Source organism: Camellia sinensis, chromosome 8 (assembly GCF_055761805.1).
Source record: "Camellia sinensis isolate YWXY chromosome 8, ASM5576180v1, whole genome shotgun sequence".
NCBI classification, from domain to species: Eukaryota; Viridiplantae; Streptophyta; class Magnoliopsida; order Ericales; family Theaceae; genus Camellia; species Camellia sinensis.
Window position 1 is genome coordinate 37,138,737 of NC_138968.1, and position 71,785 is coordinate 37,210,521.

The 71,785-nt window shown below is 38.4% G+C and overlaps 4 protein-coding genes and 1 long non-coding RNA gene across 5 annotated transcripts; 2 read left to right on the plus strand and 3 right to left on the minus strand.

Moving 5' to 3' along the window:
• Positions 1-18,853: 18,853 nt before the first annotated feature.
• On the minus strand, positions 18,854-21,887 carry LOC114304807 (PLAT domain-containing protein 3). Its single transcript, XM_028249957.2, has 2 exons — positions 20,440-21,887; positions 18,854-19,551 (listed from the first exon to the last, which is right to left on the minus strand). Exons 1-2 carry the CDS (start codon positions 20,527-20,529, stop codon positions 19,054-19,056), a joined length of 588 nt encoding a protein of 195 aa, XP_028105758.2. The 5' UTR covers positions 20,530-21,887; the 3' UTR covers positions 18,854-19,053.
• Positions 21,888-22,030: 143 nt separating this feature from the next.
• Positions 22,031-34,570, minus strand: LOC114304793 (autophagy-related protein 3). Its single transcript, XM_028249944.2, has 10 exons — positions 34,040-34,570; positions 32,739-32,809; positions 30,486-30,602; positions 30,247-30,410; positions 27,126-27,211; positions 26,976-27,027; positions 24,887-24,952; positions 23,834-23,961; positions 23,091-23,192; positions 22,031-22,252 (listed from the first exon to the last, which is right to left on the minus strand). Exons 1-9 carry the CDS (start codon positions 34,198-34,200, stop codon positions 23,096-23,098), a joined length of 942 nt encoding a protein of 313 aa, XP_028105745.2. The 5' UTR covers positions 34,201-34,570; the 3' UTR covers positions 22,031-22,252; positions 23,091-23,095.
• A 1,148-nt stretch (positions 34,571-35,718) lies between these two features.
• Positions 35,719-36,299, plus strand: LOC145797702 (protein FAR1-RELATED SEQUENCE 5-like). Its single transcript, XM_082885111.1, has 2 exons — positions 35,719-35,937; positions 36,045-36,299. Exons 1-2 carry the CDS (start codon positions 35,719-35,721, stop codon positions 36,297-36,299), a joined length of 474 nt encoding a protein of 157 aa, XP_082741237.1.
• Positions 36,300-36,302: 3 nt separating this feature from the next.
• LOC145797703 (protein FAR-RED IMPAIRED RESPONSE 1-like) lies at positions 36,303-39,568 on the plus strand. Its single transcript, XM_082885112.1, has 5 exons — positions 36,303-37,395; positions 37,593-37,927; positions 38,014-38,111; positions 38,854-38,950; positions 39,536-39,568. The coding sequence occupies exons 1-5, from the start codon at positions 36,303-36,305 to the stop codon at positions 39,566-39,568; spliced, it is 1,656 nt and encodes a 551-aa protein (XP_082741238.1).
• Positions 39,569-42,347: 2,779 nt separating this feature from the next.
• Positions 42,348-44,300, minus strand: LOC114304375 (uncharacterized). Its single transcript, XR_014337554.1, has 2 exons — positions 44,138-44,300; positions 42,348-42,833 (listed from the first exon to the last, which is right to left on the minus strand). It is a non-coding gene; the product is annotated as an uncharacterized LOC114304375 (long non-coding RNA).
• Between the last annotated feature and the right edge of the window lie 27,485 nt (positions 44,301-71,785).

The window sequence follows — 71,785 nt, forward strand, 5'->3', positions numbered from 1 at the left end:
TCTTGGTTTTGAAGGAATTGGCTCATTTGAGCAAGTAATTGAAGCTTTGAATTGGTTTAAACTCATGCATGTCATGTTTGAGTTATGTTCTTGAGTTTTGGTTTGAAATTGGATTTATTTGAACTACCTTTGGGTTTGATTTTTACAATTGAATCATGTTAAACTATGAGTTTTAAAGTGTTTTCTAAGAAATGGGCCCAAAGGAATCGAATTTGATACATTTGAAGTTGAATTTGAGCTTGAGGTTCAAATCTGGAAATTCCAGATTTTGAACTCACGCTCGAGCGGGGTGACTGGCGCTCGAGCGTGAAATTCGTGCTCCCAGCACTTTGCACTGTTTTGAAGTCCACTCGAGCGGAAGAATTGACGCTCGAGCGGGACATTGTGTCTTACGCTCGAGCGGGTGTCGAGCGCCCAATCGAGCATGAATTTCACCTATCCAGCACTTTTGACTGTTTTACAGTAGGCTCGAGCGGGTAAGTCTACGCTCGAGCGGAAAACCCTGGTCTGCATGCCTGCTCGAGCGGAGTAACCTACGCTTGAGCGTGACCCCTGTTTTCTGAAAATTCTGAAAATGCTTTTAAAGTGCATCTTTGCATCCTCATTTCATCCTAGGCATTCTTAGGCCTAGTTTATAGCATCTTAATGAGGATAGAGATATAGAACCACACCGAGTCTAAGTAGGGACTAAGTCTTTGTTTCCCGAATGTGAACTTAGTGTGTGTTCACTCTGTAACTGTGTAGGATTGGCTTTCTGAGGACGTGCTCTAGCTTAATTGTAGCCGAGAACACTGCGAGTAACAACTGTGTAAAGATATGTTCAAATATAATTATCTTCTGAACCATTGAACTGTACTGTTTTCTGAAATGATACTGTTACTGAATGAATGGTGTCCTAATTGTGAACTGTATTGTGGCATCCTTAGCAACTACTGTTACTGTTACTGTTACTGCTACTGTTACAGAGATCTCTGTCGGTTCCCATGTTAGAACCACTACTGTTTACTGATATGATGGCTATCAACTGACTGTTCGGTCTGATAAGACCTACTGTACTGTCTTGCTACTAGATGTACCACATATGACTGTAATGACTGAATAACTGATATACTGATTGAATTGACTGCTTTCAATATTGTAAGGACATTCATTCTTAACCTCTTTACGCATTATGTTATTCACTGGGCTTTAGCTCACTGTTTATATATATATATATATATATATGTAGGTGTTCAGGCACCGGACCGTTGCTAGAGGCGTCGAGGTAAACTCCAGTTTTGTCAAGCCAACCTATATGCCTCACTGCGAGGTTCTGAGCCCGTTCAAGCTATGGCTCAGGGGCGTTTTAATCTCCTCCGTCGGTCTCTGTATCTGTTTTGTATTATTGTGTAGACTGATAACACTGTACTGTATTGTCTTAATAGGGATTAAGTCCCTGACCTGGATGATTGTAAATGTTATACAAACTGTTTTACACTGATTGTATATATGTATGAGAAGTCTTTTTGCGTACAGACTGTCACAGCTCATTGGACATTATTTACTTACTGTTTTGGCTTCCGCCATGCCCCTGTACTCTGTATTACTGTATTACTGTTAAGCAAGCCTTCGGTAATCTCAGATTACTGGCTGGTTACGGTGCTAAACCCATAGGGGCGAGTTTGGATCGTGACACTTCATTATTTATTGTCGAAATCAAGACTCGTCGTCTCAATATGACCAAGATCTGCAATTTGTTTTCCCCAAAATGCCTTTAGAGCAAATAATCAAGTCGATTTAAATTTTTTAACCAAGATTATGCTCCTAGCCGAGGTCTTTGCCGCATTAAATCAAGAACTCCAAGAGTTTTATCACACGTGTGTGCTGTCACGCATAATATCTCAACCGTTTCTGCCATGCGTCCTGCCCTCAATGGATCGTACCTGACACGCGCCATTAAGCCGCATCACTTATGTGTGTGCCGTCTGACACGCACCTCGTCCTAGGCACAATAATGGTAATTTTGCAGCCATTCCATGGTTTCAATCAAAAATCCCTTCTCTCTCTCTGTCTCTTCACTTTCGCATCCTTGTTCCCAAGCTCCCAGCTTTTTCTCTCTCTAACTTTTCTCTCCCAAATCCACCATTGTCGCTCTCGTGAAGCTTTCTACAACTACATTCTCTCTCCCCTTCCGGCGAGGCTTTTGCCACACCTCTTTGCTCATTATTACCGTCTGGCACCGGCGTATTTTACACTGGCCTCATTTTCTTCGGTAAGTCACTGTTCCTTCCTTCGTTTTAATTTCTTGTTTCACATTTTATTGCCTCTGTTTATTAGTTACGTTTGAACATATTCATATGCTCCCAATCCTGTCTGTGCTCCAAATTTTACCCTTTGTATGCTTAAAACATACTCTGTCACTATTCTTGGCCTTGCACATTTGCACACACTCTGTTGCAGTGTTCTTGATGGAGCATCACCATTCTTGATTCTGAATCTTTGTTTTTGTCTCTTTCTTCTATGTTTTCTCCAGATTCTTGCCTTCAATCCTCTGTTTTTATAGACTTAGGTTTGGGTTTTGTCATAGAACTCATAAACCTTAGGGAAAACTAAAACAAATTTCACTTTAGATCCCAAAATATCTTTACCCCAGCATTTGTTTAGGTTTTGCCGAGGTCATCTGAACCTTCACAAAACACTTTTTCGAAATTATACACCCTTCCCTTAAGCCGACATTATGGGTATGTGGAGGCATAGGGTAGACACCCCAACTAAGTTAGAGTACTTCAGGCAGGAGTTTGACATCCCGACCGACATTCACTTGAGGTTGGCATGGGAGAACGACTCCATCATGCCTGATGAAAACCTCATGCCTTTCCCTGTCGTTGCCTTTACAAAATGTGGACTTAGGTTTCCACTAGACATCATTTTTCGAGAAGTTCTCCATTACTACAAATTGAACCCGATGTAGCTTGCCATTAACTCTTATCGAGTTATCAATGGTACAATTACTTTAGCCAAAAAAGAGAAAGCTAGGGTTACCCTTGCCGACATCCAGTATTGCTACACCATGTGTGGCCTTAATTTAGAAAAAGGCTACATCTACTATCTTAAGCCAAGGTCCACAGAGTATAAACTTGTTGCCGACCTCCCAGACTCCAACAAGGGAGCCAGGGACGATTACTTCATTGTCTTGGGCAACTGGGAGTTCACTCTAGATGAAGACCTTCATCTCTACCCTCTTAGCCGAACAGTATTCGTAGAGGGTAATGGTAAGAACCAAGTATTACACAGACTTATATTTCAAGTCGTTAAGACTTTATTCTTTCTGTACTTTCTAATGTCTGTGTTCTTTCGTGTAACTCTTCCACAGCCACCAAAGGACTTTCGCAAGTCTTTCTTTCCCAGTAAGGACCTTAGAAAGCTGTTGGATCTTCCAGTTTAGAGACGGAGAGCTCCTTTAGTGCTTAACTTTATCCCAACATATAAATCCATTCTGTCTGACGTCCCGAAGAAGAAGAGCAAGTCTCATCCTTCCGTCACAACTCCACCAGTAACTTCATCATCTCAGCCAGATCAGGGGTCTACCTCTGATCTAGCAGAGCAGTCATCTACCTCGGCTCCACAATTGATCCCACCATCTCAACGCCGACACCGAACTGCAATTGCCGCCGAGATAGGTTGCAAGAAAGCAGTCGCAGAAGATCTTCTAGCCGACATCCCCAACACCATCAACGCTCAACCAGCACAATCTCAACCAAAACCAAAGCCCAAAAGACTGGGCCTAAGGCAACGGTGACTCAGATTGACACTGAGGACACCTTGCCAATTTCTAAGTTGGCTGAGAGCGAGAAGACCACTTTTGCTACCGAGAAGAGGCCTGCTGAGGCTGAACCATCCCAATCAACCCGGTTGAAGAGGCCGAGGTCTGAGCCCGCAACAACCTCGGGCTCTATGAAATCAGATGCCCCCTGGGCTCCCCCCATTACAATTGAAGACAAGCCGGTTAGAGTTGGCAACAGCGCCGACGATATTGAAGTCGACGTTGCCCTCTCTACCGCCTTGCTCCTTCTCAACGATCTCGAGCACAACGCCAAGATGAGCGAGTATGAGAACTTTGCTCTAATGTTGCAATGCTCCGTCCAAGTAAGCCCTTAACACTTTGTAATTTTTCATTTTCTTTCCGCTACCTCATACTTAGAGAGTTTTATTAACTCCTTTTTCTCTATTTCTCCTAGGCGATCCAACATGGCCACTCTTTTGTGATGCAAGCCTTTGCCATTAAGAATGAGTTGGTGAATAAAACCAAAGAGGCTACTAGCTTGCAGAAGGCTTTGAAGAAGGCTGAGGGCAAAATGAAAACCTTATCAGATCAGGCCGAGGCTGCCATAAAAGCTCAAGACGTGGCCGAGGAAAAAATAGACGCTGCTGAAGCCATTAAGAAGGTCCTTGAAGTCGAGAAGAATGAGGCCCAAATAAAAATTGATGAGGCTCAAGCCAAGCTCCGGGCTGCCTTGGCCACGAAAGCAACCAAGATCAAAGCGGCCGATGAGAAGGCGTATGCTGAGGGGGCGGCCGACGTCAAGGAGGACTACAAAAAGCAAGTGAGGCAGGCATGCAACAAGGGTTTTACCCTTGGTTGGATGGCTGCCCTCAAAAAGCTTGATGTCCCCGAGGACTCCCCACTTAAGAATGCTGGTGACCTTCCCTGCCATTTCCCCTTACTCCAAGCCAATCCGAACACGATTCCAAGTTCGAGGAGGAAGCTTTGATTAGGAAGATAAAGGACGCTACTGGGGCCAAGTCCCCTACTCTCAATGAGCAAGTCGTAGACTTGTCTCAGGATAAAGAGGGCGAGGTCTCCAAATCTGCCACTCCTGAGACAACATTGGACATGCCTATCGCCGAGAAGAGCATTGATCAAACCCTTCAAGAAATCGATGCTGAGCTCGCGGCGGAGAGGACCGGCGTGATGTCTTCTCAGATGTCTTCTGAACTCCAGACCCAACTAGCCAGAGACGCCGAGGAGTCTTAGTTTGATGTTTTTCTCTTTTTTCTGTACCTTGTACTATTTTTCTTTCTTTTTGAAACAATGTAAGCTTTAATTTGGCCGACGTGCCATTTTTGTAATCCGAACAATTACTTTTTGTAGGCCGACATGCCCTTTCTTTTGAATATGAATAGAATTTCTTCTTTTGAATGCTTGCATGCTTGTCATTTTCGTACTCTTGTATGACTTTTATAGTTTGAATATGTCTTCTATCGTACACCTTAACTGTGTAATCCTCTCGGTGTGGAATACTTCAGCTACGCCCACTTAACAGTTTATCTCGGCTATGTACTTGACACTTGGAGATATTTATAATATTCTCACAAGTGTTATTTACAACTTGCTACTTTGCGCAAGACCTCTGTCTTCTTTTATTGCAGCATAATCTTGGGTTAACTTGTAAATTTTTCTCAAAATTTCAACAAACGTTTAAACCATCTTCCCTTATCATAACCTCGGTTTAACTTCAACTTATAAATTTTTCTTAAAGTTTCAACAAGTATTAAACCATCTTCCTTTATCATAACCTCGGTTTAACTTCAACTTGTAAATTTTTCTCAAAATTTCAACAAGTGTTAAACCATCTTCCTTGTAAATTTCAACTCCTAAGCATTATTCTTCAGCCCTCTGCCCCCTAATGTGAACTTAAGTTCCACTTGGGTTTTCATTAAGCATGTGGCTTTTGATCTTGTCGCCGAGGTCAGATTTAAACAAAGACTGGCCAAGGTTACCAACCTCGGTCTCTTTGTTAATCTAACTGGCATGCACTTGGCTCCAATTTATGTCTGATTTTGCCAATATGACAAGTCCAGGTTAACCCAACTTAGTTCAACTCTATTATATGCAAGTAAAGTTTCTACTCTGCCATATAATAAGTCTAAGTTATTCGTCATGTTTCACTTAGAAATATCACCAACTTAGTTTAACTCTATTATATACAAATAAAGTTTCTACTCTGCCATATAATAACTCTAAGTTATTCGTCATGTTTCGTTTAGAAACATAGCCAACTTAGTTCAACTCTATTATATGCAAGTAAAGTTTCTACTCTACCATATAATAAGTCTAAGTTATTCGTCATGTTTCGCTTAGAAACATCATCAACTTAGTTCAACTCTATTATATACAAGTAAAGTTTCTACTCTGCTATATAATAAGTCTAAGTTATTCGCCTTGTTTCGCTTAGAAACATCGTCAAGTACCTATTTAGTCACCATACACAAGTTTAAAAATCAATCTAAGAACTTTTATTAATATTTCGGCTAATAACAAGAGAAATCTTGAAAAACAATAAGGTCTAATGATAGAAAAACTTCAGATTGCAAGTATTCCAGAGTCTTGGCAGTTCTTTGCCTTCATAATCCTTGCCTAAGACCGAGATGATTCTATAGGGTCCTTCCCAATTCGGGCCAAGCTTGCCTTCTCTGGGATCCTTCTTGTTGCCGATGACCTTTCTCAGGACGAGGTCACCAATTTGGAACTCTCGCGGGTTCACCTTCTTATTATAAGCCTTGGCAAGCTGCTGCTAGTATGCCCCCAGCTGAATTGCTACTTTTTCCCTTCGTTCCTCTAGCAGATCCAGATCTCGGGCTAAGAATGTCTCATTGGTTCCATTTTCTACTGCTTGGGTTCTGATCCCTGGGATGCTGACCTCCAATGGAATTACTGCCTTTGTGCCATAAGCCATTGCAAATGGGGATTCCCTGTTGATCTTCTCGGCGTAGTCCAATATGCCCAGAGTACACTGGGCAACTCATCCACCCACTTTTCCTTTGCTACTTGCAGCCTCTTCTTAATCCCATCCAAGATGACTTTGTTTGATACTTCTGCTTGTCCATGCTTTGAGAAAAACTTGGGGTGCAGGTACTTCCTTTGTCCAGTTGCTTGAGGCAGTTTTCCAACAAGATCCATGGCTCATTGAGCAAATGGCCAAGGGCTAGACACCGAGTTCAAGTCTGCTGCTGGTTGATGTATCAAAGGTGCAAACCTCTGGTACTTCTCATACTTTTTGACATAGGCTTCAGCATCTTTCTGCATGTAGGGCCACCAGTGCCCTTGAGTAATGGCCCTATGAGCAGATGACCTGCCCCCGGTGTGGCTTCCACATACTACTTCATGTATTTCGTACAGAAAGTTTTCAACCTGTGCAGGATGCACACACCTCAGAAGGGGTCCAGTAAAAGATCTTCTGTAGAGATGACCTTCTGCTGTCAAACAGAACCTTGCCGACTTCAGTCTGATCTTGTGCGCTTCTTTTCGGTCATCTGGTAGCTACTCATCTCGAAAGAATATTATTATTGCAGCCATCCAGTTTGGTCTCATCTCCATACACACTGCTTCATACTCTGTGTTCAGTGTTTCTATACTTGGTCCTGGCAAGTAATCAACCATTATTGTTCTTGCTTCTCCTGGTTTCATTGCACTAGCCAGGTTAGCCAGGGCATCGGCATGGCTGTTGTCATCTCGGCCGACTTGCTCTAGCCGGCAATTTTGGAACAATGCCATCAGTCTGCCAACTTCTTTTACATAGGGCGACATCCTTTCATCTCAGGCTGCATACTCACCCGTTGCCTGGTTGACTATAAGCTGGGTGTCACAAAAGACTATTACCTCGTCAGCTTCCATGGCTGCTGCTAGCTTTAATCCTGCTATTAGTGCTTCATACTCTGTTTCATTGATTGAGGCCTTAAACCCCAGACGAATGGATTGCTCCAATACCTACCCATCTGGAGATACTAGCACTATTTCTGCCCCTGCTCCTTGTCGGTTTAAACTTCCATCAACAAACAACTGGAAGGAGTAGCCGATGTAAATACTGCAGGGCTTGAGTTTCTCTTTGTTTCTTTGTTCTGTTGTCCCCTGCTGGGTTTTTTCTTGCTCATTTGGACGTTGTATACCTCGGCTCAATGGAGCCTGATGTATGACAGCGTCTAGTGTGAATTCGGCCACGAAGTCGGCTAAGACTTGGCCTTTGATTGCTGTCCTGGGTCTGAATTCCAAGTCATATTGGCCCAAGGCCACTACCCATCTAGCTATTCTGCCTGTCAAATCTCCTTGCTGCAATAAGGACCTTAAAGGATGTTCAGTTAACGCCATAATTTTGTGGGCTTGAAAGTAATGATTTAGCTTCTTGGAAGCCATTACTAAAGCCAGTGTTAACTTCTCCAAGGGTAAGTATCTGGTCTCTGCATTTGCCAGGATTTTACTCACGTAATAAACTGCCTTTAGCTTTTCCTTTTCTTCTCTGACTATTACTGCACTTACTGCATGCTCTGAAACTGCCAAGTATAAGAACAGCTCCTCTCCAGGTACTGGATTTGAGAGGACTGGAGTTATGGTCAAATACTTCTTCAAGTCGGCCAAGGCGTCTTCACACTATTCTGTCCATAGGAAGTTTGCGGCTTTCTTTACTAAGTTGAAGAAGGGTTTACACTTGTCAGAGCTTCTACTTATAAATCTGTTGAGGGCTACAGCCCTTCCAGTCAACATCTGCACTTGTTTTGCCGATGTTGGGCTCTTCAATTCTAAGATGGCTTTAATCTGATCTGGGCTAGCCTCAATGCCCCATTCTGGTAACCAAATATCCTAAGAACTTACTAGACCCTACTCCAAATGCACACTTCGATGCATTAAGTCGGAGCCGATATGTTCTAAGGATGTCAAAGACTGCCTTCAAGTCTTCCAGATGACCTTCAGGTTCCTTGGTCATCACGACCATGTCATCTATGTATACCTCTACAGTTTTGCCAATTAGATGTCTGAACATCTTTGTCACCAATCTCTGGTAAATTGCTCCTGCGTTTTTCAACTCGAAAGACATTACTCTATAGCAATATAGCCCTTTTGGGGTGATGAATGTAGTCTTTTCCTCATCTGGGGGGTACATAGCTATCTGATGGTACCCCCTGTAGGCATCCAGGAAGCTCATCCTTCCATGCCCTGAAGTGGCATCCACCAATTGGTCAATCTTGGGTAATGGGAAACTGTCTTTGGGACAAGCTTTTTTCAGGCTGGTGAAGTCCACGCAGACCCTCCACTTACCATTCTTTTTCTTCACAACCACTGTGTTTGATAGCCATGTCGGGTAATTTACCTCTCGAATGGCTCTAGCCTTCAGAAGTCTATCTACTTCCTCTTCTACTGCCTCAACATGCATTAGTGTCGGCCTCCTTGCCCGTTAGATGACAGGTTTGGCCGATCTGTCTACATTCAGTCTGTGGCAAGTGACCTCAGGGTCAATGCCTGGCATCTCGTACGGTGTCCATGCAAACACCTCAAGGTTTGCTCTCAGGAATGCCTCTAATTCTTTTTTCTCTTCCTCGGCTAAGCCCGAGCCGAGAAGGAAGAAGCGTTCTTCATCCCCTTGTTGGACAAAGATTTTCTTCAGAGCTTCTTCACTTTTCTCAGCTGGCTCTTTGTCGACGTGATCTAGGACTTCCACATTCTTGTCCTCGATCTCCGCTGTTTCTGCTTCTCGTATGTTGCAGGTAGACTTCATCGCCGCCATGGAGCAATTCTTCGCCTGCAACTGATCCCCTCTGACCTCCTCTATTCCATGTTCTGTTGGGAACCGTAATAGCTGATGCAATGTTGAGGGAACAACCCCCATTGCATGCAACCATGGCCTTCCTAGGATAGCATTGTAAAGGGAGGGGGTGTCAATTATGGTGAACTCTGTTTTTAGCTTCTTGGTGCCAGCCTGCACCTCCAAACTTGCTGCTCCCAGGAGCCACGTTGGCGTTCCATTGAACCCAACCATTAGGCCATTGGACTGCTCCAAGTTATCTTGGTGAAAGCCAAGCTCCTTGTAACACCTGACATGCATGATGTCATAAGAGCTGCCTTGGTCAACTAGGATACGTTTCACTTGGCGCACTCCAATTTGGAGGGATATTACCAAGGTATCGTTGTGTGGATGTTGCACCATCTCTAGGTCTTCCTCAGTAAAGGACACTACTGGTCCCTGGCTTTTGTTTGCCCTAGGTCGCTTCTTCCTGACCTGATACACATGTTGTAGGTGTTTCACTTTCTGGGTTTCCCCCCTTATCTCATTCTCATTTACCTTTGGGTGAATCACATTGATCACTCGAGGTCCGCCTGCCTGCAGTTGTGGTGCTGGTGGAGGAGGTACTGTTGGTGCCTGGGATAGTCTTGTTTGTTCTTCCCTTGTCCTAGCCTCGTCCACCAGGTTCCTTAAATAGCCTTGTCTTACCAGGTCTTCTAGATGTGTCTTCAAGGCTCTACACCCCTGAGTCAGATGTCCAGCCTCATTATGGTAAGCACAGTGCTTGCCAAGGCTTCTTCCCATAAATTCGCCCGATACCCTTGCTGGTGCTCTGTAATAGGGCTGATTTTGGATTTTCTCCAAGAGTTTGTAGATAGGGATTCGAAATACGGTTGTGACTTCCTGTGCAGCCCTTAATCCTATCTCTGGTTTGTTGTATCTACTATCACCTCGGCCTCGCTTTGGGGAGCCATTTTTCTTCTCTGGTTTCGATGCCTTTGTCCTCGGTGTGTCCTCCTCGACCCTGGCATACTTCTCTATCTTGGCCATAAGCTCCTCCATACTTTTCGGCAATGTCTTTGTCAGTGATTTTCGAAGCAGGCAGTCATCTTTCAATCTGTTCTTAAATGACACAAACGCCACCTCTTGGTTGTATCCTGGTATTGGGTTGAATACCTCGTAATACGTTTTGGCATAGGCCCTAAGGCTTTCGTCTTCACTGATTCTCAAGGCCATCAGGGCATCCACCCTCAATGGTTGTAACTTGTTTGTCATGAACTTGGCCACAAACATCTCGGCCAGGCCTTCCCAGGTTTTCACAGTTCCTTTTGTCAACTTGTGAAACCAATCTGATGCAATTTCCCCGAAGGAAGAGGGAAACACCTTGCAGAGCAACGGCTCGTTCCTAGTGTACAATGCCATTGAGTTCAAGTACAAGCCGATGTGAAAGTTGGGGTCTGACTTACCATCGTATATCTGTAATCTCGGCATACTGAACCTTTTCGGGGCTTCAAATTTCTCCAACTCCACCGAGAATGGTGTTCTCGGCTTGACCGGAGAGGTTATCTCGGCATCTTGTTGCTTCCTCTGAAAGTAACCCCTCAGATCCTCCTTGGTCCTTCCAGGAGCTCGGCTATCAACGGATTTCAGCCTTTTTGGTGTGCTGCTTCCAGTATCATTGTGAGTCCTTTTGGACCTTTCTCCGTTGGTTGCGTCAAAACACAGCTCCTTCCCCGGATCATGCCGATGTACTTTGGGGTCAACTTCCTTGGTGCGATACATCCTCTGTGAATCTCCCCTTCTTGATTCTCCTCGCTCGACCTCCCTTGAAGGCCGGTGAGAATGTTTCTCGGTTCTATCGTACTGAGGAGCCGTATGAATTGTCCTTTGTCCCCCTGGCTGGGCATCTTTTTTGGTCGTTGGAATCGGCGTATCTTGTAACGGAAACAGTGGTTGCATAACGTTCTTTTATATCATGAAATTGACGACCGATTGTAGGTCTGCCAATTTGTTTGCCAGTTCCTTCATCTCATCGTCCCTCCGCAGGCATATATCTTTCCATACCTGGAGGTCGTCTTCGTTATAATACCCGCCTCGGTCTAATTTTTTTGGTACGTCACCCTCCTGGCCGACGTCCTTCTCTCTGTGATTCTTATCACGAGTCTCGTCGTTGCCGTTGCCTTCTTCAACGTCAAGGTCAATAGGTTTCCCACGCCAATAGGAGTGTCGTTCCCAACCTTCTCTTTCTGTCCGTTACTGGCCATCTATTCTCCTTTCTTTCCCACAGACGACGCCAAATTGTGTGAGTAGATTTCTGACCACACTGCCAAATTAGTATTCAACTGGAAGCACTGGAAAAATGAGATTACGCCTGAATGACCAGTAATAGAAAGATGAGATTCCGACGGTGGTTCGTCCACCCGGGGACACTCCGACGATCAAGTCAGTTATCTCTCAAAGATAGTAAAAGTACTTAATTCACTATTCAGCATATAAAATGCGTACTTTAGACCCATGGGAGTGCCTCTCTTTTATAACCAACACAAACCTAATCCTATTAGAAGCCTAGCTCCAATAGATTCTGGATTACTGCTAATCTTGGACTCCTAGTAGGATTGGAATAAACTCTCTGAGAGTTTTATCTTTATCCAAACTGAAGCCTTCTCTCGTTCTAGGACTCTTGTCCCTTATCTACTTATCCCGGACTCCGGTATCTTCGGAGATAACCTCGACCTATCCGAGATCATCTCGGCGTCATGATCAGGACACATGGCACTTCGGCTGACACTTCGGTGCCACTTCGGCCACGTGTTTCCATTCAAAAATTATGTCCCCACAGCTTGGTGGCTCAAGTTTTGAAAGCTAAATATTATCCTAATTGCTAGATTCTTGAAGCATCATTAGGGACGAGTCCATTATTTTCGTAGAGGAGCATTTGGAATACGCGATCTGTTCTGTTAGAAGGATTAAGATGAAGAGTTAGAAATGGGGCTCAAATCCGAATATGGAATGTCTCGTGGAAGAGCATTTGGAATGCGCGATCTGTTCTGTTAGAAGGATTAAGGTGGAGAGTTGGAAATAGGGCTCAAATCTGAATATGGAATGAAAAATGGGTACCGCGGCCGCATTCATTCAAAATATGTTCCCCTCCTACTTACCTAGGTGTAAATGATATGGTGAGTGCACTGATTGATCATGATCTGGGGAATTGGAATGTTGAAATTCTTGGTGCTTGTTTCCCACCCTATTAAATTAAGGTAATTAAATCTATACGTGTTTGCCCATATATGTTGGAGGACACATTAGTGTGGCATTACACAAAACAAAGGTTATTTTCTGTTAAATCGACTTATTATCTTGAAATGGATATTCCTAGTAGGTATCAGCAAGCCTCCTCGTCGGATGGTGGTGGGGATAGGGCTAGTTTTTGAAAGAACTTATGGAATATGAGGCTTCCTGGTAAGATTAAATTTTTTGGCTGGAAAATGTGTTTGGAAATTTTACCGATGCGATCTAAATTGCGGGCCCGAAAGGTGTTATCCAACGATGATTGTGGTCTATGTCATAAGGATTCTGAAACAATTCATCACTATCTTTTTTATTGCCCTTTTGCCAGAAAGGTGTAGGAATTCAGTAGCCTTGCTTTGGTTGCTCATCGACAACAGGGTGGGGCATTGTTCGACTGGATTATTAAGCTTATTTGGTATCTTGATTCTATGAATGGGGAGCTTTTTTTGGTGACTTGTTGGTGCATTTGGACACACTATAACCAGGTGGTGTTCAATAACAAGCTCCAATCTGAGATGGAGCTAGCTCATTATGCATATGGGTATTACCAAGCAGTTTGTGTAGTCTAGTGTTGTGTTCAGGTGCCACAGAATGTTCCAATGTAATCTCGATGGATACCTCCTGAGGAAGGGCTAATTAAGATTAATTTTGATGGGGCTTGCTTTGCAGAAGAAGGACTGATTGGTGTTGGGATTGTTGTTCAGGACCACAAGGGTGAAGTGATTGTTGCCATGTAGGCGAACAGAAAACCAGTTATGGATGTGGAATGTATTAAGGCCTTTGCAGCACTTGCAGCTATTCAGTTTGCGTTGGATCTGAGATTATACCACATAATTCTTGAAGGTGATTCGATATTGATCATTCAAGCCCTTCAATCCTCCTCGGAGTCATTGGCATCTTTTGGGCACTTTGTGGAGCAAGCCAAGTCTCTGTTGGCCAAATTCCAATCCTAGGAAGTTAAGCATGTGAAGTGGCAAGGGAACTCAGTAGCCCATTGTCTAGCTCGAATGACGACTGCTATAGATGGCTTCTCAATATGGTTGGAGGAGGTTCCGTTGTCGTTACGCTCTCTCGTTAGGAGGGAGGCGTCTTGTTGAGTCTTTTATTCTTGTTCCTTTATACTTTTGACTATCTAATAAATAAATAAATAAATAAATACAACTTTCCAAAATAAAAAGAATTAATTAGTTCATAAGAAAACTCTTAATATTAAATAAATCAACATTCTCCCATATGAGATTTATGGGCAAATTTTTCAATTTTTTTTTTATAATAATTTTTGCCTTATCATTTTATTACTATTATTGATTATAGAAAAAGCAAAATAAATAAACAAAAAGAAAAATCTAGGCTATGATTAATGATTGACCATGTTGGATAATTTTTTTTTGATAGTGATTAGGGGTCTGTGCAGTACAGTTCAGGTGGTTTAATAGTAAAATTATAAATTAAATGGCGGATTGAAGAATTGACAAATAACTAATCGCGATTTTAATAGTTTGGAGCGGATGGGTAGATTCAATAATATTTTTAATCAATTATCAAGTATTCGCATAATATATAACATTAATTTACATAATATTTTTCATATATATAACACAAATTAATTTTACATAATTCTTTTTATATATATAACTACTAACTTATCACATTTTAAATCTCTCACACACTCATTTTTACTTTAATATTTCATTAGAGGTTAAAAATATATATATATATATATATTAACTATAGTGGAGCAATTTCAAAGACGGGTTATAAATTTTAAAGTTTAATCTGCGATTAGTAGATAGAACGATGTAAATCGTTGCGATTTTAACGAATTGGATAGTGTTTTGCGCAGACTTAGTAATGATTGTAGTTATGGCAATGGTGGTGGGTTTGCACTACAACAAAATGCACCTTTGGCGACCAATATTGGCGACTAAAAAAAATTTAGTCGCTAAAAGTTATGAAATTGGCGACCAACATTTTTTTTAGTCAGCAAAAGTAAAATATTTCAGTACTAATTTTTTTTAGTCGGGGTATATTCATTATTGGCGACTAAAAAAAATTTTAGTCGCTAAAAATGCCAGAATTGGCGACCAAAAAAAAAACTTAGTCGCTATATATTGACTTTTGGCTATTAAAATATTTAGTCGCCGAATGAGAAATAAAAAAATTATTTTTTTCTCTTTGGCGACTAAAGTTTTAGTCACCAAAAGTTTACTTTCGGCGACAAAAAAAAAAAGTAGTCGCTGTATATTGACTTTTGGCTACTAAAATATTTTAGTCGCCGAGTGAAAAATTAAAAAATTATTTTTTCTCTTTGGCGACTAAAGTTTTAGTCGACAAAAACTTACTTTCAGCGACAAAAAATTATTTTAGTCGCCTTTAGCTGACAAAAAGTTTTTTTTTTTTTTTAATATTTGGTAACCTATCTTCAGCGACTAAAATTTAGTCGCCAGATCTGTTCAAAATTTTACTGGGAAAAATTTCATATTGGCGCCTAAATTTTTGCCCAAATATATTACTCCTTCACACGGTTCTTTATCTCTCTTGCTCTCCCTCTGTCTCTCTCTCTCACACAGAATCAATTACTCGTACTACCCTCTCGGCTCCCTCGAATCGATTGTGAACCCGATTGAGGCCACCTTGGCCACGGAGGACATGGGAGCCGGACGCTTCACACTGAACATTTCTACGGTTAATGGGTCGGTGGCGATCGATACAAGAATCATTCAGGCTTCGGTGACACAGATTGTGCTTGATCAAAACCCAGTTGCGATTTTTGGGGTTTCGAGAGTTTTGTTGCTGAGAGAGATATTTGGGAAGAACCCAATCGTTGATATCGCTGATGGTGGTGCTCAGTCACCGGATGTTTCATTATCGCCGAAGAATTCGCCGGAATTGTATGTGTCGCCGAGTCATTTGTTATGGCCGCTGGGTCAAGAAATCCGATACGAAGCGGCTGGGAATGGCGTACAGAGATTCGTGCTTGCTCTTTGTTGTATAGCATTGTATCTATAGGTACGAGATTGATTATTTCTCATCATAATTTTTAATTTTTTCTTTCTTTTTTTTTCTGAGTTTGTTTGTGTATTTTTGCGATTGATTATCATACGACTAATTGAATTTGGGGCTACAAAATTATTCAATTGAAGTCAAATGTGATTCCACTCCTTGTTCATGGGTTGGAGTCGAATATGACCCCAATCATCACCACAACCACTTTGTAGTTTCTTTAAACCTCACTGGTTTTCAAATATTGGGTTGATTAGGACCTGAGATAGCTAAATTGACCCAATTGAAGTCCATTGATTTCAACAACAATGGTTTCACAGGCTCAATCCCTTCTGAATTAGGTAATTGTAGTCTCATTAAATACTTGGAACTCTTCCAAAACAGCTTCACTGGTGATATACCAGAGAGCTTTGGGAATTTGTTGAATTTGAGATTCATAAACTTGTATTCTAGTTTCATGAAAGGTTCAATCCCTGAATCCTTGAAAGGTGTAAAGATCTTTTCATCAATTTGTAACAAGAATAAATCTTACTATCAGTAAGATTTTTTGCTCAACATCTGTTTGTTGGAAGTCTCATGAGAGGCCATGCTACATCACTTTGTTGAGTATAATTTATTTTAAAAAAAGACATTTAGCGACTAAAAGTTTAGTAGCCAAAAAAAAAAAGACATTTGGCGACTAAAACTTTAGTAGCCAAAAGAAAATTAAACATTTGGCAACTAAAATATTTCGTAGCTAAAAACAAAAAACTAAATTATAAACACACTTTTACTGACTAAAATTTTAGTAGCCAAAAATGTAAAACTTTAGGCTACCAAATATTTAGTAGTCAAAAGAGGAACTCTTTGCCGACTAAAATTTTAATAGCTAAAAAGGTGGGACTTTAAGCAACTAAAAATTTGGTCGCCGAAAAGGGTCCAATTTAATGTAATGCCCAACCTTTTGGCGACTAAATATTTAGTCGGCAAATGAATACATTTGGCGATTAAAATAATTTTAGTCGCCAATTAGCTTTCCCGACTACTCTTCGGCTACTAATTTTGCGACCAAAAAATTTAGCCGCTAAAGCCCTTCGGCGACTAAAAATTGACTTTTGGCAACTAAAAATTTAGTCGCCAAAAGTGAAAATTCTTGTAGTGTTGCGTGAGTTGTGGTAGTGGTAGCGATGACAATATATCAAAAATCATGGTAGTTGTGGTGGGATAATAGAGGTAATGGCAGTGGTGATGGAGTGGCAATATTCATGAGCCTCTAGCCTAAAAATGTATTTTGCCTTTTGAAAGTGAAAAGTATATTTTGGGTTAATTACATCAAGACATTCTTAATTATTAGTGATTGTCACTTTATCCCTCGTATATGAAAGAGTAATTAGAGACTCTAAAAGTTTTACCAAAATTTTTAGTAAATGTTGCATATGAGTGTGGGACTCACATGATGTGGATCCTACACCCATGGATCTTCCATACATATGAGACATTTGGTAGAAATTTTGATAAAACTTTTAGAATCTCTAGTATTTTTGTATATGAAATCGTACATGTTGACTCTCTCAACTCAAGTATAAAATTATGCAAATACTCCCCTTTTGAAAGTTGTCTACAGGAAGTAAAGATGATATTTTTTTTATAGTTTAAGGAGTAAAATATGACTTGTTTTAGGTACATAAGAAATGAGCAGCTTATTGGCTTATTTAGGTCACATTATCTACTTTTTTGTATATCTTTTCGTACTAATCATAAAAGCTAAAAAATAAATGAAGGAATAAGTGGATATTCGTTAACAATAATGACTTGGACCCCCTTTTTTTCTCACCCCCTTGACCCCTTCTTTCCATAATTGGTCACTTTTTTTTTTTCCCTTCTCCTCTAATCACCACCCGCCACGTGTGTGTGGGGGGTGGTAATGGGAGGGGGTCTCAATCATCACCCATTTGTTAATAGCTGAAGAGGTCTTGGTGTGATTAACCCCTTTTGCCAAAATAAGTTTATTTTCAATTAACAACAACAACAAACAAACAAACAAACAAAAAAACATATTTTTCAATTTTTATTTTTTGTTGTACAAAATATTTAAAACTATAAAATAAAAATAATTTTCGCCAAAAAAATGAAGCCTTGTACAAAGTAAAAGATGGGTTGAAGATGCGTGAGTAAGAATAGTTTCAAGTAATGTAGAGAAACTAATTATAACTTCCGTTTGGAATGTGAGTTAACTTTTAAGGGTTTGTTTGGTTTGTTTTTGGGAGAGTTGTTTTTGGAAAAAAATTGGAGAGAGAGTTTAGAAATTTTTTTGGTTTGTTTGGTTGTATATTTTGGGAGAGTTATTTTTTTAGGAGTTTGGGATGATTTGATATTTTGAGAGAATTTGAGTGGATGTGTGTGAGAGAAAAAGTGATTAAGAAGGAGAAAGGAGAAAGGAGAAAGGAGAGAGAGAAAGTGATTTTGAAAATTTTTTGAGAAAAACTCAAACCAAACAATTTTTTAAATTTTTTTTTTCTAAAACTCATCTCCCAAATGCAAACCAAACATACTCTAAGTTTTTTAGCTTTTTGACTATTTTAATATGGGGTTAAAAAGTCTCGTTTGAAATTGATTTTTTAGTTTTTTTTATTTTTATGAGAAAAAAAATGAAATGATTATGATTTAGATATAATATTTTAACCTATTTGGCTAAAATAATCAATTTTATCTTATATGACTAAATTAGCCCAAACGGACATGCTAAACGAACTCATAATGAACACAAATATCAAACATTGGGGTTTGGTCCAATGTCCAATTTTTAAAAAATCAATAAATAAAAATATGTAATAAATTTTTTTGTAAATTTTTGTATTTAGTGATTTTTTTAAATAATTTTTTTCACAAATATTTTACTGTTTAAATGTATCTAGATTAAGTATATTTATAAAAAAAAAAAAATCACTTAAAATATTAAAATATTTAGAAAACATTAAAAAAATTACAAAACTATTTGTAAAACTCAAAACCAAATAATAGTGCTAAGAACAGATTATAGAAATATAGAATGAATCACAAAAAATCTATTGATAGACTTAAATTTATTTTGAATGTAGAACCACCATAACTGAGTTTAATCCCATGCATCTATTGCATTTTTTGTGAACTCTTTCACGATTCATTTGATGATCTTAGCACAGCTCATAAACAAAACCCAACAAAAAAACAAAAAAATGCTCCCAAAGTTTGCATTCCTATAAAGCCCACATCACTCTGAAGCAGACCCAATGGGCTGCTGCTGCTGCTTACCAACAACAAAAGCCCCAGTTTCCCCATGCTTCCGCGGACCATCATCCTTCAAACACCCATCCAGCACAACCGTCAAATCAAAGGGCGGAGCATCGGTGGCGAGCCACCGATCAACGTAGAAGATGGTTTGGCTACACTCCTTGTGAGGCCCAGTAGAAGTGACCTCAATGTACTCGCAAAACCAGCCGTGATGGGCCCCTGACCCATCGGAGGTGAGGTTGAGGTGGCATAATGGGCCACCGATGCATGGGCCTCGCCCACTGAAGATGTCGAGGTTACCCATCTCAAAGTAGTCATGGTTGCGGCCCATTAAGCCCCACAATTCCAAATTTGGGATCCACACTGATCGGCCACTTGAGTCACCTAAAGTCACGCTAATCGCCGAGTCTGTTCCTGATTTGATGCCCGAGCCTGTTTGTACATAAAGTGTGTATACACACTCATTTGGTATATCATTCTGTATGAAATCACAAAGGTTTCATCAAAAAAATTTTTTACCATGTCAATTGCAAATATTATAGATTCTCATCTATTTGGCGATTCTTTTTTACTTGTTACCAATTTTTTTGCAATTCTCCCTATGTAAAATGAGATTAAAAGTTCAACATAATATTTTTTTTTTGGCATACATCTAAAATAAAAATGATATATATTTCCAAAATTTTATACATAATTATTGAGAAAGAAGCATGATGTGACATTGAAATTTTCAAAAAATATAAATCATCATAATCGATCTTTTGCTTTAAAAATGATAAATCAACACTTGTCACATAATTTTATATAATTTTTCTATTTATATAATATTACTCCATACAAAAAATATTATATAGATCTTACTATTTAATGGGAGGGGAAAATTAGTCTAAACTCTCCCCAACAATCCATGAACCAATATTGAGAATAGTTATATATCATTGATTTTTTTTGTCATTATTTTTTATCACCTTCATCTACGCGGATATTGATGTTTGATTCTCTTGGTGATAATTATTCAGGACTTAATAAAATCAAACAATATCTTATTACATAATATGATAATAATACAAACTATTAAAAAAATGGCATATAACAGTCATCTTATATTTGCACGTGTGTATATACAATTATGGGATGCAATGCAACAACATGAATGAGAGAGCATCCCAGTCTGATCTGCATAGTTGAGGATGATAAAATGTATGATAGGGATCTGATAATGATGTTGATTGTTCACCATTGATCATCATCAACAACATCCTTATTAGATCTGATCATTGGATATTGATTTTTTTTTTTTTTTTTTTTTGGAGAAAAAAATTGAGATCCAAAGAAAGAAATGGTGAATAATTAATGGGGTACTTACAGAAGAGTCTCCCGCAGCAGCTACAGAGAGGAAGACGGCGATTGAAATCACGGCAAAGAAGCGGCAGCTCATCATCACCGTCATCTGCATGATCTGTTTTTCTGTGTGTGTGTGTGTGAATGTATAATGTGATGGAGGTTATGGGATAGAGGAGGAGGTGCAGTGTAGGATGTCATTTATACATGCAGTGGGAGCAAACTTCTTCAAAAGGACATATGTACCCCCTCTCCCATTTTTTTTTAATTTTTATTTAATTAGAATATGTCAAATAATAAATAAGAAACCAGAAAATAATTATAAATTAATAAAGTGTGACTGGGAATACGGCTATAAACAAATTAAAGTTAAGCCAAGTATTAAGTTGTTTAACTTGAAAACTTTCTTATTTACATAGCGAACATGAACTTGATGAGTTTCAAAATGTGTTTAAATTTGACTCCTTTATATAATGAATCAATCTTGAATAAATTTGTAACAAATCAAACACAAATTTAATTCGAATAATTTAATCCGTAGACATACCTTCAACACAACTGACAAGGATGCAAAAATAACAACTAAAGTTCTCAAAATTATATCCTGCTATACTTTATTGATTTATAATTATTTTATTTGTTTCTATTTATCTCATATTCACTCTAGTTCTTATTATATTATAGGCCTTTAGATTGTAGAAGGAATGATATTAATTTGTAAATTCTAACAGTAGGCTGTGAAAAATATCTGATTTTCTAATTTAAAATGGTACAACCATATTTTTGGAAAGCTTAATAGCACCAAAAGCATTCTTGACAATTACTCTTAAATCACATAGATAGGCATTTTTTAAATTTTAAATCAGATTTTTTGCTGCAAAGAAATTCACATTTTTCTTCACATTCCTGTTACTTTTCAAAGTTTTATTTTTTTATTATTTATTTTTAAATACTTTGGTCTATTATCCATTTTGCAAAATAAGACCATCCAGATAAAAAGCATAGTACTTTTTTGAGTGCCCTATTGTCACTCAAACTTTATGTGAATTGACAAAAATGTCTTTTGATTATTCACCTAGTGAGAGCAAACAAAGGCATTTTTGTCATTTCACCAAAAAATTCCTCACAAGTCCCTTTTTTTTTTTAAATTTAAAAAAAGTAAAATAAAAAAGTCATGTAAAAGATAAAAAGGGAAATTACATACAGGCAGGCAGAAGAAAGGAAAAAAAATTACGAACACATAAAATTACTAGTGTATCGATAATGAGATGCAAATGAAAGACTATAAAAGTATAAATATCACTTGCACCCTTCATGTGTAATTTTTTCCCCCTTCCCTCACCTCCATGTAATTCTCCCAAGATTAAACGGTGGCCACGTTCACTTTTTCTTTCTTTTATTTAGTTAAAACTTAAATAAAATATTCAATTTCTTTTTAAAATTTCGGAATCAATTTCAGTAAATAATGAAAATTTAAAGCCAGCTGTGTGTGATCATGCTGTCCACTCATGCGCGCACACACAATTCAATGCTTTTTAAAAAAAAAATCATAAATAACTCAAAAACTATAACTATATTTTTCTAAAAAAACAAACAATTCACAAACAAATCAGAAATAAGAGTCATTGGCAAATACCTGCACATTCAAAAAGCAAGTGAATTGTATTTTATACAACAGTCGTATGACAACACTTCAAATTTTCAGGCTCCAAACAAGTTACATTATTTAAATGAATGACATGTACAAGTGCAATGGATTGAAGCAAGGTGAGGAAGAGTCAAGAGCACACCTTCATTAACCAACTGCTTCATCTTTACATCAAATTCCCAGCTTCCATCTGGCAAAAAAAACAAAAAAAGTAACACTTACCACCAAACACAAATAAATGCAGAAGGAAAATAAAAGAATTATCTATCCTCAATTGAGAAGAGACAAATGAATTACTACATCCACAATGATATGATGCATTCTTACATTAGTTCGGCACAAGAAATGCAAAAATGGAAGGAAATTGAGGTCAAGCAACTTCTTTCTTCAGTAGTTTCTTTGTATTAGAAAGACTAGAAGCGTTGAGCACACTAACGCATGCAATTGAACAAACCATACATGAGTAGAAAGACATGAATTACTACATCCACAACTTCTTTCTTCAATAATTTTGGTTGGTTGATTTTACTTTTTAATCCTTATAGTAACTGTTATGCAAAGACAAATATTTGGAAAACCTAATATTGTTGGGGCTAATTTGGGGATAAACATTAACAAAAAAACCTTTTGGGTGTTTTGCAATTATACATCTAAACTTGTGGGCAGTTTAATGAATGAAGATTGAATTTGAAAACTGTTTAGCAGATACGGGATGTGGAGTTTTAACAGTTACCAAAGCTTCTGAGTCGTGTGCTTTATATAATAGGAATAGAAATAGATATTAAAAGCATTATGCCCATCAACCAGGATAAGACAATTCACAGTCCATCTTCATGGCAAATATTGTTAGATTTCAAAATCAACAAATATTCCAATTATGGAGGATTATGAGCAGACCGTCTACTTCACTGTCTGAATCTTAAGAACAATAACCGGGTAGTTGAACCACTATGCAAGTTGGGACTGACTGATAGAAGTTTAAAAGTTGAGGGACCAAGGAAAGCCCTAGTTCAAATATTGAAACTTACCCTAGTTATGTGCTGGAGCTGCCAAGATCAAAGTCCATGGTGTAATCATATTCAATAGTTGGAATTACAGAGGCCACAAATTTCAAGAATAAGAAAAGGTACCTATAAAAAAGTCAAATGCTTCAAATTAAAATTTAGAGAAAGGGGAAAAGAAATTGAAGAGCAGACACCAAAATTTCAATAAATTAAGCTAAAATTCAACAGTCATTATTTTGCAATAAGCTATAATTGAAAGCAATATTATAATCCACTCATCAACTACCCAAAATAACTAGCAATTGCTTGGTCCATGAACCCTACACCAAGATAATGTTACCATTCCTGTAAGGGAAGTAAAATCGCCCCCATCCCTTCTTTCATCCTTTTGTTTTCAGCAGGGGCCAATGGTAGTGGGTACAAAGATAGTTGATACTTTTCGAGTGGGCTTATAGTTCAAAACACTATCAGCACACAAAAATTTAATGTTATTTAACCCACCTTCATTTTTGTAAGTTGAGTTAATTGGACAATTGCATTAAATAAATAATGCAGGCACATAAAGACACGTATTACCAGGTCTTTCAACTTCTGACCTAACCCACAACTGGAAGTTTACTCAATTGAAAAACTTCGGATTCAGAATACGGTCATAGATATAGGTCCTCAACAACCACACTGAACTAGACATACTGCTTAACCTGATTCTCTGAAGCAGACAAAAACTGAATCAAAAGTGCTGTGTGAGATACGAGAAAGAAAATTACTTGTCAACTTCTGGCTCAACTCCACGTGACATTAGAACATCAATAATTTTCTTCATCACAGCTCCATGACGGCATGGATGCACAGATGCATGTTTCCCTGGCAAGTGTGGATGGTCTTCAATAGTTACCTGAGTTTCAACAATGCTTAGAACAAATGACATATAGTCCAAAAAATAAGGAAATAAGTAGAGGCAGAGCATCAAATCAAGAACAAATAGGCAAAACAAAAACAAAAAAATTCAAGTCTTAAGAGGAAAGAAGAAAGTACTTGAAACATGCTCAGGCCATCTTGTTATGAATTTATAATTAATCACAAAATAAATAAGATAGGACTTTTGCTATCAGTCAAGCTACATAAAGATGAAGCAGTTGTAAAGTGAACCAAAATTCTCATCTCAGAAATGTGAACCAAAATTCACAAAGAATAAGATGGAAAGACCAAGATTCAATTTAAGTGCAGAAGGCACCTCTAAAAGCTCACTGATTAAGATAAAAGTATGCAGAAATTGCACATCTTATTAACAAAAAGACACTACTAGTAAAACCAAAAGAAAATAACTGAAACAAGGACAGTACAAATCTGGGAAGCAATTAGGATTAGGGAGTTACAATTTGTTTGAGAAAGAAACAACACCACATAATGTAGGAGCATGTACAGCCTGAACAGCTAAACCATAAGATGTCCCATAGACCCACTTCCTAAAATACTTGTGTGAGATTAAAGTTGGTCCTTTTGAAAGTTTCTGGCATACCCATTAAGATACCTCAAACTTTGGTCAATGTGGACTAAATTTTTCCTATAATAGAAAGCCACTAAGGAAGACAACAGCCAAAGGAAATTTTAGAACAAAACTGAGTTTCCCATATTACCAAAACAATACTGTAATGAGTTTGCTTGCAGACACCAAAAAGTTAGTATATCTAGATAAAATTTATCGCAGATGGAGTTTCAATCAGCAAACATATAGAACTCATACAAAGTACAAAGTACAAAGTACAAAGTACAAACTAAGAGCCATTTAATAATTGTTAAGGAATCCAATTTCATCTCACCGTTTTCCGTGCATGATCTTGGCTAACATCTTCAAGTACAAGCTCTGGCCGCAAAAGCATCGTCGACTGCACAAAAAACCAATAGTGTGCACACCAAATAAAATACATGACGTTAGTTTATAAGTTCACAATTGCATTAACAACGGTTGAAAAATAAAGGCCCACAGGTCCACATGGCAAGCCACATAGGTGCCAAGTCATGCAACTTGGTTCCACGTGATGGCCTCATGAGGTGACACCTGAACTAGTGATCATGAATTTAAATCGCGGTTTTGGTTGGTGTAACGGTTGTGGTCACTGTGTAACGATATATCGACCAATGTGCAACGAGAGTCAAAAACTGAACTTAAGGTTTTTTTTCAAGCACTAGCAAAAGCTAAAAACTCATTGAAGAACATGTTCAAACGTTATTTATCACAATTAGAATGTTTGTAATGGTTTCTAATCAACATTATGACACCTATAAACATATTTTCTGAGTGATGATGAAGAGCTATGAAACACAGATGCTTCAAATAAGGTGACGCATCTATATCGTGTATGTATTAGATACCCATACTCGTTGGATGCTAGAGGATACGTACCGGATACTTATTAAAAGTATCAAATACTTCTTAATTAATTTTTCATTAATTTTCGAGTATCGGATACTCCAAATCATGTATTACTTGTTTTACGAAATTAGAATTGCAATATTTCTTGCATAATATTATAATATAATATTGTTGCAAGAATAACTATAAGAATATTTTTCTAATACTTTGTTTATTTCATTGATAAGAAGAACATATTGAGTTAAATAATAGAATTTGTCAAATTGATGTATCCTAATTGTTTTATGCATGTCTCCTATAACAACATTAAGGGGTTGTTTGGGATAATCTAAATAAGTGCACTTTTTAACTTTTTATGAAATATGGGTTGGATTTGGGTTGGGTTTGAAGTGATGTGTTAGAGAGGTGATGTGACTTAAATAAGATGATATGACTTAAATAGGATAGTGACTTTTTGACTTTTTTAAAACTTGCCAAACCAGCCCTAAAAGTAAAGATTAACAAAAGAATATTTGGGAACAGGCTTTTTTAGTAACTTTTTGACTTTTTGGCTAAAATATGATGTAAAAAAAACTAGTATGTTTGGAATGACTTTTTGATTTTTTACGAAAAAATGTGCAAAAAATAGAGAGAAAGGGAATCTCCGTCTTTTTGGTATAGGTTGTTGGCTTTTTGATTTTTTTAGTGACTTTTTGGCTTTTAGGCTAAAAAGTGATGTTACCAAACGAGACCTAAATATCAATAAATAAATAAGCAAGTAAATTTGAATACAATATTTTTTACTAGTGTCAAAGGGAAAAGCACATAGACAAGTTGTGAATTGTTCTATTATTGTAATATAAACATAAATGAAATATTTACAAGATGTATTGAAAATTTAACAGGTAAACAAGCTACTAACTTAAATTACTACATTAATTTTAAATGTTAGTATTTTGAATTATTTCTCAACATTCTTTACCTTATGTGTAACTTACTACTGATAATTTTTAAAAATATATTTTTCACAAATGTATCCTAGCCGTACCCGCATTCTATTGTTTTAGGTTTTGTCGTATCGCCATATCCATATCGTATCATATCCTTATTTGATATCCGTATCCATGCTTCCTAGATGAAGAGGATTTTGATAAAATTCAAATATGACTCAGCTTTATAATTTTGATTTTAAACCGACAAATTAGTAATATAGACCAAGGAAATTAGGATTGGTAATTAAAATATATATATGAACTAAAGAATTGAAAAAGAAATAATATAAAATATAAAATAACATTAATGTTCATGTTTAAGGAAGATTGAGAGATTTTGCCATCTGCATTTAACTTTTAAATATAACTTCAATGGCTAACAGAGGCACAAGAAGAGGACAAAAGGCCTAATTAATATTGGGGCAATGGTAGGCATAGAAGCTTCAAACAAAAGGCAGCAAACATACAAGCAAGTTTGTATAACTTTTTAGAATGAGTTGTTCATTAGTTAAGTCGAACATGTAGCAATAGCAATGAAGAAAAGGTAAAATAAGTGTGACCAACCTCATCATATCCTGTAAGCCACACACGAGGAGTTTGATAATATTTGTCATACCTGAAATGAAAGAAACCAAAAAGAGCAATAGATTTTAATCAATGTGCAAACATGAACAAATACCGCTATCAAGAGGATTATGATCTAATTTAACTTACGTGATGCTGACATCATATGTTCGGGTTCGTAGAATATTGTCATCATCAGGCTCCTGAGCCACAAGGTATGTACACTGAAGGGTTGCCTGCATTAATCAGATAATTACGTAAATCACAATATCAAGGCTTCAGCCTGAACAGTAGATTGAACAGTCTTACAATACATAATCCATAGGCAATGACCAAAACACCGCTTAAAAAAAACATTGTATTTAAATTTTAAAGCTTATTATCACTTCGACACTCATGTCCATGTGAACCTTCGACATGTACAGGAGCGTTAAAGGAGCAGTTTCCCACAAAACTAGATTGTACATCGCTTCTTATAAGAATTTGATGCATTTTCAAGGAGAAAGAAAATATCCTCTATGTTACCTCCACATTTGACAACACAAGCATATGAATGTGTGCATCTATTTTTTTTATTTTTTTTTTTTTGACAAATATAGACGTGTGCATATTTATACGTGTTCACGTATGTATACCATTTGTTTGTTCATTCTTCTCAACCATTGTAAACTACATTCAATAAATAAACCTTCATTGCTTTATCCTTCTCAAGTCTTAGAAGCAACATCGTATTGTGAGATATACACTATTTGCATATGATTAGGAAAAAGGAAAGTGGAGAGAAACAATCCAATATGTGAAGACTAGTTAGGTCAGCTATCATACTTTGAATCAACAGGGGCCAGCTTTATAAACCTTTTACCAGCTTCTTTGAGATATAGTAGAGAGCGTTGATATAATTTTCGCTCTAAGGTGATGCAAAGGGCTACCATAATATAAAGCCAAGCAAAGCAAGGGCCTCAAGGGATTGGTCGCATAGTTAAAAATAGTTAAGTAGCAATCATTATTATCTGATAGATATTTAGATGGTTTAGAATTGTAATTAGAGAAGGTTTAATTCTCTTCCTATTTATGAGTTGAAGTCCTTGTAAATGAGAGCTATAGCCAAGGTTTTAACAAGCGACCGCAACCGTTACGTAACGACGTTACGTAATGGTTGTAGTGGTTACCGCCACCCGTTACGGCCGCTTTTGCAGTGTGATTGATATTCACAGATGTGCCGGCCGTAGCGGTCGTAACGGTGCCGTAACAGCCGTAACGGCCTGTTATGCACCGTTACGTAACGGTTCCGAACTATTTCTTTCGAAAAAAACACACACAAAAAAGGTGAAAATAGGGAAACAGGGATAGAAAGAAGAGGGAAGATAAAGAGAGAAGATGGAAAAGCAAGAGATAGAGAGAGAGAAGAGGGAAAATGAAGAATATGTTATTGATTTGTTGAAGCTATAAGACCTATGCTATTCTATTCAGTTGCTATCACTCAACCATTTTATTTGTGTGTGTCTATCTATATATTACTTAAAAATAATAATAATAATAATAAAAAGTGTGATCATTATCTATTTGGCTTGGTTAAAATATGTATATATATACATTTAGGCTATTATTTATTCTCTTACTTTTGTCATTATTTATATTATATATAATAATTAGTGATTGATTTTTTGTATAATATAAAGTCATTAATTATTAAAATAAAATGTAAAAAATCAGCTTATAGTGATTTAAAAATGTGAAATATATTGGATCATACTTAAAAATTTACAAAAATTGATCAATATTTATTTTAAACCCAATAAATATGATCATGGAAAAAAAAATGTGTATCGTTAAGTTTTTTTCAAATTGGAAAAAAAATTAAAAAATTCACGGTTCCGGTTACCGCAATTGTTACGCTACGGCCTTTACACCCCGCTACCGTTACAGCGACCGCATCCGCTTTTCAGAATCTTGGCTATAGCCGTCTATAAATTTTCATGTAATCGTTCTTTTCAATATTGTTCTTTGGTATTCACAACTCACAACCTCCCAAGAGTGCACACTAGCCAACAACGCCCAATCAACCCTAACTCCTCCCCCACATATTAGCATTCAATATAACCATTAAACCCTAAATTACTCACCTTTTAGTCTCTCAAATAGACTCATTTCCAAAAATCCAGTTATCAGACCCTTTTGAAAAATGAAATCAAACCAAATCTCACTTTTTCAAACAAGGCATTCAAAAAGCTTTCTTCTTCCTTATAGAATCCTAACCCTAGCAACTTCCTATAGCCAAAACCCATTACAATTCCAATTGTAGGCAGCCTAAGTGATGCTGGGCGTTTGGCCATAGAGTTTCTAGAACTTCTGGACAAATAGGGCAAAGGCAAAAGGCACTAGTAGAAGCAAGACGACAAGTGGTAATCTTCGGATTCCACAGGTGGTAGAAGAGTTGCAGCTTTCATTGCTGCGCAATTTTGCTGTTCACATTTCTATACTGCGTCACTTAGGCCAAGCATCCTAAAGCTGTCCTGGATCAGTTTGATTTTCCTGCCAACTTACTCCTTAAACTAGATATTACATTTCCTACTTCATTTACAGCTCTATAAAATAGGCATTATTCCTATTCTTTTTTATATCTTTTGCTCTATTGCTATTGCATCACAACGTCACAAAGATAAGCAAATCCCCTTTCTGGACAATAAGAATAGAATCCATGACCTCACCCATCCCTTTTGGATGCCCAGCCAGTAGCAAATACTACTCAGCAGCCAATATAACCACAGTTTTGGCATAAGCACATGTCATTTTCTCAACAAAGCTTAGCATATCACACAACCAGCCAGAAAAAAATCTCTCTCTCTAAAAATGTTTTATTCATTGCACAAGACTTTCTAGCAAATTAATTGTTAATGTTGCAACAATATACACACAGAATTTATTAAAACTTAAAAAGAAGCCCGAATTAGACACAAACCTTGTAACAAAAACCAAATTCAGAACTTCAAATGCACTTAAATCCATCAAAGACTAGCATGACAGTCATAACTTAATAGAACCATAACATCCAGTACAAGATACAGTCATTCATTCAGATGAAATAGCAGACCCGTAAAACATTAGCTTCAACATCGAATCTTCACATGAAGAATGAATTTGGGCCATCAAATTTCTTTGAAACAAATAGTTCCTAGAGGTTAGGAAGATGCAAATCCCAAACAAATTTACAAATACTACATTCAAGAAAAATACTTTAGAATTTTAAAAGAAGGTGCATGCAACAACTTACAGGATCTGTTTCAATAAGGTTGTCAGGTTCCTCATATTCTTCCATGTCTGGTATATCTTCATCGTCACCCCCAAAGTACGAAGAGATTGACTGAATAGTATTTTTCTTGCTGATCTCTAAAGTCTCCATGGAAGGCAGGTTTTCTTCCTCCTCACATTTGTTTTCTAAGCAATACAAAGAATAACATCAGAAATGGTAAACTTCAATTTTTAAGATTATCTGGCTGCAAAACAACATACCTATTGGTTTCCCATGAGTTGCCAGCCAACCATCATTATCCTCATTATCAAGAAGAACTTCACCTCCAGCAGCTTCATATTCTTCTTCTACTGATGCAGCTCTACGCAGACAAGGAACTGAGAAAAGGAGTTATAATAGACAATGCATAAAAAATTAAGTGCACTTGCAATAAAATAACATTTGCATTGATAAGATCATAAGAGAAAGAAAATAAGCTCTTTTCTGCCTCTCTCTTTTGTGTGTGTGTGTGTGTGTGTGTAATTAATGCAGATGCCATCAATAAATTGTTTTTCCAACCTCTAGAGGCCAATAATAAAGATTATCAGTTATGAAGCTTTGTAGTAATTTTGTAAATTAGCTGGCTAACTCTTTGGCTAGTCTGATAGATTTTATAATGTATTGTTTTCCAGTTCTTCGTGTTCTTTGAGAGGTAACATATGTCTTCAATCTGCTTCCTTTTGAATATTGCTTTACATTAAAAGAGAAGAAAAAAAAAATTTTGATTCATGAAGATGATGATAATCACTGCCACAGTGAACGTTGATGCCTGATGATAACAATGCACAATGTTGAGCGCACACACGCAGGCACAGAGTATTGAAATCTTGGAAAAGAAACCCAGAAAAGTATCAATTTGAACTTGTACATGCATGCATGTGCGCACGCACACATAAATAGGAAGAGAAGCTAATCTTATGCCTTCTTTTGATTCTCCATCAACATACATCCATTTTTTCCCTGTTTGGCTAAGCAAACCCACCTCTCCACACCTATGTTACCAGAAAACGCTAATACCCTAGCGAATTATGTATTGGCACACACATTCCAAAATATAGTACACTTATGTTCCAAAACAGTAAATTTAGCGATCTAAAATAAATCCAAAAGTTTTTTTTCTAATAAATTTCCTTAAATGTTTCCTTAGGAGGGAAAAATCAAATACAATGAATTAAAATCTAAGGTAAGTTAAGTTTTGATAAGACAAAACATAAAAAAAGAATCATAATACTCATAGAAATGTTTTGCTATATGAAGAAAAAAAACTAAATTTTATTAGATGCCTAATAGTTAAAAGAAATTTACTCTATGAGTACCTTAAGGGCATGTTTGATTGGAAGGATTAGAGCATGGGATTGGGATTATTAATCCGTGGGCCCAATTATCCCATGTTTGTTTTGACAATTTGTTTTAGGATTATTAATCCAATGGATAATTAATCTAACAAATTTGAAGGATTATTAATAATGGGGTAGGGGTGGGATTGTGAATACCACACTAATTTGATACGATTATTTATACCTCACTATTAGTCTTGTGGAATCAAACAAGGCCTAAATTCGTAAGTATAATATATTCAAGTCTACCCCTATCATACCACATTTTAAAGCATGTGGTCTACCCCGTTCCCATTTCGTTCCCCGTACCGGAACAATCCATGTTTCAAGTAACATAGCTCCACACCCACACCCAAAATAAATTATAATAAAGCTAAAAATATGACAAAGTAACCCCAAAAAATCATGTCAGATAAGACTATAGAAACATAATTTATTCACAAGTATATTTTCTTTACAAGTGGATAAAAATTGAGCATTGATGTCATAAACCGCCAACTAGGTTCAGGGAAACTCAAGCTACCTTAAAACATCTAACATTAAGTTGCCCAAGTATTGTGGAACGCTATACATGTAGATTGCACGTGTCAGTAAGGGACAAATGTGAGCTACTGTTGCTTTTAGATTTTAGTTTTAAGTAGTTGTGATTGAAGAACATTACAACCCAAATAAGAATTTTCCTCACAACAATTGACTGTAGTCAACAATGACCCTTTTAAGGCTTGCAAGGTAAATGCTATAATGCCGTGCTTGCATTCACAATATTGCAGTTCGATACTGGCTTCGTAATGGTATTGTACCAATGTGCATCACTTTACCTTTACCCTTTAAATTTTGCCAATAGTAGAAAGCATTGCACATGAATGTTTATGTTTTAAAAACAGAAAACTTCTAAACGAAGGTAGAAAACTACTAAAATAACAGGAAAGAACAAGAACAATAACTATGTGATATTAGCTGTGAGGGTGCATTACAAGAGCTTTTACCGCCAAATGAAGATTTTTTACGAAGATAACGAAACAAGTAGAAGAAGGATTCATGTAGCCGACCCCATTTGATGGGACTTAAGGCTTGGCTTGGTTTGGTTTGGTTATAACGAAACAAGTAGAGAACATAGCAAAAGATAATGTCATTTACCATTTCTTGTGATCAAAAATTGTTTTTCAGCCGGTAAATACGACTTCCTCTTGCTTGGCTCACCTGATTCCCTATCCAGATGTAGCAAAATAATAAGCCATGGAAAACAAACCAAAAAACTGACAAAAAGCTAGCAGCGGCAAAAAGAAGCTACCATTGCATTAATTTACACTTGAGTGGTTTGCTAAAATAAGAAACAGAGGGAGAAAACACCACTGTTAGTTCAGTCCCCTCAGCCCAATACAATATTACACTCCCAACTACTAAAAGGCACGAGTCCTGAGTTGCATCAGCCACAGTTTTGTTAATTAGGTTGCTATATGCATCCCATCAATCCTGGCGTTTTTACTACGTGCTTGGGCTTGTACACCCACATCACCCGAAGTTTTGTTGACAAAGGAGAACAACACCCATGAAAAGGGAAACCAGGATCACAATGAAATATTCCAGTAACCAAAATGTGTAAAAGACTATCAAAACTAAGGCCATGTTTGGAGCACCACAACAAAGAGTTGCCTTAAGTATCAGCCCAAAAGATGTTATGTGTTGCATTGAAATTTTTCAAAGTACCTAAACTTCATTCACTCGTTGGTTTAACCTTTGGAGACAATTTTCCAGCTACCAAAATTTAAATAAAGAGCAAAACAAGTACTAACCACCTCATTGCCATGATCCCCAATCATGATGCAATGGTATTATCTCTCCTCCCCATTCAAACAAAAACAACGTCCATTATCCATTTATTTCACAATTTCAATAGGCACATCAGCCATGATGAGACAAGGATATCAAATCTTTAGTAAGACTTGACTCAAATTATTGGAGCATTTCACATAATCAAAAGAAAATTTTATTTGTGATTGGGTATGTGTGTGTGCGTGCACGCAAAGTGCATTAGCTCAGCTGAAAATCAAGATCAATAACTCATAGGATCAGTTAGAATCTAAGGAAAGGGTTAATAACTATTTTGTTATTATTAAAAAAAATAATAAAATAAAAAAGGAGTAAATTTCAACTAGTTCAGATTCCAAAAGAACTTCAATAACTTGGACGGAATCGAAATTAAGACCCGTAAGTCAATCCCAAACCACAAACTAAACCCTATATTCTCCAAAAAAATTAACGATCAAATTGCAAAGAGTTAAGTTACACTGGTTATCTGCTTAAAATCGAAACAAATATACAAGTCAAGCTTAAATTCTACAACAAAACATACGAATTTCAATAAAAACCACCTATCCCACATAATCTCAGCAATCAAATTCCCATAATAAATACAATACAAAAAATGAAATTTTTACCAGGACCAGGTAGGGCATTTGGAGACGAGATTGTCGCCGGCGAGGACGAACTCGGTGATGCTGAGAACACCTTTCTCTTTGAAAGCGGAGACAGTTCTAGGGTTCGTGATCCTCTCTACCGTGCCTTTGAAGGCTTCGTGAAGCTTCTGAGACAGAACCATAGAGAAGACGAATCGAATTCAAGGAGGAGACAAAAGCTTAACAGTGGAATCAATCGGAATTTTATGGAAACCCTAGATAGCTCAGGCACGTAACTTTTTTAGCTCCGTTTGGATGGAGTGATTTGGAGAGAAAAGAAAAAGAAAATAAATAAAAATGGATTTCTCTTTGTTTTTTTGGATTAATAAAGAAATGAACAAAAATGAAAAGGAATTGATCACGTTTTGAATCAAAGAGATCGATACGAAGTTCCCTCCTACATAATACAGTCCTTGGTATCCTAATCAATGTTGCCAATACCGTACCGGTCACCAAATTCAGAGTGGTTTTGGTTTGGTTTAAAATTATGGTTCGAGTGTGAAATTAGATTTTAAGTTTTGAGTTATTAAATTATGATTTAAAAAGAAAAAATTTATTTGGTTATTAATGTTAAAAATAATTTTGAGATAATTTATAATTTTTTTTATTGATTGATGTATAAAATGTGAGAGGAGAGATGAGTGAGAAAAAGTGGTTCATTGATTAATTAATAATACAATTGTGCTACAGGGCCTGAAATACCCAACGGCTCGAATGGCTCGAAATGGTTTCTCTCCAAAATTTTGATGCACGTGGAGCTCACGTGTTCTGTACAAAGTAATGAAATGAAACAAAAAACAAAAACAAGAGAGGAGAGAAGGGAAAGAAAGGGAGGTTGCGACCACGACGACGACGGTGAGAGAGACGGCGATCGACCTGGTGTTTACTGACGAGCGTCACTGACCACCGTCCACCGCTGTTCAGAATCTCCATTTCGTATCTGTGCATGTAGGTAAGTAATTGGTTGTTCTGTGTATGTTTAAAAAAAAAAAAAAAATTGTAAGAGGCTTTTGAGAATGATTTGATCTATGTATGTTAAAAAAAAAATAATTTGGTTGTTCTGTGTATGTTAAAAAAAAATAATTGTAAGAGACTTTTGAGAATGATTTGATCTATGTATGTTTAAAAAAAAATTTGGTTGTTCTGGAAACAAGCCCCCTGTTAAATATTTCCATGGTAGTAATGCATGGCAATTGTTTGATGAAAGTCCACATGGAGAAATTGCCCTGATTTTTTATGTGTTGGTTGATGAAAGTCTTGATGGTAATTTGTGTCATCTTTCTTGATGCTAATCTGTGTAATTAAAGTCCTGATTTTTTATGTGTTGGTTGAGAAATTATGTTTGAAACTAATTTTATCATTTAGGGTAATTTACCTAATCTCAGTGTTCTTAATTTACCTAATCAACTCATTACTGAGATCATCTCAGTGTAATAATTAATGTGTTGAATTAATCTCAGTGTTGAATGTTGAATTAATCTCAGTGTGTTGAATTAATCAACTCATTACTCATTACTGAGATCAATGTGTTGAATTAATCTCAATGTTGTTGAATTAATGTCAGTGCTGAATTCATCTCAGTTGGAAAAATTGAAATGCACATACATGCACTTACACTTTATTTTCTATTTGGTTTAAAGCTACAAGAACTACACGCTTCAATGGACATTGATTCAACCAATCCTTCATTGAATGGGAGTGAAGAAGTTGAAGAGGCGGAGAACAATCCGTCATTAAATGAGATTGGTGAAGTTGAAGAACCTAAGAAGGGCATGTGTTTTAGCTCAAAACAGGAAGTATATTCGTTTTATGCAAGATATGCGAAGCACCTCGGATTTGCTGTAGCTTATAGAACACAGAATATTGGACAAGATGGGGAAGTAAAATACTTTGGAATTGAATGTACTCGGGCACACAAGAGAACAAAACAATTAGAAGTACACTCTCTCAACCATCTTTGTCATCATTCATTGAATGTAAAGCAAAGGTTAGAGCAACTCTACAAAAGGATAGAAGATTTAAGTTGACCACAATTGTGCTTGAACATACGCATGACTTGATTCCTAGTGACTCACGACATTTTGCAATGAATAAGAGAATTCTTACCCCTGTGAAGAGAAGACTAGAAATAAACGATGAAGCAGGAATAGGGGTGGCTAGGAATTTTCATTCTATAGTTGTTGAAGCAGGGGGGTATGAGGCATTAACATTTGATGAACGAGATGCAAGGAATCATATTTAGAGTATGAGAAGATTGAGGCTTGGGGTAGGAGATGCTGAATCAGTTGCACTTTATTTTCATAAGATGCAACAACAAAATTCGAACTTCTATTCTGCAATTGACCTCGATGAAGATGATCGCATGCGCAACTTGTTTTGGGCGGATGCAAGGAGTAGAACAACTTATAAAGCATTTGGGGATGTAGTTTCATTTGACACAACTTATCTGACAAACAAATATAATATGCCATTTGCTTCGTTTGTAGGAGTTAATCACCATGGGCAGTCAATTTTGCTTGGTTGTGGGCTATTATCTAATGAGAACACTGAAACATTTGTGTGGCTATTCAGAGAATGGTTAAGTTGCATGTCTGACGTTCCTCCAAAAGCTATAATAACAAACCAGTGCAAAGCTATGGAAAATGCCATTGAAGTTGTCTTTCCACAAGCTCGACATCGTTGGTGCTTATGGCATATCATAAAGAAAATTCCTGAGAAATTAAGAGGATATGCCCAATATGAATCCATTAAGCTTGCTTTGCAAAATGCAGTTTATGATTGTTTTACAAAAGATAAATTTGATGAAGAATGGCAAGCGATGATTGCAAAGTTCAAGCTAGATGATAATGAATGGTTGGGGGTATTATACAGTGAGCAACATAGGTGGATTCCTGCCTATGTGAATGATGTTTTTTGGGCTGGCATATCGACTACACAACGAAGTGAGAGCATGAACGCATTTTTTGATGGATATGTGAACTCAAAGACAACTTTAAAGCAATTTGTTGAACAGTATGATAATGCCTTGAGAAGTAATGCTGAGATGAAAGCAGACTTTAAATCTCGAAACAAATTGTATGATAGCTTAACGGTATATGAGTTTGAGAAGCAATTTCGTGCAGCCTACACGAATGCAAAATTTAAAGAAATGCAAGTAGAATTGAAACGACTATTGTATTATCGTGCGAATCTTATCAAAGAGGATGGAGCAATTTGTACTTATCATGTGAAGGAGGCTGTTCTTGTTGATAAGAAAATGAAGACTGTGGAATTTGTTGTGTACTTTAGTGCAACTGAATGTGAATTGCATTGTATGTGTCGGTGGTTTGAGTTTAGGGGTATTATGTGTGTCCATGCAATTACTGTGCTACTTAAGAGGTGTATATATCAGGTGCCAGATAAATACATTGTATCAAGATGGAGAAAAGATATCGAAAGAGGGTACACATGCATTCCAACCACATACACTAAAGTCGGGGCTGTTCTTAATGCAAAGTTACATGAAAATACCACAAGATGTTGGATGAAATCATAGAAATTGCAGCCAACGATGATGGCAAACACAAAGTGCTTGATCTTGGGTTGATAGAAATCAAGGATAGAGTGAGAAAAGATCAATCAGGTAGTGCGAGTCATGCACTACCTTCTACTAGTGACGTGCCACCTTCTACTAGTAATGTACCACCTTCTCATAGTTCGTTGAGAAGTTCGTCTGCTCGTAGTACTACAAAAGCAAGCATGTCTCGCAAGATGCTTAGTCCAATGGTTGCTCGCCGAAGAGGACGTCCATGTACCAAACGGAAAGTTAGCAAAGTGGATGCAATAGTGAATCGGTTGAAAGGAAAGAGTAAAATCCCTCCAAAAGCACAGGTAAGTTTTTTTGTTGTGTGTGACATGGAAATTGTTGAATGTGTTTAACATAAATTATTCACCTATGTGTCTATATCTTACTATAGGGACGCACGGTTCCTCAATGTCAGCCTCGGAAGTTAAATTTTCCTAGTACAGATGATATGCAATACAATACTTATGCATTTGAATTTTTATGTTGTTGGTTATTTTTTATTTTAATGTCTTTTACGTATAATGAAATTATATTAGTATGATCATAAGGTGACGCAAACTGCACCTTACTATTTTCCTTGCCTGGATGGCACGCAACAGAGTGTGTATGTACCGATATGTGGTTAATGTTTAAACTAAAATATTTGTTCTTGTTTTATTTGATATACATGTTGAATGGACAATATTTGTAAAGTGTACTTGTTTATTGAATAGACACAGTTTAGTCAAATGCAAACGGTGGACAATATTGGAGACACATCTCATACTCAATTAGGAATGGTGAACAACATCAACAGTCAAAGTTCGACAATCACTTCAAATTTTGTTCACTTTAATGTAGATGCGAATCCAAATGTCCCATTTTTTTTTTTTTAGTTTCGCATTGTACTTTAATGGTAATATTTTATGTTGAATGATGGCAAATGTCCCATTAATATTTTATCACTGCTTTTAATTTCATTTGTAGTCAGATTGAAGATTCAAAGTTTTCATACACAAACATTTGTTATGGTCTCTGTAGAGTTTTAATTGGGAGCCATATGCATTGACTTGGCCAAGTTCTATATAGGGGGCCAATTCCAGATATGAGTATAATACCTTTGGAAGTAGAAAGCACAACCATTTTCTTCTTCTTTTCTCACCTAAATGACATACCAGTATTTTTCTTTTTTTGTTGCACCAGCCAAATTCTTGATTTTTCTCACTCGTCCTGTATGTTTTAATTGGTGAAGGTTGGGATCTGATGGAGATGTTAAAGTATTTGCTGTTAGTTTAATTCCTCTAAAGGGACCTGGTCCATTAGCTGAAGATGGAAAGCCAGACTTTGTTGTCAGTTTACTTCCTCTGAAATGACCAGGCTGGGAGGTTATGTTACCAATCGCAACTGGTGGCATGCTCTCCACCCTTAACAGCTAATCATCAGTTAATATTCATGGGATTTCTTTTGGAGTGGAGTTATAGGTTTGAAGGATGCTCAATGTTGGAAAACTAAAAAAATGCTCAATGAGAAGGCTTTATTTTTGTAAATGGATGGAATGAACCAGCATTCTATAGAAAGGGAGCTGCATTTTTGTTAGAAGTGTGTTAATGTAGAAATCCTGTGTCTCGGATAGGACTAGTTGAAATTAAGTAGTACAAGACAAGCATAGACATTGCTTTATGAAGTTGCAACACCTTTTGTGATTTGAATCTGTGTGCAATTCTTAAGGGCACAGTGCATTTGCTTACCTCGTCTGTGTTTGAACTAAATGTGGTGATTGCGTAAGCTTCTAGTATTAGCATGATTGTATGTTCAATGGGCCACATTTTGAATGCTCAATCTTAATGCTCCAGGTTATGGTTGAGATTATGTCTATGAATGTGCCTGAATGAGCCAGATTTGAATGCTCAAATGTATGTCTTTGAATGCTGCAGGTTATGGTTCTTGATACATTTTCAATCTGTTAAACATTTGCAATCTGTTAAACAGTTCAGCAGATTATGGTAATATTTTCCAGGTTAATGGTAATATTTTATGTTGAATGATGGAAAATGGATGTTGAATGATGGCAGGTTATGTCTATGAATCTGCCTGAATGGGCCAGATTTTGAACAAATCCATTCAAACAGATCCATTCTGTGACAACCCTCACCACTGATTAGTACTAATCTATGATTAAGCATGTTAAATGACTGATTGACTGAAATCCTGAACTAATTGATTGAGTGTATAGCTTAAGTGCATTTCTATCTGTTGACTGTTGAATGATCTGTTCATGTTTTGCGCTTTAAACTGTAAATTGAAAGCCTTATCGGCGGCCGAATCTGAAATCGAGTAATGTTTTATGCTAGTTAGAATTTATGTGATTTTATGGTATTTAATTGAAATGTGATTTGGTATGATTAAATTAGATTTAATAATGTTAAATTACATAAGTTGGCTTTATTTACCTGGTTGGCATTGGGTGGTCTTTCTCTACATCAATATTTGGGACTTGATTAGGAGCTTTTGACACTTTATTCTCAGCCCCTTTCCTTACAAAAAATCGACTAGAGAGAGAGAGATAGGAGATAGATTGATTTCAACCAAAAATTGGCTTGGAGGGTTAGGAGATTGAAGGATACCTTGCATATTGAGCTTCTACATTTGAAATTGGAGACTTAAGGTAGAGAATTTACCTTCTTGTTCATATTTTGGGTTGGTTCTTGCATGGTTTAGAGGATTGTTGGAGTTTAGAGCCAAGTTATGGCTTAAATTATTGAATTGAAGCTTGAATCCTTGAATCATGTATGTATGTACATATTCTTGCATTTTGAAGTTGATTTTCATGAAATCTTGCATGCAAGTTTACATTCTTGTTCTAGTCCATGAGTTCATCATGATTTTGAGTTTAATCTTGTTTTGGATCATGTGTTGAGGCATTATAATTCACTAGAATTCATGCATGTCATATGTTCTTCATGTTCATGAAAACTTCTTTGAAATTGTGTTCAATTGAACTACATTTGGGCTTTGATTTTGCAAATTAATCTTTGAAACATGTCATATTATGAGTTTTAAAGTGTTTTCCACAAAATTAGCCCAAAAGGATCGAATTTGATGCTTTAAATGTTAATTTTGAGCTTGGAGGTTCAATCTGAAAATTCCAGAATTTGGACCCACGCTCGAGCGAGGAACTCTACGCTCGAGCATACGCTTTGTGTTCATGCAGTCTGCTCGAGCGAGGAAAGTGACGCTCGAGCATGAAATGCGTGTATCCAGTACATTGCATGTGTTTACAGTCCGCTCGAGCGAGGGAATGCACGCTCGAGCAAGGACTTGTGTCTCACGCTCGAGTGAGGTCGAGCGCCCGTCGAGCGTAAATTTCATGCATTCAGTACTTTTGCAGTCCGCTCGAACGAGGAAAGTCACGCTCGAGCGGAGCTCCTTTGTCTGCATGTCCGCTCGAGCGTAGAAAGCCACGCTCGAGCGAGACCCTTGTTTTTTGAAAATTTTGAGAAGTGTTCTAATGTGCATTTTTGCATCCTCATTCCATTCTAGGCATTCTTAGGCCTAGTTTAAGGCATCTTAATGATGTTAATGCTATAAAACAACACCGAGTCTAGATAAGGACTAAGTTATTGTTTCTCAAACGTGCAACTTAGTGTGTGTTCATCCTGTAATTGTGTGTAAGGTTGGCATCCGAGGACGCTCACTAGCCTATCTGTAGCTCAGAACTCTGTGAGTAACAATGTTGTAAAGATATATTCAATCATGAATGATTTCTGAACGATCAACTGTAATGCTTTCTGAAATGATATTTCTTACTGAATGAATGCTTGTCCTATTTGCGAACTGTATTCATGGCATCCATAGCAATTTACTGTTACTGTACTGTATTGCTACTGTCACAGAGATCTCTGTCGGTTCCCATATCTGGAACCACTACTGTTTACTGATATGATAGCCATCAACTAACTGTTCGGTCTGTTAAGACCTACTGTACTGTTTTGCTGTTAGATGTACCACTTATGACTGCTATGATCAAATAACTGATATACTGTTCAAATGACTATTTTAACTACTGAAAGGATATTCATTTCTAACCTCTTTATGCATATGTTATTCACTGGGCTTTAGCTTACTGTTTATATATATATGTAGGTGTCCAGGCACCGGATCGGAGTTAGGAGCGTCAGGTTAACTCTATTTTTGTCAAGCCGACCAACGTGCCTCACTGCGAGGTTCCAAGTGCTACCAAGCTAAGGCTGCTTTGGGGTGTTTTAGATTTTCCCCTACTCTGTCTCTGTTTTGTATAGACTGTATAGACTTGTACTGTACTGTTATGGTAGGGATTTGGTCCCTAACCCGAATGCCTATAAATGTGTATGTATATACTGTTATAGTTTGGATGTGAATATATTATGAAAAGTCTTTTTGCATGCAGACTGTCACAGCTCATTGGACATCTTTTAATTACTGTTTTGGTTTTCGCCAGCCCTTGTACTCTGTATTACTGCTTTACTGTTAAGCAGGCCTCGATAATCTCGAATTACTGGCCGGGTTTGGGTCATGACACATTCTGTGAATCTGCTCTAGGTTATGTTTAAACAGATCCATTCAAACACTACATTCAACATGTCAATCTGTTAAAATAGATCCATAATAAAATGCTCCAGGTTATGGTTGTTCAATCTGTTTAAGATTTATCAAACAAATCCATTCAAACACTACATTCAAATTACATAATAAAATTACATAATAGAATACACAAAATATGTCCATTGCATCCATTCAAACACTACAACATGTCCATTACATCCATTCAACATGTCCATTACATTCATTTACATGATAAAGTAAAAAAATACACAAAATAAATGACATAAGTCATTGTCTTGAAAATCTTCTCTATTCTTTCAAGTCTTCTGTCATGCTCACCAATCCTTCTCCTTAGATCATTAATTTCTTCTGTTCTTATATTTGTGGAGGTAACATCGTCGTCGTCATCATCTGCGAACCTGAAGTAATTGCAGTGTTCGTTCGCAGTCTGTAATGCACAAGAATCGGTTAATCAAATCAGACAAATGAAATTTGTAAAAAGTGAAACATTAATTTATATAACAGATACTTACATATTTTGTTGGGCAAACAAAAAACACACCTCCTTCATTTCCATTCTCATTGGTTCGTACAATATGCATGGAAGTTATTCTTCCACAATAACAGAATCTTGGCTTTAATCTTATGTTCCTATTATTAGTAAAAGATGAAGCCATTTTTTTATCTATATAAAAAATATCAATAGATTCAACAACCTCATACTAATGGATACGCGTCCTATTGATGCATAATTATTATGAATGTTGAATACTTATGAATGTTGAATGCATAAATTCAATGTTGATAACAAAGTGAATGCATTCATCTGATTAAAGAGTTCAATCTATTTTGTCAAATAGTTATGAATTTAAAGTGGCTTCCTTTAAATTCAATGTTGATAACAAAGTAAATGTATTCATCTGTTTGAAGAGTTCAATCTGTTTTGTCAAATACTTATGAATGTTCAACTCTTTTCATTCTTCATAGATTCTTAAATGAATAGACCAAAGTGGCTTCCTATTATCATACAAAAAAATCTGTTTAATGACAAAATAGTTCAATCTGGATTTTGCTTAAACCAATGTTCAACTCCCTAACAATCTGTTTAAAGAGTTCAACAAACAGAAAAAATGATACAGTTCAAACAAAACCCTAAACAGATTCAAAGGTAATGTTAGTTATGAATCTCATACTAGAATGATCTTTCAAAGGTATCCATCTCAAACAGATGATAAAGTTGGATAACTATGAATACTTAGAATGATCTATCAAACAGATGATAAAGAGATGGATACTTAGAATAATATCATCTGTATCCTCTGTAACCATTCTCATGAATCTGTTACTTAGAATGATTTATCAAACAGATGATAGAGTTAGATAACGAGATGGATACTTAGAATGATCTATCAAACAGATGATAGAGTTGGATAACTATTCAAGCACAACCAAATTAAAGCCAAAACTATTCAAGCAGAGGCTAACAGATTTACGAGAATGGACACAGAGGATAACCAATCAAATATATTTTGAACATAAGTCATCACAGATGTGTATTTCAAGCAATGCTCATCTCAAATGTATACAGAAAGTATACAGAGAGTAACAGATGTGTATTTCAAAAATATGAGAGTAACAAATGAGTATTTCAAGCAATATATTTCAATGTGTATTTCAATCAATATACAGATGAGTATATAGAAATATTTCAATCAATATATTTCAATCATAAGTCATCACAGATTTGTATTTCAAGCAAAACCAATCAAATGTATACAGAGAGTAACAGATTCAAATGCAAATCTCAAACCCTAACACATCAGAAATTAAAGCCAAATTCCAAACCCTAACACAAATTTCAAGCAAAATCCAAACCCAAACACTCTTAATCGACTAATTTCTACAAAAAATTGAAGCCAAACATCAACCCTAACATGGCTCGATTTCAGGTTTACCTCAGTCGTTCTTCGTACTGCTTCAACAGACAAGTGAGAGAGGCGAGAATGAAGAGATAGCAAGAGGCGAGACTGAAGAGATACCCGCGAGAGAGAGGCGAGAGTAAATGGAGTGGATGAGTCGAGAGAGGCGAGAGGGATGAGGCGAGAGAGGTGAGAGGCGTGGGTTAAGGAAAGGAAGAAAAAGAAAAAAAAAAATGAAACCCAAAACGACGTCGTTTTGGGTTTCGAGCCAATTCGAGCCAACGGGATTTCAAGCCCTCAAACATTTTGTTAATAATAATAATAATAATAATAATAATAATAATAATAATAAGAAAAGAGTTTTGAAAATAATTTTAAGTTGTATTTTAAAAATATATTTGGTTAATATATTTCATCCAAATTATAATTTAAAAACAGAGTTGAATTTTGAAAAGTAAACCAATGCTACCTTAATTTTCTTCATTCAATTTTTTGGAAATTGAATTTTTTATTTTTGTATGCTTTTCTTTATTTTTGTGAATATTTTTAAAATTTTAAGTAATTTTTTTACTTTTTTAGATGCACCTTATTTAGATGTATCTAAAAAGTAAAATATTTTAAAAAATCAATAAATTTGCAAAATATGAAAAATATACTGAATTCTCATATATATTTTTTATATTTTTGATATTTAGTGAATTTCTTTTTAAAAAAACGTTCACAAATATTATATTTTTTAAGTATATTTATGTTAAGTATATCTAAAAATTAAAAAAAAATGTTTAGAATATTAAAAAAAAGTTAGTAAAAACAAAAAATAAAAATACAAAAAATAAAAATAAATTTTTTCTAAAAAGTGAATCTCAAAAATCCAAACCAACGTCTAAAATACTGGACAGTACCAACCGATATTGAACACAAAACATAATACCAGATAAATAACGAAAAATATCGGCTACTTTTTTTTATCTTATAGAGTGGTTTTTAATATTAAATAGTAAAAACTTATGTTCCATACTCTATTTGAAACACTTTTATTTGTGTTATTTAACCGATAGTATACTTTTAAGCAACTTTTACATATAAATTTGTGATTCATAATATATATTTTTAAATTATTAGCTACTAAATAATATTTTTAATACATATATAATATTTTTACGACACATAGAAATGATATCTAATAACATACCAATACCGATAGGTACCATTCCAATAGAAAAAAAGGATACATAGTATGGTACGGTATTAGCAAATTTGATCCTAATAAAGTTTATCCAAGTAAATTTTCAACTTCTTCAAGCAATTATGAATATATGAATAAATAATATTTTGTTTTAAAAAAAATATATGCGGTATTCATATATTTGTAAATGTATGATTCAATTAATTTTTCGCATGAATAAGTTTTATTGCAAGCCAATATGAAGTAGACTGTTCAAATTAGGACAAATTACATTTTATAGTCCTATATTATTGTCTGTTATCATTTTACCCCTTTAAATTAAAAATTGTAACACTTAACCCCTCTCATCTATTAATTTTTGGGTAATTCTATTTCTACACCATGCAAGTTATCAGTACACACCACAAATGTGTTCAGATATAAATTTTCGAACAAATATCAAATGTTCGGATTTAGATTTATGAACATAAAGTAGTTGTTCAGATATAAATAATTAAACGGGCTATATATTTAAATAATTTATTTTTGTTCATAATTTTAAATCTGGACATGTTATATCCGAACATATTTGTGGTGTGTACTGAGAATTTGCATGGTGTGCAGATACAATTTCCCTTAATTTTTTCAATTTAGACCTTAGTGGCGAAAATACCCTTTTAACTATATGAGTAAATTACATTTTATCCCATTGAACTATCACTCAATAGCACTTTACCCCCTCAACTAAAAAAGTTGTCTATTTTTAATTCAAAATACAATTTTTAAGTTTTCTTTAATTTATAATTTTTTATTTTTATTAAATTTTTTTTATATTTTAATCAGAAATTTAGATATTTAGATGCACCTCAAAGTTAAATATTCGTGAATAAATTTTTGAAAAACTCAGTAAGATGAAAAAATAAATATAAAACAAAAAATGATATATTGTTGTACTTTTTGTCTTTAAGTAAACTTTTTCTAATATTTCTCAATAAATATTTTTACTTTGTTTAGTTTGGTTTTCAAATTTTATTTATTTATTATTTTTTTCCAAACTAAAAATTAATTTAGTGGTAAAATGAAAAAATAAAAGGCCCAAATTGAAAATAATATTGGGTGATAATTCAAGGGAGTAAAATGATATTGGGTCATAGTTTAAGGGGGTAAAGTATAATTTATCCTATTCATTAAAGGGTATTTAGTCATAAAAGTCCAAATTGAAAAGAAAAAACAAAAGATGAAGAGGGTTAGTTGTTACAATTTATAGTTGAGGAGAGTAAAGTGATAAAAAAAAATAATAGTTGAAGGGGTAAAATGTAATTTGTCTTCAAATATCAATGTTGGTCCAAGTTGGGACCTAAAAAAAGAGTATGGAGAGGTATGAAGAGATAAATGCATAAAAGAAAACTTATGCCAAAGATTTGGAGAGAAAATAAATAGGATGATTACTAATTTGGTGTAATTCCAAAATTATCCATCTAAATACTAAAGAAATAAAAGCATAATAGGTTATTTTGATAATATAACTGGTAACAATTTGTTTTCTTTTTATTTTATGTGGCATATCCAAATAAGATTTGAGAGAAATTCTAATATTTGCTCTCTTAACGTAACAAATTATTAATCTTTTTTATCCTAGGTATCCAAAGATAGTCTAAAAGGGTTTTCGTTTATTTGCTCAATCTTTTTCTTTCTTTCTTTTTTTTGTTTTGATCGAAGGCTCAAGTTTAATTGCGGCACACGTTGGGGGGGAATTCACTTTTCTTGTTTTGTGTTTTCAAAAACAATTTTGAATTTGTATTCTTTTAATTTTAGTGTTTTTTTAAAAATATTTCAACTTTTTTTTAGATGTATTTAATCTAAATGTACTTAATAAGTATAATATTTGTGAAGAAATCTTTAAAAAGTTTAATAAATATAAAAAAATACAAAAATATACTGAATTTCTATTTTTTTAGCATTTAGTGATTTTTTTCTTTTAAAAAAAATCATAAACTTTATACGTCTTAAGTGTATTTAGATATAAGTGGATAAAAAAGTAAAAAATATATCTTAAAAGTTCACTTAAAAAATGGATTAAAAATTAAAAAACCAAACAGAGTATGATTTTGGAAGTAAAAAAAATTAAAAAAAAATTGAACTAAAACAATTTAAAATTTTGAAATTTTGATTATTGATAAGTTGATAAAGCTATTTTAATTTTAATTATTTCAAAAAAAAAATTAGAATAAATTATACCAAATAAGTCTGGGTTTCGTTAATAAAGAAAGAGAAAGTAACAGAAGGCAAATTCCGAACAGAGGTACTAAGAGCATCCTTACCAGCTTACTTATATTTTATCCTACAATATTATTAAAAAAATCATTCTCTATTTTATAAATCACTTTTTTCATTTATTTCCCTTAACAAACTCCATATTTTTTCTCTATTCTATTAAAATAATCTTTTTAATTACTTTTAAATTTGAATATTTTTGACATAATAAAATAATGAAAACACATGCCAACTAACTCTGCAATTTCACAGCAAAAAGAAAAGAGAAAGAAGAATAATGTTATTGAACAAGTCGTATTGGAGAAAAGCAGCATAGTAACATCAATGGTAAAGATGCTCTGCAACGTGGACATGACTGTAAGTTACCTCAAACACAAACAAATTCTTGCCTCACCTTCCTAATAAGGTTGTCTTGTGACACAGGCAATGGATTATTAAGGTCTTACTTATCAAGAAAAGTCAATCATTAGTGCTGTAGCAGAACCATTCATTACTTGAATATCTGGAACCAGGTTGGGAGTCTCTAGCATGGCTTGATTACTGGTAGTTGTTGCTTGTACAATTAGATCCATAACACCCATTGAGGAGGTGGCAGAAGTTTGATGTCCGTAGTTGGTGCACTCAACTCTAAAGCAGCAGGAGCACTCGATTCTGAAGATGATAGCTTGACAATGTTAACTACCATTTGCATTGACTTCTCATAGAGAGACTTGTTGCTTTTGCCCCTGTTGTTCATGTCCAGTCGTCCAGTCCTAACTATGAGGTATGGGCTATGGGCTTCATTGGAACAAAGGCATTCAATTAAATAGAGGTGAGGTCATCCGTCAGGACGTCAGACCGATCAACTCTCTAGATGTTCGGCTCCTTGTCTAGGTTGTTGTGTTCACCTGCTCTGTTGCAGCTGTGTTCGCCTTCAATGAAATAAAATAAGAATTAACCACTTATCATAGCAAAAGTTATTATAAGCGAGCCGTTGTGAATGCTCTAAGAGTATTTTCAATGGCAAATGCTATTATAACATTGTCATTTCTATAATTTGACAATGAATAGTAGCAAATTGCCAAATTATAGCAATAGTGCTCCAATAGTCATTTGTCATTTTGGCAAATCTCAACCAACTTTTCCTCTAATTTTATAGGTGCTATTTGGATATAGGGTTTTTAGTATTTTTTTATTATTTATTTTTTGTCTTTTGCGACCTTTTTCAAAAAATTTCAAAAAATAAATAAATATTTACATTCTACCCAACTAAACAAATATAAAATATTAAAAAATTGAAAACAAATTTTAAATACAATTCATCCCAACAAAAAAATACCACTACAAAATAAAAAAATATATTAACTACATTAAAAAATAAAAAATAAACAATCACAAACCACCTATCCACTAGTCTTGAAAAGGTATTATGTGAGTAATTTTCTGACCACACTGCCCGTTTAGTAATCAGCTAGAGAACACCGGCAGCATAGATGACTTTAGTTAACCAGTAACAGAAAGAAAAGGCTCCGGCGGTGGCTCTTTCACCCGGGGCACTCCGACGATCAAGTTAGTATATCTCTCAAAGATAATCAAGTGCTAAACTCACTGCTCAAAGCATAAATTGCGTACCTTAGACCCACGGGGGTGCCTCTCTTTTATAGTTAACTCAATCCTAGTCCCACTAGAAGCCTGACTTCTATGGACTCCAATTCAGTACTTACTTTGGACTCCTCAAGAGATAAAGATAAACCCCCTAAGTGCTTTATCCTCATCTTGAGTAAGTCCCCTTTTCATTCTAAGACTCTTGTCCCTTTTCTTTTATCCTCTTATCTCGAATTCCGATATCTTCGGAGATAACCTCGACCCTGCCGAGATCACCTCGGTGTCACGACCAGGACACGTGGCACCTCGGCTGACACGTCAGCGTCACCTTGCCACGTGTTGGTACTCAAAAAATATATCCCCACAACGGCCCCCTAGGTTCTATTACCTCGGCATTCTGAGGTGATGGAACCTATATCATTCCGTTTTTCCAGTACGTCGGTTTTCAGTTGCTCAGCCGAGATCATTATTTTGGGCGATATCCTTTTATTGAAGAACAAGAATTTCAAGAACCCTTCCACGCGTATGAGCTGTCATACACCATAATTCAACCGTTTTTAACCACGCGTTTCTTTCTTACTAGTTTGTACCTGTGACGCGCCCATAAGTTGTCTATTTCTCACGTGCGCCGTCTGACGTATACGTTCTTCTAGGCGTATTGATTATTTTTTGCCGCCGTTTTTCATTTTTGACAAAACCTTTCCCCCTTTTTTCATTTTTCCACTTTTGCATATGATTTCTCTTACTTTTTCTCTCTCTAAACTCTTTCTTTCGAATCCGCCATTGCTCAAGCTCTAAGCTCTGAAATTGTCTTCCGTTCTCCTTTCCTGTGAAGCTTTCGTCGTTCTCGTTACATCTGTAACTGTCGTCTGACTTCGGCAATCTTCATACCGGCTTCACTCTTTTCTGGTAAGCTACTGTTCCTTTCGTTTTCAATTCTGTTGATATTCTTCATTACTTGTTGCCTTTACTGCATCTGTTGAAACTTTTAATTTGCGATTCATACACCTGAATGTGTCCTTCCCATGATTTTGCCCTTGCCCATATCTTGAACACACGCATTGTTTGACTACTTCCCTGTATCTTTGTCACTAATCTTGGCCCTGTATTTCTTGTATTCTTTATGCTCTTGATAAACCATCTCTGTTCTTGATTCTGAAATTCCATTCCTACTTTATGTTTTCTGTGTCTTTTCCAGATCCGTGCCTTTGATCTTCATCTCCATAGTTTTAGGTTTGGGAATTGTTTGTAGAACCCACGATTTAGGGTAAAACTGAAACATTCCTTACAAATTTCTCTACCAGCCCAAACCTAGGTTTTTGCCGAGGTCCCATTATTAAGAAACATCTTCTTTCTGAATTTCAACCCTTCTAATTCAGGTCGATATCATGGGTATGTAGAGACATAGGGTAGATACCCCGACCAAACTTAAGTACTTTAGGCAAGAGTTCTCCATCCCTGCCGATGTCCAGTTGAGGCCGGCTGGGGATGATGACTCCATCATGCCTACAGAAAACTCCATACCCTTTCTCATTGTAGCTTTTACTGAGTGTGGACTCCGGCTCCCACTCAACATCCTTTTTCGCGAGATTCTTCACTATTATAAGTTGAACCCCATGCAACTGGCAATCAACTCCTATCGAGTGATCTTTGGTGCCATAGCCTTAGCTAAACAGGAAAATGCCAGGATCACCGTAGTCGATATCCAGTACTGCTATACCGTGTGTGCCCTTAATTTGAAAGAAAAAGGCTACATTTATTACCTTAAGCCGAGGTCTACAGAATTCAAAAGCATAGCCGACCTCCTAGACTCCAACAAGGGGGCTGGAGATGACTATCTCATTACCTCAGGAAATTGGGAGTTTGTTTCAGACAAGGACATCCATCTCTACCCTCTTCCTTAATCAGTTTTAGAGGGCAAGGGTAATAGCCCAGTAATCAGCTTTGCCTGTTTTCTTTCAAAGTCTTAAATACTTTGTTTGTTTCTGACGTCTGTTCTTCTTGCAGCTGTTCGTCAGCCACCGAAAAATTTTCGCCAATCCTTTGTTCCTAGCAAGGATTTGAAGAAACTTCTGGCCTTACCAATCCACAAAAGGAAAGTTCCTGTGCTTCTCAACTTTATTCCATCATACAAGTCAACTTTGCCCGACGTTCCCAAAAGGAAGAAAAAAAGCCTTTCTCCACCCTCTGCTACAACTCCGTTGACTGTATCCACATCACGAACAGATCAAGGATCAACATTTGATCCAGCTGATCAGCCATCAACTTCGGCTCCATACCTGGTCCCAATATCAGAACGAAAACGTCGGCGACGACTTGTCCTTACTGCCGAGATGGGTCGCCTTAAGCCTGTTGCAAAAGATCTTCTGGCCAGTATTCCATCATTTGTTGAAGAGCAGCAAACACAAACCCAACCTCCACTGAAGTCGAAAAGAATAAAGAAGGCTCAACTGAAGGCTAAGATAGCTCAGGTTGAATCTGAAGACACCTTGCCGATCTCAAAGTTGGCTGAGAGTGATAAATCTCAGCCTTCTACTGGGAAGAGGCGCTTTGAGTCTCAACCACCAGAATCCCAAAATCCAAAAAAGCTGAAGTCCTCCTCTGCAACAACCTCGGGATCAAAAAAACCTGATGCCCCATGGGCCCCCTCTATTACTCTGGAAGACAAGCTTGTCATGGCAAGTGATAGTGCCGATGATATTAACGTCGATGTTGCACTCAGTACTGCTTTGCTTCTTCTAGGCGATCTGGAACGAAATGCCCGGTATAGTGAGTATGAGAAGTACGCACTAATGCTTCAGCACTCCGTTCAGGTAAATGTTTTCTATTTGGTATTTTTCTTCTTTCCTTCCCTTTATTTTATACTTTGAGTATTCTCTAACACCTCTGTTTTCTTTCAGGCCATCCAGCATGCCCACTCATTCTCAATGCAGTCTTTTGAGAATCGGGAAAGGCTTGTTGAGATGAAGAGGGAGTTCTCTTCCCTCCAAAAGACCAACAAAGGTCTTTAATCGAAGATGAAAAAACTGGAGGACCAAGCCGAGGCGGCAATAAAAGCCCAGACCAATGCCGAAGAGAAGGCTGAGGCTGCTGAAACCATCAGGAAAGTGGCTGAGTCTCAGAAGAGAGAAGCAGAGGAAAAAATGGCCCAGGCCGAAAAGGAGCTTCAGGAGGCTCTGGCCACCAAGGACGCTGAAATCAAAGAGGCTGACGAAAAAGTGTACACTCAAGGTATGGCCGATGTCACTGAGGCCTATGAACTTCAAGTGAAGCAGGCATGCAACAAGGGTTTCACCCTTGGTTGGATGTCCCTTCTGAAGAAACTCAATATCCCTGATGATTCGCCTCTGAGGAATGCCGATGATATTCCTTTTCCATTCCCTCCACCTCCTCTACCAGCTCAGTCCGATGAAGATTCAGAATCTGGAGATGAGGAAGAGAATGATGCCTTGGTGAGAAAAGCAAAGGAGGCTACTGCGTCCAAGTCCCTTCCTTTAATTGAGCAAGTCGTGGACTTGACTCAAGATGAAGAGGACGATGTGGTTGTCAAGGAAACTACCCCTGAGCAGGCATCCTCCGACGTTCCTGTAACCGACAAAAGTATTGATAAAACCCTTGCCCAGATTGATGCAAAACTTGCAATGAAAAAGGCAGCCGAGGTGGCTCTTCCAGAACCTTTCGAGGTCCAAACCCAAGTTGCTGTTGATGCTGATGAACCTTAATTTTCATGTTTTTCCTGTCTTGTCTAATTGTATTTTGTTTCTTCTTTATCTTTTGGAACAATGTAAGCCCTTGAATGGCCGATGTGCCTCTTTCTTGTTGAATGCTAATGCAACTTTTCTTTTCTAAGTGCTTGTACTCTTGTCTTCTCTTCATTGCTTCTGCATGATTCTATACTTAGAATATTCTGCATGTCTCTCACACATTTTTCCTTCTTTGTACAATCTTCTCGGGGTGACACACCTCGGATAGACAAACTTCTTGTAAACTTTATCAAGTGTTGAACATCACACTGGTTTATCTTAACTTGTAAATTGTCCACAAATTTCAACAAGTGTTGAATAATCACTTTGGCTTGACTTCAACTTGTAAATTGTCCACAAATTTCAACAAGTGTTAAGCAACAATTTAACTTCCACTTGTAAATTGCTACGAATTTCAACAAGCGTTAAACATTACTTCGGTTTAACTTTAACTTGTAAATTGCTACAAATTTCAACAAGTGAAGATAAACAATAATCTCGGCTTAACTTCAACTTGTAAATTGCTACAAATTTCAACAAGCGTTAAGCATTTCTTCAGTTTAATGTCAACTTATAAATTGCTACAAATTTCAACAAGTGAAGATAAACAATTATCTCGGCTAAACTTCAACTTGTAAATTGCTACAAATTCCAACAAACGTTAAGCATTACTTCGGTTTAACTTCAACTTGTAAATTGCTACAAATTTTAACAAGTGAAGATAAACAATTATCTCGGCTTAACTTCAACTTGTAAATTGCTACAAATTTCAACAAGCGTTAAGCATTACTTCGGTTTAACTTCAACTTGTAAATTGCTACAAATTTCAACAAGTAAAGATAAACAATTATCTCGGCTTAACTTCAACTTGTAAATTGCTACAAATTTCAACAAGCGTTAAGCATTACTTCGGTTTAATTTCAACTTGTAAATTGCTACAAATTTCAACAAGTGAAGATAAACAATTATCTCTGCTTAACTTCAACTTGTAAATTGCTACAAATTTCAACAAGTGTTAAGCATTTGTGTCTTCTCTCTGCCCCCAATGTGAACCTAAGTTCCACTTGGGTTCTCATTATTAGAAACAAGATGATGCATCTTTTATCAATTCACAAGTCTTGGAAAATTCTGTTAAGATTTTATTCATGATGTCGGCAAAAAATAACAAGGATCATCTAATGATAGAAAAATTTCAAATTACAAGTGTTCCAGGGTTTTGGCAATGCTTTGCCCTCATTATCTTCAAGCCGGTATGCTCCATTGCCCAATACCGAAGTAATTCTGTAAGGCCCTTCCCAGTTTGGGCTAAGCTTGCCCTCTCTGGGATCCTTCTTGTTGCCAACAACTTTTCTTAGGACTAGGTTGCCGACTTGAAAATCCCTTGGATTGACCTTCTTATTGTAAGCTCTAGCAAGCTGCTGTTGGTACGCTGCGAGCTGAATTGCAGTTTTCTCCCTTCTTTCTTCTAAGAGATCCAGATCTCAAGCTAGAAGTATGTCATTGGTCCCATTCTCTACTTCTTGGGTTCTGATCCCTGGGATGCCGATCTCTAGTGGGATGACTGCTTCTGTGCCGTAAGCCATGGCAAAGGGGGTTTCCCCTGTTGATCTTCTCGGCGTAGTCCGATATGCCCAGAGTACATTGGGCAACTCGTCTACCTATTTTTCTTTTGTTGCCTGCAGCCTCTTCTTTATCCCATCCAAAATTACTTTGTTGGACGCTTCTGCTTGCCCATTGCTTTGGGGAAAACTTGGTGTTGAAAAGTAATTCTTTATCTTGAATTTCGCACAGAGGTTCTTGATGAGTTTGCTGTCAAACTGCGTTCCATTGTCGACAACTATTGCTCTTGGAATGCCAAATCTGATGATAATGTTTCTCCATATGAAGTTCTTGACGTCCACATCTCGGATTTTTGCAAGAGGTTCTGTTTCTATCCACTTTGTGAAGTAATCTGTTGCTACCAGCAAGTATTTCCTTTGCCCAGTTGCTTGGGGCAACTGCCCAATGAGATCCATGCCCCATTGGGCAAATGGCCATGGACTGGATATAGGGTTTAGGTCAACAGCTGGCTGGTGTATCAAAGGTGCGAACCTTTGGCATTGTACACACTTCTTCACGTAGGCTTCTGCATCTTTTTGCATGTAGGGCCACCAATACCCCTGGATAATGGCCTTGTGAGCTAGTGATTTGCCCCCAGCGTGGCTTCCACAAATCCCTTCATGAATTTCATATGGAAAATTTTCAACCTGCAAACGGTGTACGCACCTTAAAAGGGGTCCGTTATAGCGATCCTGGATTTACCCTTGTTGTACAGTGATCTGGACATGTGTCCGTGGATGTTGGTAGTTGATTATTATCTTGTTTGCATCCTTTTTTACTTCATATTTGAGTTGTAAGATGTGTTGGGCAGGTTTGTTACAGGTTGGTTGAGTTTGGAGACCAAAACTAGCTGCCCAGATTTTGACCTGTCCGCTCGAGCGGGGGTTATGGCGCTCGAGCGGGAATTGCACCCATCCAGTATTTTCTGTGCAGGGTTGGACGCTCGAGCATGGAGTTGGCCGCTCGAGCGGGGTTGTGTGAGTGACGCTCGAGCAGGGAGTTGGAAGCTCGAGCAGAGACCTGGTTCTGTAAAAGTTCTGGGAGTGTGTATCCGCCGCTCGAGCGGGATTGTTGACGCTCGAGCGGGAGTCTGTGAGTGACGCTCGAGCGGGGTGTTTGACGCTCGAGCGGGGCGACTGGGTTTAAGTTCCGTGTTTTGACTTTCAAATCACTTTTTCACTTTCTCTTCTCTCTCTTACTTTTCCAAACACACCATTGTTGAGCCTCTCACTCTAGAACTCTACCTTCTCTCTAGGTTTTGATCTAGTAGGAGTGATTTGCTCATCTTTGGCCTTTACAAAAAAGTTGTTGATCGTCGAGGGCTACATTTTAATCTGAAAATTTCAGGATTTGGAGCACGTTGGGTTTTGTCATCTTCTCCCTTGGAGCTCCGAATTTGAGGTAGAGATATCCTACTCCTCTCTATGGATTTTGTCTTTAAGTTTTGGTATTTTGAGACGTTGGGGTTGGTTTGGTAATCTTGTGAAGATTTGGGGCTTTTGTGTTATTTTACAAAGGTTGGGGTTTTATTTATAATAAACCTAGATTCGCGTTTGGTATAGAGAAATGGAATTAATGTTGAATCATTGATGGAAATGGGACCTAAGGGTTGAAATGGTAATTATGGAAAATGACCTAATTACATTATTTGATTAATTGGGATAATTAATTGTGAGAAATGAGGAAATGAAATGGAATTGTCGAGATTGGGAATGTATGGGGTTAAAGGGTGTAGTTGAATTAGTTATCACTCACCGAATTGAAATGTTGATTGAATATCCATTGTGCGTTTATTTTCTGTATAGAGATAACTGCTTTGGGCTATCGGTGGAGGATAGTCGTGATTGTTGTAGACAATGCATGATGATTAGGCAAACGAAAACTAATCAATGGAATGTGTCATGGAATTTGACGGTTGATAGAATACATTAACTGTATGTAGTGAGTGATTGTATATAGAACCAACGTGTTTGTATACGTTATGTGTAGAGGAGGAGATGGGGGATGTACACCGCGGTTTAGGGGAAGATAGGGGATGTACCTCTAAACCGGATAGTGTTGGGAGAAGATAGGGGATGAACTCCGTGGATACAGCTCATATGCTTGTCTAGAGAAGTGAAGATAGAGCTCATATGCTTATCTTTGTGAAGTGTGGATATAGCTTATATGCTTATCTGTGAATGTGGGATATTGTCGTTGTACATATCTGTTGAGAATGTGGATATAGCTTATATGCTTATCTGTGAATGTGGGATATAGTTTTTATACATATCTGTTGAAATGATGATAGAGCTAACATGTTTATCTGTTGAAAAAGGGAAAATGAAAAGTAACTTGGACTCATAAGTCGTATGACATAAATATGTGATTTATGTGAATGTATCAGTGTTGGCCATCTATCAATTGCTAATCTTTTAGTCATTGTTCATGGTTGGTTTAGTGTATTTCTACTGGGCTGTGGCTCACCCTATATGGGAATATCATTTTCAGGTGCAGGTAGCATGCCACCTCCAAGGACATAGCTTGGGAGGCTAGAAGCGGACATACTTTTGTCGTTTTATTTTTGATGTATTACATGTAAATTCAAGCCAAGGGCTTAATGTGTAAACGAGTTAGTACTCTGTTGTTGTAACCAAGTGTTAACTTGGAAAGCTGTAAGCCCGTAGGGCATTCTGCTTTTGTTGTTAACATGTAATACTTTTGTAATGAAACTCTGATGAATAGAAGAATGTGGTTATTTCATATGTCAATGAATGTCTGATTTGATGGGTTTAATGTTATTATTTTGAGGGCGTTACAACTTGGTATCAGAGCGTACCGGGTTCGAATACTTTTGGTACGTGGGAAGTGATTAGGATCACAATGGGTTTGTCTCGCTTGATAGAGACTTAGATGTAGTATCATATGCTCTGTGCTTGATTGATAACATGCTTATGTGACTATGTGGGTATGTGATTTGATTTCTAGGATGTTGATTGGATCCTTGGGTTTCTGGGAGTCTTGCTGGAAAGGCACTTGATCAATGCTATTTCTAACCGGAACTCTAGTAACGCCTCGGGACTGTCATTATCCGGAAATAAAATTCGTAAGTGCTTATGTGTTTATGTGCTTACGTGGAGTGAATTACAGTTGTCCATGTATTAGGACGTGAGTGTTTAGTTTCGGCACATTTATGAATGTGCTAACGTTCTGCATTACCTTTATTAGGATGTCAGGACGAGGAAGAGGTGCTAGGCGTGGTAGACCTGCGAGGCAGGAAATACCGTTACCGGAGGAGGTTCCGACAGTACAGGAGGAAGTTGGTCAGGCCAATTTGGCCGAGCCAGCGGGTCAGCAGGCCATGAGTGCCTTGGCCAGAAAGATAGCGGGAGCTTTGGGTATTCTTAGAGCTGGGAATCAGGCAGCTGAGGCAGGGCCTTCTTTCTTGAAGATGGAGTTTTTCCGGTCTAATCCGGATGAGTTTATCGGGGATCCAAAGGAGCCACTGAAGGCTGATGAGTGGCTAGAGCAAATGAGTAAGATGTTCGAGATACTTGGCATCGAGGACGGAGCACTGAAAGTGACCTTGGCATCCTTCCAGCTGAAGGGAGATGCGGGTCAATGCTGGAAGTACGAGAAAGCTCGTGTTGGTGGTACTTGGGAGGCGTTTGTAAATGCTTTTCAGGAGAGGTTTTTGTTTGCAGCAGCTCGGGAGAAGCTGAGGGATCAGTTTAGCCGGCTTAAACAGCAGGGCTTGTCAGTGGCCGAGTTTGAGGCTACTTTTACTAGTCTGTCCAGGTTTGCACCTGAACTGATGGCGTCTGAGGAACGCCGTTGCTATGAGTTTGAGCGGAAGTTGAGGCGGGGCCTCAAGTTGAGAGTCAGTGGGTCTTATATCCGAGAGTATAGACACCTGGTAGATGCCGCTGCTCATATGGAAATTATGATGCAGGAAGAGGAGGAAGAGCAGAAGGGCTCTAAGAGGGGCCAAGATGGCCAGGGTGATGGCAAGAGGCAGAGGGGTTATAACCCTCAGCAGTCTCAGGGAGCAGTTTCTAGATCGACCTTTCCAGTGCCGATTGCAGGCTCGAGGAGAGGCAATCAGGGGGAGTTTGCTTGTTACAAGTGTGGCCAGCTGGGTCACAAGGTTTCAGTTTGCCCGCAGAAGGGTGGGGGTTAGAGAGCTGCTTCTTCTTCAGCTAGACCGCAGAGTCAGAGTTTGGGCAGGGGGCAGCCCTTGTCTTGTTATCAGTGTGGGCAGCCTGGGCACCTGAACAGGTTTTGCCCGCAGTTGAGTGCCACGTCGGGAGCGTCTGGTTCCAGGCAGACGCAGGGATTTCAACCAGCTCAGTCTGTGCAGGCCTCGAGGGCCAATCCGGGGGCTTCGTCGTCCTAGTCTATGCAGCAGTCTTTTGCTCCTAGAGGCGAGCGGGTAGACCAGGGGCCTACGGGGCGCGTGTATGCTGTTACCGCGCAGGATTTAATACCAGCTCCATCGGTAGTGAGAGGTACTTTTCTGTTTTGCAACTCGGTTGCTAATGTGTTGATAGACACGGGTGCATCTCATTCTTTTGTATCTGCTACATTTGCATCTGTTTTGGAATTGGAGTTAGCACAGTTAACATCTCCTATTTGTGTAGTGTCACCTCTTGGTGGTGAGTTGATCTTGAAACAGGGTGTTAGAGGTTGTGATATAGAGGTCGCCGACCATAGGCTTCCTTTTTCGTTTGTTGTCATGCCCATGAAGGGTTTTGATGTTATTTTGGGTATGGACTGGCTATCGTCATATCGGGCTGTTATCGATTGCTACCGCCAGAGGGTCACGTTATGTACCTTGAGCGGGGAGTGGTTCCATTTCTTGGGAGACCGGGTTGGTAGTGCTTTGCCACCGGGGTATGATTCGCGAGGGCGAAGTGAGCTTAGTGGTCTACTTGCTAGCTTTGAGAGTGGTGAGTGTGATGAGACCCAGATTGTATTGCCGAGGGTGGTTTGTGAGTATTCGGATGTCTTTCCCGAAGACCTTGTTAGTTTGCCACCTCACCGAGAGATAGAGTTCTCTATTGATTTGGTGCCCGGCACGACGCCGATTTCTATGGCACCCTACCGTTTTGCTCCAGCAGAGTTGGTTGAGTTGAAAGTTCAGCTCCAGGCATTGCTAGATAAGGGTTTTGTTCGCCCTAGTGTTTCACCGTGGGGAGCACCGGCCCTCTTTGCTAAAAAGAAAGATGGTGCCTTGAGATTGTGTATAGACTACCGGAAGTTGAATCGGGCTACGGTCAAGAATAAGTACCCTATGCCCCGTATAAATGATTTGTTTGACCAGTTGAAGGGTTCCCGTTGTTTCTCTAAAATAGACTTGAGATCGGGTTACCACCAGTTGAGGGTCAGGGAGGAGGATGTTCCGAAGACGGCATTCCGTACGCGGTATGGCCATTATGTGTTTCTGGTGATGCCATTTGGGCTTACCAATGCACCGGCAGCCTTTATGGACTTGATGAACCGGATCTTCCGGGAATTCTTGGATCGATTTGTAGTCGTTTTCGTGGACGACATTCTTGTCTATTCACCTTCTGAGGAGGAGCACGAGGAACACTTGCGAGTGGTGCTTGAGTTGCTTAGGGCCCATAGGCTGTATGCCAAGTTTGGGAAGTGTGAGTTCTGGCTGAGGGAAGTCAAATTCTTAGGCCACGTGGTATCCGGGGAAGGAGTGTCTGTTGATACATCCAAGGTAGAGGCAGTGCAAGATTGGGCACAGCCTAAGAGTGTATTTGAGATCCGCAGTTTTCTGGGATTAGCTGGGTATTACCGCCGGTTTGTGAAAGATTTCTCCAGGTTAGCGTCACCGTTGACTAGACTGACTCGGAAGGGAGTCAAGTTTGTGTGGAGTGAGACTTGTGAAAAGTCGTTCCAAGAGCTGAAGGTTAGATTGACCACCGCTCCGGTGTTGATTATTCCAGAGAGAGGGTTGGGTTATGCGGTTTATTGTGATGCCTCACGAGAGGGTTTGGGTTGTGTGTTGATGCAAGAAGGGAAAGTGGTAGCGTATGGCTCACGTCAGTTGAAAATACACGAGAAGAATTACCCTACACACGACCTAGAGTTAGCGGCTGTGATTTTTGCCTTGAAAATTTGGAGGCACTACCTTTATGGTGAGAAGTTCGAGGTGTTTTCGGACCACAAGAGTTTAAAGTATCTGTTTACACAGAGAGACTTGAATTTGAGGCAGAGAAGGTGGATGGAGTTCATTGAGGATTATGATTTTGAGTTGTATTATCATCCGGGAAAGGCCAATGTTGTGGCCGATGCCCTTAGTAGGAAATCCATTAGTGATGTAGCTAGTATAGTCATCCGAGAATGGGAGATGTTGGGAGCACTTGGCGAGTTTGATTTGCTACTGGGCGAATCCGTTGAGGCTGCGGCCTTGTTCTCAGTTGTTGCACAGCCTACACTTATGACTAGAGTGTTAGAGGCACAGAGAGGTGACCTTGAGGTAGAGTCCTTTCGAGAGAAGATCACCAGTGGGAAAGTTGAGAAGGGTTTGACGGTGTATCCCGACCTGAGTGTGAGATATCGAGACCGTTTGTTTGTACCGGAGTCTTGCCGAGAGGAAGTACTCCGAGAGTTCCATCATTCGCGCCTTGCGGTGCATCCGGGAGGTACTAAGATGTATCAGGATTTGGGTCGCCAGTTTTGGTGGCGGGGTATGAAGAGAGATGTGGCTGTTTTCGTATCAAAGTGCCTTACTTGCCAGCAAGTGAAGGCCGAGCATCAGAGGCCAGCGGGTTTGTTGCAACCCTTGCCTATTGCCGAGTGGAAGTGGAAGCATGTCACTATGGACTTCGTTGTAGGTCTTCCGAGGACTCAGCGGGGTAGTGATGCTATTTGGGTGGTTGTAGACCGGTTGACTAAGTCGGCGCACTTCATTCCTATGCGCGCGAGAGATTTGGTAGATCATCTTGCCGACTTGTATATTCGGGACATAGTGAGATTGCCCGGGGTCCCAGTGACGATCGTCTCAGATAGAGATCCTCGTTTTACCGCCAGGTTGTGACAGAGTTTGCAGAGTGCCTTGGGCACCAAGTTGACCTTTAGTACGGCCTATCATCCTCAGACTGACCGGCAGTCCGAGCGTACTATTCAGATCCTCGAGGATATGCTTCGGGGTTGTGTCCTGGACTTCAGTGGGACGTGGGAGAGGCACTTACCCTTGGTAGAGTTTGCCTACAACAACAACTTTCAGTCTAGCATCAGTATGGCACCGTTTGAGGCCTTGTATGGCCGACCGTGTAGGTCTCCAGTGTGTTGGGCCGAGGTGGGTGATGCACCATTGTTGGGTCCGAAGTTGGTTAGGGAGACGACGGAGAAAGTTGAGCTTATCCGTAGGAGGCTTGTTACAGCCCAGAGTCGTTAGAAATCTTATGCTGACCATAGGAGGAGGCCTTTGGCGTTTGAGGTAGGTGATCATGTCTTTCTGAAGATATCACCTAGGCGAGGCTTGATGAGGTTTGGGAAGAGTGGGAAGTTATCCCCTCGGTTCATTGGTCCTTTTGAGATTCTTGAGAGGATTGGCGAGGTTGCTTATCGGTTAGCCTTACCGCCGCAGTTGTCCGGAGTGCATGACGTGTTTCATGTGAGTATGCTTCGGAAGTATGAGCCGGATCCATCGCATGTGTTGGATTGGACCGATTTAGAGGTAGATGAGGATGCCTCGTATGAGGAGAGACCGGTTCGGGTCTTGGATAGGCGGGATCAGGTCCTGCGTGGCAAGACCATTCCTTTGGTGAAAGTCTTGTGGAAACATCACGGAGTGGAGGAAGCCACTTGGGAACGTGAGTTGGAAGTTCGCGAAAAATATCCGGACTTGTTTGTTGATATGTAATCTTGTATTTAGATTTTGAACTATTGTTGAACTTAAGAGCTTTTATATATGTCTTAAGTTGTGAAACATTAAAAATGTTTGGTTTATTGGAAGTATGTTTTGGAACTTGCCTCATATGGAAGTTGAATGTAACATTATATATGTTGGATATATTGTTGAAATTGGGAAGGAAATGCGTAATGTTGATGCATGTTGAAAGTACATATGTGTTTACATATTGTGAAGTGCCTCTTGTTAAAGGGGTGGAATGACCGGTAATGGGTCGAATTGTTAAATGTTGAAATGTAACATTGTTTAAAATGGAGGAAAACTTGTTTTTGAAAACTTGTGCTTAATTTCGGGGACGAAATTCTTTAAGGGGGGGAGGTTATAGCGATCCCGGATTTACCCTTGTTGTACAGTGATTCGGACATGTGTCCGTGGATGTTGGTAGTTGATTATTATCTTGTTTGCATCCTTTTTTACTTCATATTTGAGTTGTAGGATGTGTTGGGCAGGTTTGTTACAGGTTGGTTGAGTTTGGAGACCAAAACTAGCTGCCCAGATTTTGACCTGTCCGCTCGAGCGGGGGTTATGGCGCTCGAGCGGAATTGCACCTATCCAGTATTTTCTGTGCAGGGTTGGACGCTCGAGCGGGGTTATGTGAGTGACGCTCGAGCAGGGAGTTGGAAGCTCGAGCAGAGACCTGGTTCTGTAAAAGTTCTGGGAGTGTGTATCCGCCGCTCGAGCGGGATTGTTGACGCTCGAGCAGGAGTCTGTGAGTGACGCTCGAGCGGAGTGTTTGACGCTCGAGTGGGGTGACTGGGTTTAAGTTCCGTGTTTTGACTTTCAAATCACTTTTTCACTTTCTCTTCTCTCTCTTACTTTTCCAAACACACCATTGTTGAGCCTCTCACTCTAGAACTCTACCTTCTCTCTAGGTTTTGATCTAGTAGGAGTGATTTGCTCATCTTTAGCCTTTACAAAAAAGTTGTTGATCGTCGAGGGCTACATTTTAATCTGAAAATTTCGGGATTTGGAGCACGTTGGGTTTTGTCATCTTCTCCCTTGGAGCTCCGAATTTGAGGTAGGGATATCCTACTCCTCTCTATGGATTTTGTCTTTAAGTTTTGGTATTTTGAGACGTTGGGGTTGGTTTGGTAATCTTGTGAAGATTTGGGGCTTTTGTGTTATTTTACAAAGGTTGGGGTTTTATTTATAATAAACCTAGATCCGCGTTTGGTATAGAGAAATGGAATTAATGTTGAATCATTGATGAAAATGGGACCTAAGGGTTGAAATGGTAATTATGGAAAATGACCTAATTACATTATTTGATTAATTGGGATAATTAATTGTGAGAAATGAGGAAATGAAATGGAATTGTCGAGATTGGGAATGTATGGGGTTAAAGGGTGTAGTTGAATTAGTTATCACTCACCGAATTGAAATGTTGATTGAATATCCATTGTGCGTTTATTTTCTGTATAGAGATAACTGCTTTGGGCTATCGGTGGAGGATAGTCGTGATTGTTGTAGACAATGCATGATGATTAGGCAAACGAAAACTAATCAATGGAATGTGTCATGGAATTTGACGGTTGATAGAATACATTAACTGTATGTAGTGAGTGATTGTATATAGAACCAACGTGTTTGTATACGTTATGTGTAGAGGAGGAGATGGGGGATGTACTCCGCGGTTTAGGAGAAGATAGGGGATGTACCTCTAAACCGGATAGTGTTGGGAGAAGATAGGGGATGAACTCCGTGGATACAGCTCATATGCTCGTCTAAAGAAGTGAAGATAGAGCTCATATGCTTATCTTTGTGAAGTGTGGATATAGCTTATATGCTTATCTGTGAATGTGGGATATTGTCGTTGTACATATCTGTTGAGAATGTGGATATAGCTTATATGCTTATCTGTGAATGTGGGATATAGTTTTTATACATATCTGTTGAAATGATGATAGAACTAACATGTTTATCTGTTGAAAAAGGGAAAATGAAAAGTAACTTGGACTCATAAGTCGTATGACATAAATATGTGATTTATGTGAATGTATCAGTGTTGGCCATCTATCAATTGCTAATCTTTTAGTCATTGTTCATGGTTGGTTTAGTGTATTTCTACTGGGCTGTGGCTCACCCTATATGGGAATATCATTTTCAGGTGCAGGTAGCATGCCACCTCCAAGGACATAGCTTGGGAGGCTAGAAGCGGACATACTTTTGTCGTTTTCTTTTTGATGTATTACATGTAAATTCAAGCCAAGGGCTTAATGTGTAAACGAGTTAGTACTCTTTTGTTGTAACCAAGTGTTAACTTGGAAAGCTGTAAGCCCGTAGGGCATTCTGCTTTTGTTGTTAACATGTAATACTTTTGTAATGAAACTCTGATGAATAGAAAAATGTGGTTATTTCATATGTCAATGAATGTCTGATTTGATGGGTTTAATATTATTATTTTGAGGGCGTTACAGGGTCCAGTGAAGGACCTTCTGTAGAGATGTCCGTCTGCTGTCAGATTGAATCTTGCCGACTTCAATCTGACCTTGTGTGCTTCCATATGATCTTCTGGCAGCTTTCCCTCTTTTAGGAATGCAACAATTGCATCCATCCAGCTTGGTCCCAAGTCCACACACATTGTTTCTTGTTCTGTGATTGGTTGTTTTATGCTCGGGCTTGACAGATAGTCAATCATTATTGTCCTTGTTTTTGTAGTTTGTATTGAACTTGCCAAGTTGGCCAATGCGTCGGCGTGGTTGTTTTCATCTCGGCTAACTTGCAGAAGTCGGCAGTTGCGAAACAAGGCTGCCAGCCTGATGACTTCCTTTGCGTATGCCGATATCCTCTCATCTCGGGTTGCAAACTCTCCTGTTGTCTGATTTACTATAAGTTATGAGTCACAATAAATTATTACCTCATCTGTTTTTGCTGCCACTGCCAACTTTAGTCCTGCAATCAATGCTTCATATTCTGCCTCATTGTTTGAGGCCTTGAACCCTAATCGAATAGATTGTTCCAATATCTTCCCATCAGGAGATATTAACACTACTCCTGCCTCCGCTCCTTGCCGGTTTAAGCTTCCATCGACAAACAAGTGAAAGGAGTCACTGATGTAAATGCTGCAGGGTCTGAGTTTTTCCTTTCTTTGTTCTTTTGCCTTTGGCTGGGCTTCTCCTTGTTTGCTTGAACATCGTTCATCTTGGCTCAACGGAGCCCGATGTTCGATGGATTCTGGTGTGAATTCGGCCACGAAGTTGGCCAAAACTTGGCCCTTAATTGCTGTTCTCAGCCTGAACTCCAGGTCGTACTGTCCCAAGGCCACTACCCATCTTGCTATTCTTCTAGTTAAGTCTCCTTGTTGTAACAAGGACTTTAGTGGGTGCTCTGTTAGCACTATAATCTTGTGCGCTTGAAAGTAATGGTTCAGCTTCTTTGAAGCCATTACTAAGGCCAGCATTAATTTCTCCAGTGATAGGTACCTTGTTTCTGCATCGGCCAAGGTTTTGCTTACATAATAAACAGCTTTTTGCTCCCCATTTTCCTCTCGGATTAGCACTGCACTTACTGCGTGTTCTGAAACTGCCAAATACAAAAAACGGTTCTTCTCCAGGTTCAGGTGTTGAGAGGACTAGAGCCGTGATCAGATACTTTTTTAGGTCGGCCAAAGCGGCCTCACATTCTTCAGTCCATAGAAAGTTCGTAGCCCTCTTCACCAGGTTGAAGAAAGGTTTACATTTGTCTGAGCTTCTACTGATGAATCTGTTTAGGGCTGCGGCCCTTCCAGTTAGCATCTGCACCTGTTTTGCCGATTTCAGGCTCTTCAACTCTAGGATGGCCTTAATTTGATCTGGGTTGGCCTCAATGCCCTCTCTTGTTACCAGGTACCCCAGAAACTTACCTGATCCAACTCCAAACGCGCACTTAGATGCATTGAGTCAGTGCCGGTATGTTTTGAGTATATCAAATACCTGTTTTAGGTTGGCAAGATGACCCTGAGGTTCCTTGGTCTTCACGACCATGTCATCGATGTAAACCTCTACTGTTCGGCCAATTAGGTGTTTGAACATTTTGGTTACCAGCCTTTGGTAAGTTGCTCCTGCGTTTTTCAACCAGAAAGGCATTACTCTGTAACAGTACAGGCCTTTTGGGGTGATGAATGCGGTTTTTTCTTCGTCTGGGGGGTACATGGCGATCTGGTGGTACCCCCTGTAGGCGTCTAGAAAACTCATTCTTCCATGCCCTGAAGTGGCATCTACTAGCTGGTCAATTTTGGGCAGGGGAAAGCTGTCTTTGGGACAGGCTTTGTTGAGGCTGGTAAAGTCTACACAGACTCTCCATTTACCGTTCTTCTTCTTTACCACCACTATATTGGATAGCCATGTTGGGTAGTGTACTTCTCTAATGGTCCTTGCCTCCAAAAGCCTGTCTACTTCTTCTTCTACTGCTTTGACGTGTATCAACGTCGGTCTTCTGGCTCGCTGAATTACAGGTTTGGCCGATCTGTCAACATTCAGTTTGTGGCATGTGACCTTGGGGTCAATGCCAGGCATTTCGTAAGGTGTCCAAGCAAACACCTCAATATTTGCTCTCAAAAAAGTTTCCAACTCTTTTTCCTCTTTTTTGGCTAAGCCTGAGCCGAGAAGAAAGAAGCGCTCTTCATCCCCATCCTGGACGAGGATTTTCTTTAGTGCTTCTTCGCTCTTCTCGGTTGGTTCTTTGCCTACGTCTTCTAGGACTTTCACGTCCTCATCTTCAATTTCTGCCTTCTCTGGATCTCGCACGCTGCAGGTAGATTTCATTGCTGCCATGGAGCAATTTTTCACCTGTAGCTGATCGCCTCTAATTTCCTCTATCCTATGCTCTGTTGGGAATCGCAGTAGTTGATGCAATGTTGAGGGAACTGCCCCCATTGCATGCAACCATAGCCTTCCCAAGATGATGTTGTAAGGGGAGGGTGTGTCAATCACCATGAATTCTGTCTTGATCTTCTTAGTGCCGGCTTGTGCTTCCAAGCTTGTTGCGCCCAGTGGCCACGTCGGCGTTCTATTGAAGCCGACCATCGGGCCATTGGATTGCTCCAAGTCATCAGGATGAAGGCCCAGCTCTTTGTAACATCTAACATACATGATGTCGCAAGAGCTACGTTGATCAATCAGGATGCGTTTCACTTGGCATTCCCCAACCTGGAGGGATACTACCAAGGCATCATTATGTGGATGTTGGACAATCTCTAGGTCGGCTTCAGTAAAGGCTATCGTCGGTCCGTGGCATTCTTCAGGCCGAGGTCTTTTATGTCCGACCTGGTTTACGTGCTGTAGGTATTTTACCTTCTGGGTCTCCCCTCGTATGTCGTTTTCGTTCACTTTTGAGTGAATTACATTAACTACCCGTGGCCCTCTTGCCTGTGGTTGCTGTGCTGAGGGAGGCGGAGCTGCTGGTGCTTAAGGCAATCTTGTCTGTTCTTCCCTTGTCCTGAGCTCATCGACAAGGTTCCTCAGATGGCCTTGCCTCACCAAGTCTTCTAGGTGTGCTTTTAGGGCTCTGTAACCCTGAGTTGGGTGCCTTTCTTCATTGTGGTAAGCACAACGCCTACCGACATTTTTTCCCATAAATTCCCCTGGTGTTCTTGTCGGTCCTCTGAAATAGGGTTGGTTTCGTATTTGATCCAGGACTTTGTGGATCAGGACTCGGAATACAATCGTCACTGCCTGTTTAGCCCTTAATTCCATTTCTTGTTTGATCGGTCCATTGTTACCTTGGCTTCGCTTCGGCTTCGCCGTTTCTTTTCTCCTGCTTTGTCTCTTTGTTTCCCGATGTATCCTCTTCAGCTCTGGCGTACTTCTCGATTCTCGCCATGAGTTCTTCCATGCTTTTTGGCAATGTTTTTGCCAAAGACTTTCGTAGTGGGCAGTCATCTTTTAGGCCGTTCTTGAAAGACACGACCGCCACCTCTTAGTTGCATTTAGGTATTCGATTAAACACCTTGTACTACCTTTTTGCGTAGGCCCTAAGGCCTTCATCCTTGGTGATTTTTAAAGCCATCAGTGCGTCGACCCTCAAGAGCTGTAGTTTGTTCATCACAAACCTGGCCACAAACATCTCAGCCAGGCCTTCCCAAGTCTTTATGCTTCCCTTCGGTAGTTTATGGAACCAATCTGATGCAATCTCTCCGAAGGATGAAGGGAATACTTTGCAGAGCAACGACTTGTTCCCACTATATAATGCCATTGAATTCAGGTATAGTCCAACGTGAAAGTTGGGATCTGACTTACCATCATATATTTGGAACCTCGGCATACTGAATCTCTTTGGTGCTTCAAATTTGTCCAGTTCCACCGAGAATGGTGTCTTCGGCTTAACCGGGGAAGTTACCTCGGCTTCAGCATTCTGTTGCTTCCTCTTGAGGTAATCTCTCAAGTCTTCTTTACTCATTCCTGGAGCTCGGCTATCTTTGGACTTTAATCTTTTCGGTACACTACTTTCGGCCTCGTGGTGAGCCCGCTTTGATCTTTCTCCATGGGTTGTGTCAAAATAGAGCGCCTGTCCTTGAACATGCCAATGTTCTTTGGGCTCTGGGTCCTTCGTGTGATACGTCTTTCGGGACTCCTCTCGTCCGACTTCCCTGGAAGGTCGGTGAGAGTGCCTTCCGCTCCTGGTGTGCTGAGGGGCTTCGGGGATTGTTTTCCTTCCTCCCTTCTGGGTATTAGTTGCTGGAATCGACGTGTCATGCAGCGGGTATGGTGGCTGCATGACATTGTTTTGCATCGTGAAGTTGACGACCTACTGCAGGTCTGCCAATTTGTTTGCCAACTCTTTTACTTCTTCATCCCTCCGCAGGCACCTATCCCTCAATATCTGGAGGTTATCTTCGTTATAGTACTTGTTTTGGTCTGTCTTCTTCGAAGTGTCGCCCTCCTGGCCGATGTCTTTCTCTCTGTGGCCCTGGTCACGAGTTTCTGCATTGTTGTTGTCTCCTTCAATATCAAGGTCGATAGGTCTGCCACTCCCAGTAAGAGTGTCGTTCCCAATCTTTTCCTTCTGTCCGTTACTGGCCATCTATTCTTCTAATTTTCCACAGACGGCGCCAAATTATGTGAGTAATTTTCTAACCACACTGCCCGTTCAGTAATTAGCTAGAAAGTACCGACAGAATAGATGGCTTCAGTTAACTTGTAACAGAAAGAAAAGGCTCCGGCGGTGGCTCTTCCACTCGGGGGCAATTCGACGATCAAGTCAGTATATCTCTCAAAGATAATCAAGTGCTAAACTCACTGCTCAAAGCATAAATTGCATACCTTAGACCCACGGGGGTGCCTCTCTTTTATAGTTAACTCAATCCTAGTCCCACTAGAAGCCTGACTTCTATGGACTCCAATTCAGTACTTACTTTGGACTCCTCAAGAGATATAGATAAACTCCCTAAGTGCTTTATCCTCATCTTGACTAAGTCCCCTCTTCATTCTAGGACTCTTGTCCCTTATCTTTTATCCTCTTATCTCAGATTCCGATATCTTCGGAGATAACCTCAGCCTTGTCGAGATCACCTCAGTGTCACGACCAGGACACGTGGCACCTCGACTGACACGTCGGCGTCACCTTGCCACGTGTTGGTACTCAGAAAATATATCCCCATAGGTACCTATAATTCTGACCCACTATCCACTGATCCACCATTCTTTAATACACACTAATCTCAACCACCGTTCTTCACCCACCACCAACTATCCATTATTCACTTATCATTCACTTACAGACAACTACCTACCAACCGAACCGATCTGTCCAAACCAACCGAACATAACCGATCTACCGCATTTTAAATGGATGCGTGATGACGAGCGGACGGTTGCGAATTGATTTTTTTTTCAATTCGCCTAATTTTGGACGAATGGCAAATTTGAGATTCCCTTGGCCACAACCGAACCGGTAAACTATGAGCACCCCTAGTAATTTGCAAGATTTTGTATTTTTAATTTGTTTAGATATTCTGTCTATATTTTCAATTGAAAAAGAGTTTAAATATTCTGTTATGTTTTCAATTTGAATTTTTTTTTTATCAAATGACAAGTGTTGATATTTGATATTTTTGTATGAAAAATATAAGGCTTAATTTTGTTTTTTTAAAAAAAAAAATCAAATTAAATAGTTTTTGAATAAAAAAGAGAAATGAAATAGTTTTCATAATGTATGTTTTTTTTATACTTATTTATTATTGGTATTTGACCATTTACTTGATAATGTTTTGATCATGTTAAGTTAGATTGTTATCCAAAAAATTATTGACAAGTTGTTGTATTATGTTCAAAATTTGTAAAAGTTTAAACCATCAAACCGATTTGTATCCATTCTCTAATCCGCTTAATTCGCATCCATCAATCCAACGAACGGATGACAGATTGGAAATTTTCTGGCCACAACAGAACTGCAAACACTCGCTACCACCCATTATTCACCTACCCATAATTTTCCCTATAAAGTATAACAAAAGGTTTTCTACAATTTTCATATTCACCTACCCACAATTTTCATATCTTCTAAACTCTCTCTACTCACCCACAAGGTTTTCTAGAATTTTCATAGTCATCCACCCACAATGAACAATTTCACTAAAACCTTCTTTAATAGAGATTTTGATGAATCTTCAACATTTGATGATGATATAATGATGATGCAACTGTTAACAGTAAAACAACAAACAATATAAGCGTTAACCCTAAACCAACCAACTAAACATGTTGGTTCCACAAGTAGTCGTCGATACATTAATCGTGGAAGGGTCAAAGGCGACGAACAAATAGAGATTACTTTATAAATAATCATGTCTATCCAGAAGAATACTTTCGACATTTTTGAATGAAACAGTCATTATTTTTTAGTATCTTACATGATATTCAACAAGTCAATGAGTTTTTCATCCAAACCCCTGCTGCCATCGGTGCTCCTAGAGTATCTGGTGTATAGAAGATGATTGCTGCACTTCAGATCCTTCAATACAATGTACCTGCTGATACTGTTGATAAGTACATCAAAATCGGTGAAAGTATTGTAATTGCTGCCTTGAATTTTTTTAGAAGAACAATTGCTGCTACTACCTATGAAGGCATATACTTAAAATATCCAAGGAAGATGTCGCCAAATTATTGCAATAGGGAGAGCAACGTGGGTTTATTAAAATGTTAGGGAGTTTGGATTGTATGCACTGGCGTTGGGATAAATGTCCAACCACCCAAGCCGGTGCTTACACTGGACATGTGCACAAACTAACTATTGCACTCGAGGCAGTCACCTCGCACGACTTATGGATTTGGCATGAATGAATCTCTTAATGATATTACTATTCTTGATAGGTCACCTATATTTTCTCAATTAACTAAAGGACGTGCCCCTACTGTCAACTATACCATCAACAATCACACGTACAGCATGGGATATTATCTTACTGATGGTATCTATCCTCATTGGGCAACGCT

What these genes read in the sequence shown, in the direction of transcription:
- LOC145797702 (XM_082885111.1), top strand. Translation starts at nt 35,719, where the DNA reads ATGGACATTGATTCAACCAATCCTTCATTGAATGGGAGTGAAGAAGTT. An exon ending in ATATTGGACAAGATGGGGAA is followed by an intron (nt 35,938 to 36,044) that starts GTAAAATACTTT and finishes TGTAAAGCAAAG; the next exon opens with GTTAGAGCAACTCTACAAAA.
- LOC145797703 (XM_082885112.1), top strand. Translation starts at nt 36,303, where the DNA reads ATGAGAAGATTGAGGCTTGGGGTAGGAGATGCTGAATCAGTTGCACTT. An exon ending in TCGGTGGTTTGAGTTTAGGG is followed by an intron (nt 37,396 to 37,592) that starts GTATTATGTGTG and finishes ATGAAATCATAG; the next exon opens with AAATTGCAGCCAACGATGAT. An exon ending in AAATCCCTCCAAAAGCACAG is followed by an intron (nt 37,928 to 38,013) that starts GTAAGTTTTTTT and finishes ATCTTACTATAG; the next exon opens with GGACGCACGGTTCCTCAATG.
- LOC114304793 (XM_028249944.2), bottom strand. Translation starts at nt 34,200, where the DNA reads ATGGTTCTGTCTCAGAAGCTTCACGAAGCCTTCAAAGGCACGGTAGAG. An exon ending in AAGATCATGCACGGAAAACG is followed by an intron (nt 23,962 to 24,886) that starts GTGAGATGAAAT and finishes GTTGAAACTCAG; the next exon opens with GTAACTATTGAAGACCATCC. An exon ending in GTTGAGCCAGAAGTTGACAA is followed by an intron (nt 23,193 to 23,833) that starts GTAATTTTCTTT and finishes ACTTTTTTATAG; the next exon opens with GTACCTTTTCTTATTCTTGA.
- LOC114304807 (XM_028249957.2), bottom strand. Translation starts at nt 20,529, where the DNA reads ATGCAGATGACGGTGATGATGAGCTGCCGCTTCTTTGCCGTGATTTCA. An exon ending in CTGCTGCGGGAGACTCTTCT is followed by an intron (nt 19,552 to 20,439) that starts GTAAGTACCCCA and finishes GATTTCATACAG; the next exon opens with AATGATATACCAAATGAGTG.